Source organism: Aricia agestis, chromosome 1, assembly GCF_905147365.1.
Source record: "Aricia agestis chromosome 1, ilAriAges1.1, whole genome shotgun sequence".
Classification (NCBI taxonomy): Eukaryota; Metazoa; Arthropoda; class Insecta; order Lepidoptera; family Lycaenidae; genus Aricia; species Aricia agestis.
The window spans coordinates 27,825,255-27,897,343 of NC_056406.1; the positions used below are offsets into that span (position 1 = coordinate 27,825,255).

The following is a 72,089-nucleotide window of genomic DNA, read 5'->3' on the forward strand; positions in this document are numbered from 1 at the left end:
TAAATCCCCTACTCAATACTAGATGGCATGAGGTGCGCAAGTACATACTCGAACCTTCTAGAAAAGTCCAACATTTGTTTACGTGTTTACCGGTTTACTTTGTTTACGTGTTTACGTGTTTAGTTGTTTATGTTTATTGTGGTACATGCTCGAACCTCCTAGAAAGTTCCCACGCTTGTTTACTTGTTTACGTGTATCGGGAACTTTCTGGAATTCGTCTCGCCATATAAAAAGCCGCAGGTAAACGGCCCGGCAATTCAGTTCGATCTGAGCGATCTTCGAGGCGATTTCACAGTGACAACAAGTGATCAATAGTGAGTGAACCAGTGAAACCTGCGACTTGGCTACGACCTAGGACAGTGATAGTGCTTAGTGATTGGACCTAGTGATTAGTGTTTGGACTTAGTGATTTGTGTGAGCTAGTGTTAGTGAATAAAGTCTTCAAAAGAGTCAGCAGGTCTTTCTCTTCGAATCCCTCGAACCCTAGCACTTAACAACTGGTGTCAGAAGTGCGATTTGGAGATGCCATTGACTCCGAGAGAGGACTTCAAGGGGAGTGTAAGGACAAGAGCGCAGCGAGCTGCTGCAATTGACTCCGAGAGAGGAGTTGCGGAGGCCACACCCACTGGGGACCAAGCTCCGCCCACTGAGGGACAGGCCCCACTCACTGGCCCCGCCCACCGGGCTCCGCCCACTGACCACGCCCACCAGGCTCCGCCCACTTTAAGGAAAGCCACGCCCACTGGCTCCGAGCACCGGGACACGCCTACTGGCCACGCCCCTAAGGCTCTGTCCACTTTGGGCGTGGCCACGCCCACTGGCTCCGCCCACCAGGCCACGCCCACTCAGGCCACGCCCACTGGCCCCGCCCACCGGAGTCCACCTGTTCATGCCGCGGCCACTGGCTCTACCCACCTTGACTCGCCCGTAGCTTCCCGTCCGCGTGCGTGTTGCGTCCCCTCAAGTGGCTCTTCAATTAGAAAGCCTAATTGAATTAATTCAGGCTTTGCAAGAGTCACAAGACCGCAAGCTCGGCGTTTTGCAAGATTCTCAAAGAGCTGAAATCCAGGCTTTGCAAGATTCTCAACGGGCAATGATGGAATCACAAGACCGCAAGCTCGGCGCCTTGCAGGAGTCACAAGACCGCAAGCTCGGTGCTTTGCAAGAGTCACAAGTGCAACAAAAGGACCTCCAAGAGAAGGCGCTTCTGGCTATAAAGGATGTCAGTGACACGGTGACTAAGCTTCGAAAAGATGTCAACGTAATGGACAAACGAGTTACTGGGTTAGGATTGGATATGGAAAATGTGAAAACTAACATCACCGAACTACAGAAGAAAATAGTGCATCTTGAAACTTCGGGAGCTGCGGTGTCTGGTGGAGCTTCCGTAGTGATACAAGGACCAAGAGTTTTAACTCTTGGTCCTTGTATTTATGGTGGCACTAAAGTGTCGTATGGTGGCACTTTAGTGCCACCATACGACGGTACTACTTCTTGGAACGCTTATCGTCAGCAATTCCAGACGGTTGCTTCTACCAACGGATGGACTGACGTACAATGCCTGATCGCTCTCACTGTCGCGCTCAGAGGGCAAGCCTTGTCAGTCCTAGAAGCACATACAGGAAATGGGTTCAAAGACCTGATGGAGGCCCTTGAATCCAGATACGGGGAGCGACACCTGGAGCACGTGTTCCGTGCTCAACTTCGTGACAGAGTCCAACTCTCAGTAGAGGGACTACAACAATAGGCGTTGGAAATAGAAAAACTGGTCAAGAAGGCACACCCAGGAGCCGATTCCAAGATGATCGACTCAGATCGATCGAATATTGTGCAAGCATTTATCGACGGAATCAGGGACCTATAGGTCAGAGCTGCAGTGAGGCTACGTCACCACACCTCGCTAAAAGAAGCATTGGCGCATGCTTTGGAGGTCGAGGCTTTTCGCCGTGACATACCACCGACCCATAAGATCCACGAGGTCTCTGAGGAAGTTAAGGAGGTCAAGGCTCCCACGAAGAGAAGTTTTGGAGCCATGTGCTACAAGTGCGGTGAGAGGGGCCATCTTCAGCTCAACTGCCCGCAGAAGGAGACCCAGATGGCAAGGATGAAAAGGCTCGAGGAACAAGTAGAGGAGCTGAAGAACTTGCTTCTTCAGCTCCTCTTGCGAGCCTCTTGCGAGCCTCTTGCGAGCCTCTTGCGAGCCTCTTGCGAGCCTCTTGCGAGCTTGCGGTCTTGTGACTCCTGCAAAGCTCGGCGCTTTGCAGGAGTCACAAGACCGCAAGCTCGGCGCTTTGCAAGAGTCACAAGTGCAACAAAAGGACCTCCAAGAGAAGGCGCTTCTGGCTATAAAGGATGTCAGTGACACGGTGAGCTTCGAAATGATATCAACGTAATGGACGAACGAGTTACTGGGTTAGGATTGGATATGGAAAATGTGAAAACTAACATCACCGAATTACAGAAGAAAGTAGTGCATCTTGAAACTTCGGGAGCTGCGGTGTCTGGTGGAGCTTCCGTAGTGATACAAGGACCAAGAGTTAAAGTGCCACCATACGACGGTACTACTTCTTGGAACGCTTATCGTCAGCAATTCCAGACGGTTGCTTCTACCAACGGATGGACTGACGTACAATGCCTGATCGCTCTCACTGTCGCGCTCAGAGGGCAAGCCTTGTCAGTCCTAGAAGCACATACAGGAAATGGGTTCAAAGACCTGATGGAGGCCCTTGAATCCAGATACGGGGAGCGACACCTGGAGCACGTGTTCCGTGCTCAACTTCGTGATAGAGTCCAACTCTCAGTAGAGGGACTACAACAATGGGCGTTGGAAATAGAAAAACTGGTCAAGAAGGCACACCCAGGAGCCGATTCCAAGATGATCGACTCAGATCGATCGAATATTGTGCAAGCATTTATCGACGGAATCAGGGACCTATAGGTCAGAGCTGCAGTGAGGCTACGTCACCACACCTCGCTAAAAGAAGCATTGGCGCATGCTTTGGAGGTCGAGGCTTTTCGCCGTGACATACGACCGACCCATAAGATCCACGAGGTCTCTGAGGAAGTTAAGGAGGTCAAGGCTCCCACGAAGAGAAGTTTTGGAGCCATGTGCTACAAGTGCGGTGAGAGGGGCCATCTTCAGCTCAACTGCCCGCAGAAGGAGACCCAGATGGCAAGGATGAAAAGGCTCGAGGAACAAGTAGAGGAGCTGAAGAAGCAAGGACCTTCATCCCCTGTCCGGGATCAGAGAAACGAATAAAAGCCAGGACTAAGGGGCGAGTACTGGCTGACGCGGAGGAAGCCCCGATAACTGTTATCTCCCAAGCATGCAGCGGGAATAGTCTTGTGATTCAGGGGACTATTAACAGGATGGATTAACGCCTCCGTGGTCCAGTGGTTCAGAGCTCGGCTCTTGACTCGGAGGTCGTGGGTTCGATTCCCGCGTTGAAAACATGTTATTTCCAAGTTTGGTTAGGATAATGCAGGCTGATCACCTGATTGTCTGACAAGTAAGATGATCCATGCGTCGGATGGGCATGTAAAAATTCGGTCCTGCGCCTGATCTCTCGCTAGTCGTGTCGGTCTGCCGTCCCACTGCGTTATGAGAGTAAAGGAATAGAGAGTGCTCTTGCGTACTGCGCACACACTTGGGCACTATAAAATTACTCCTGCGTAGCTGGCCTGGTTTCCATGAAACCGGCCACCGTCACCGAAACCGGTGTGGGAGCTATTATTAACAGGACGGATTGCAAAATGACTCTAGACACAGGAGCCTCTAGAACGATAGTGAACCCAAATCTGGTAAAAGCCGCAAGAAGACACAAGAGGAGAATTAACTGTCGGCTCCTTACTGCCTCCGGTCAGCCAATACCCGTCCTGGGAGAAATGTCAGTTATGATTAATGTAGGGGGATCTTCATACCCTCATGACGTTATCGTGGCTATGGATGATTGCATCTTGGGTTTGGATTTCATGAAGAAGCATAACTGCAGAATTAATGTCGCTGGCGGAGTTTTCAAGTGTGGCGAAGAAGAAATTTTCATCCTTGGAGGCGCCTGCGGGAAAGTCGCATGTGTAAAGGAAGTCATTATACCTGGACGAGCGGAAGCTAAAGTGCTGGTGAAACTACCGCCAGCTGGAAAGAAGAAGTCAAACAGATGCGCGTTGATCGAAGACACACCTACCAAGACATCAGCGCAAAAACTGATGACGGCGAGAACCCTTGTTAGTGGAAGCAGGAACGCTGTGGTCAGAGTTTTGAATCTTGGTGATCGCGAGATCTGCTCGAACAAAGGTGACGTCGTTGGTATGTGCGAGGAAGTTGTCTGAATGAGAAAGTGTAGTTCGATCACAGGCTCAGACTCAGCAAACACCAGCAACTATGGAATACTGACTGAGCTACTCGATGACTGCAAGAGTAATCTGACTTATTCGCAGAGCATGAAAGCTAAGAAGTTTTTACAACGCCACGCGAATATCTTCTCCAATCAGGAAGGCGACCTTGGAAGAACGTCGATGGGTCAGCACAGGATAGATACTGGAAGCGAGAACCCAATTCGCCAACGAGCAAGACGGATACCCATCGCAAAGGAGAAAGAAGTTGCAGACCTTTTGGAGGACATGAGACGGCATAAGATTATTGAACCGTCTGCAAGTCCGTGGTGCTCACCTGTTGTGTTAGTGAAGAAGAAAGATGGCAGCACAAGATTTTGTGTGGACTACAGACGTCTCAATGATGTCACTAAGAAGGACAGCTATCCATTACCTCGACCGGATTACCGGTAATCGACGACACTCTGGATACCTTGAGTGGCATGAAATAGTTCTCAACCGTGGACCTGAAATCTTGATACTGGCAGGTGGAAATTCATCCAAAAGACAAGGAGAAGACAGCGTTCTCCACCGGTAAAGGTTTATGGCAGTTTAATGTCATGCCCTTTGGATTGTGCAATGCACCTGCCACATTTGAGCGACTCATGGAGTATGTACTGGCAGGCTTAGTTGGAGAGGCTTGCTTAAAGTTGAATCCGAAAAAGTGTCATTTATTCAGGAGTAAGGTTAATTATCTCGGCCATGTTATCTCCAGTGATGGAATCCAGACGGACCCGGAGAAACTGGAAGCAGTCCAAAATTGGCCAACCCCTAAGAACAAAACCGAAGTGCGGGCATTTCTCGGCCTATGCTCCTACTACAGGCGTTTTGTTAAGGGATTCTCAGAGATAGCCAAGCCATTACATCGGCTGACAGAGGATAAACGACAGTTTATTTGGGATGAGACTTCTGAAGATTCTTTTCAGAAACTGAAGAAACATCTCTGTGAAACACCAATCCTGGGGTATCCACAATCTGAAGGTCAGTTTATAGTCGACACGGACGCAAGCAACACGGCCATTGGAGGGGTGTTATCTCAAAAACAGTGTGAAAGAGAAGTGGTAATTGCATATTTCAGCAAATCTTTATCTAAGCCAGAGAGAAACTACTGTGTGACAAGAAGGGAACTCTTGGCTGTCGTAAAGACGCTACAACATTTCAGCAAGTATCTCATTGGCAGACAGTTTTTACTGCGAACTGATCACGCAGCGTTGAAGTGGCTACAACAGCTCCAGGAGTATGACTTCAAGACCGAACATCGCTTATACTACTTGCGCCGCAGTGAAGGGACCACAGACAAGGAGCCGTGGGAATCTGCGCTTGTACAACGTTGGCGCACCGTGGGAACGAATTGCAGTTGACGTAGCTGGGCCATTTCCTGTAACGGAATCAGGAAACAGGTATTTTATGGTAGTCATGGATTACTTTACCAAATAGCCCGAAGTGTTCGCCATACCAAACCAGGAAGCTACAACAGTTGCTTCTAAGCTAGTCGAAGAAGTGATATCTCGCTTTCGTGTGCCTCTAGAAATCCATTCCGATCAGGGCAGGAATTTCGAATCGCAGGTCTTCCAGGAAGTGTGCAGAATTTTGGGAATGCATAAAACGAGGACCACTGCGTACCATCCACAGTCTGATGGAATGGTTGAGAGATTTAACCAGACCCTTGAGAGGCATTTGGCGAAATTGGTAGATGACAAACAAAAGGATTGGGACAAGTATATACCGCTCTTCCTTCTGTCGTACCGTACCGCCGAGCATGAGAGCATAAAAGCTACCCCGGCGTATGTCTTTTTTTTTTTTTTTTTTTTTTATTATTAAATTGGGGCCGTCTATAGACTGTTCGTCCATATCCTTTTTTTGTTATTTTATTATTTAGATTTTTCGCACCAAGGATAATTGAAATAATATTATGAATTTTAATTAATTGTGGTCCATCACGCCATGGACACCTTTTTTTTTTTTTTTTTTTTTTTATATATGTGTATATGTATATTTAATAGAATAGAGTATAATATGTTATACATATAATAAATAAATATATACATTTATTGTTTTATAAATTGCATAATAATAATATTAATGTTTTGAACGGTGAGGTCCCAGTCGGTGTGGCGGCCAGTAGATCCGACATTTTCCGATTTCCTTAGATTTTATGCTGCTCCACCCTTTGCCTTTAGATGTTGTGACATTGGCTTGGTGGAGAGGGGTCACTCAAGCTGGGTGGAGTTTCTAGGTTGTTAAAAAGATATCGTTCTGTGTCGAATCTACCCGCCATGTGGCTTAGGACTTTATCGTTCCTGTCTTTTATAGCCATTTTTATATTATAATCTTTTATGTGTTCGGTTGACACCTCCGTGGCTCTTTTTATGAAGCTTGCCACAGCGTCTCCATCAGTGTCAGTGTAATAGACACAGGTGTTAGTGTGCCGGGATATAGCTACAACTGCATGAGGAACGCTGTCATGAATTGCCAGCTTTCGGGACTTGGTCTGTATGATGATCACCGAAGGACTCGTTAATCCCTGAGCTTCATGGATTGTGAGGACGCGAGAGTCCGTTCCCGATCCATAGCCTGTATTAGTGAGGGCTGCTTTCTCCTCTTGTGTGTGGACAAGATACAGGGTATTTAGATCGGTTTTAGGTATTCTCGCTCCTGTATACTTCATTAGCTTTAGGGACCGCACAATTTCCTTCGATGAATAGATGTTATTATAGACCATGTTTAAGGCGTATGCCACATCCATAGGGCTCCTGTGTGTGCAAGACAACTCCTGGGTGATGCTGGTTACCAGGTTTGGACGAGTGTAATTAAGTTTAAAGAGGTTTTCACGCTCTATAAACGGAAGTTGGTTAATATCTCCAATGAGGATGACATTTACGGTAGAGTCCCCCGGCGTATGTCAATTACGGTAGAGAACTGCGAGTACCAGTAGACCTCTTGACAGGAGGGTCACAGGAGGAACCGAAGACCGTACAAGTCTGCGATTTAAGGGAAAAGATGCACTATATACACGCCATGGTTCAGGAAAATGGGTTACAGTCAAGTGAGAACATGAAGACCAGATACGACCGGAAATCGAACACGAGCGGCTTCGAAGAAGGGTCACTGGTGTGGCTGCATAACCCAACTCGCCTGAAAGGCAAATCTCCAAAGTTGCAGACCAAGTGGGACGGCCCATACAAAGTGGTTAACCGATTGAATGATGTGACTTACAGGATTCAAAAGCAACCAAGAGGGACATTCAAAGTGGTACACATAGACCGTCTGGCGCGTTACCATGGCAGTAACAATGATGCTCGGGACGAGCATCTCTAAGAGGGGAGTAGTGTCACGGACATATAGTGCCATCTAGCGTCAAACCAGCGAAACTTATCGAGGGAACACCGACAACATAAATCCCCTACTCAATACTAGATGGCATGAGGTGCGCAAGTACATACTCGAACCTTCTAGAAAAGTCCAACATTTGTTTACGTGATTACCGGTTTATTTTGTTTACGTATTTAGTTATTTATGTTTATTGTGGTACATGCTCGAGCCTCCTAGAAAGTTCCCACGCTTGTTTACTTGTTTACGTGTATCGGGAACTTTCTGGAATTCGTCTCGCCATATAAAAAGCCGCAGGTAAACGGCCCGGCAATTCAGTTCGATCTGAGCGATCTTCGAGGCGATTTCACAGTGACAACAAGTGATCAATAGTGAGTGAACCAGTGAAACCTGCGACTTGGCTACGACCTAGGACAGTGATAGTGCTTAGTGATTGGACCTAGTGATTAGTGTTTGGACTTAGTGATTTGTGTGAGCTAGTGTAAGTGAATAAAGTCTTCAAAAGAGTCAGCAGGTCTTTATCTCCGAATCCCTCGAATCCTAGCACTTATCAATATGTAGTATATGATATTGTCGATCTATTGGCGTGTGTTTAAAATAAAAGTAATTTGTAAATTCTAAGGAGATGCTGAATGTATGCTTGAATTTTGATAAATTGGTTTTACTTTGGAAGCTGATATCATGAGTATAATAAACAAAATTAGAAAATTTAAAACGGGGAAAAGAATGTTGATATACTGAAGATTATTGCTGTATTTTTATTGTAACTTTGTAGCTTACAAATTCTAAGTTTATAAGGCTTTAAATACGGTAAATTACAAAATCTCTGTAGGGATGGCCCTTAAGTATTATGCTAACGCCGTCCGTCGCCGTGCTAATATCGCCCAAGTTTCGGCGCGCGACGTCGCCGCGGCGTCTGTTATTAAAATTAGGCGTTTCTTCGGTGCGGGCCGAGCTGGCTAATGGATTGCGGCCGCTATGAATATTTATGTCGCGGGCAAATATGTGCGCCCCCTCCCCGCAACCTCCGTCCCCACCCTCTCGCCGGCGCTCGGGTGTTTACACACTAATTGACTTTTGATGATCGCTTAAAGACGAGCGAAGTAATCGAATCACTTGCGGCTATTGAAGTTGGAATTCGAGCGGGAATTTAATCTATATTCATTTTATTACGGACAATATTGGTGTTATTATTGAAAACGGAGTGTATTTCTAGGCAGGAGGATCCATATACTCCGGCGGCCGCAAGCTGGAACAACATCGGAGCTCCATGTTGTTTTTGCGGCGGCCGCTCGCCCGCTCTATAGAATAAATTGTTCGAGAGCGTAGATTACCCCTAAAAATTAAACTAGAAAAGAAACGAAGCTTATCGCCGTGAAGTCAGCGCGGACGGCGGAGCGGACCGGAGTGAAGTGAGCTGAGTGCTGACGGATGGCGGAGGATTTATCGCCTCGAAACATCGCGCGAGGGAGTGCTCGTAAAGTGCTTATATTTTTTAAAGTTTAACCGGGTGCGATAAGAGAACCCCGGAGCAGAGATACGAGGCACCGTTTTACGCATAAAATATATCATAGTGAAGTAATGTTTCAGTTTACATTAAACAACAGGGGTGATTCTTATGATAACACAAGTATTATTATAGAGGCAAAAGCAGAAAATGGCAAAAACAGGACTATATTTTGATTGAGTATTGTCAAAAATGTTTATACTTTTGCACATCACCATTTTCCTAAGTTCTTTATCTCTAAGTGTTAAAGGTTGCTTGGAAGATATCGCTTTAAAGTAATAAGGCCGCCTTTGTGTGCAGTTCAATTAATTATATTTGTAATTTTATCAATATGTAAATAATAAAGTAAGTATATTTAGCTACCGAAAGATCGGCGAAACAGAGGCAGTCCCAAGAAAAGGTGGCGCGACGAACTAGACGCTGTTGATAGAGAGTGGCCAAACACAGCAAAGGATAGAGACGTATATTCCCTAAGGAAAGAGCCACGAGAGGAGGCCTTTGCCCAGCAGTGGGACACGAACGGCTAATTAGATTAGAAAGTATAATATTATTTGTGTGTTTGCTTGATAGTAAGGTGTATCATCACTAAAAAGTCCTGTTAACGCGCTGCCATTTTGACACTGCGCGATTTATAAAGTACAGCCGCCTCGCGTGGTCCGATGGGAAGTTCATAGCGAGTTATATTGTCTGTAGGCAAATTCGCACCGCACCTGCGAGTCCTCGGGTATTTACGGCGAGGACAAACGGTGTCATTAGCAGAGCGGTAAACAATGAAGCCAGAACTCGCTCCTCAGCAAACAGAGCGAGGCGCTTCAACAGGAAAACTACTATTTGTGTTTCATCTTCGGAATTCTAGAGAAATAACAGAGGCTTCTTGTTGGAGTTGTTAAATACACTCAAATGATTTTAGAGTAATCTGTAACATATGAAAGGGATCACCCGAGGGATCGTTTTCTGCGCGGGAGCCGTCAGCCGTAAATTATAAAGTCTAACTTACTAATATAATTATTTTAATGTTACGATTTGTAACATTTCATAACCATTTATTTTAAAAGCTAACACGTCTGTTCTATCACGCGAAAACCTTTCGACGTTAATCTGTGTAAGTTCTAACTTCTACTGTTAAGATTAGAATTTAGAACAATTGTTTTTTGTTTTGAATCCCGTTTACTGTGGTATATAGGTGTATGAGTATAGGTGCTGCGACGATATTTTTTCACCAACGTTCCAAACAATGTTTGTAATAAAACTTCAGCGGAATTAATAAGAGTAACGATGATAGATGAATATTGATAGTGGTCGGGTAGTGTTACCCCGGTACCTGCCGCGTAATGAACGCTGAAATATGCCCCCCTCACCCCTCCCTCCACTTCCCTCACTACCCTGCGCCTGTGAGTAATGACGTTAGTGGAACTTTTTATCTCGCAATCACATTGGATATTCAGTGTTTACGTTGTTTTTCTCTTTGAGTGGTGAGTGATTTGTCGATGGGCTTTGATCACGCGCATTAACTGTAGCAAATTATTCCGATATTTTCGATGAACCGAGCGGTAAGTAATAACAACGCAAGTGTCTACAAAACCTATGTAAGTAGTTTTTTTTTATGAAATAAGGGGGCAAACGAGTAAACGGGTCACCTGATGGAAAGCAACTTCCGTCGCCCATGGACACTCGCAGCATCAGAAGAGCTGCAGGTGCGTTGCCGCCTTTTAAGAGGGAATAGGATAATAGGGGAGGGTAGGGATGGGAAGGGAAGGGAAAAGGGGAGGATAGGGAAGGGAATTGGGCCTCCGGTAAACTCACGCAAGCGCTGTTTCACGCCGGTTTTCTGTGAGAACGTGGTATTTCTCCGGTCGAACTGGCCCATTCGTGCCGAAGCATGGCTCTCCCACGTAAGTGTCTATGAAAACTGTGGAGGTGTCTACGAAATCTGTGGAGGTGTCTATGAAAACTATGGAGGTGTCAACGAACTCTGTGTAGGTATCTACGAAAACCGTGTAGGTCTACGAAAACCGTGTAGGTCTACGAAAACCGTGTAGGTCTATGAAAAATGTGGAGGTGTCTACGAAATCTCTGTAGGAGTCTACGAAAACAGTGTAGGTCTACGAAAACCGTGTAGGTCTATGAAAAATGTGGAGGTGTCTACGAAATCTGTGTAGGTGTCTACGAAAACTGTGTAGGTGTCTACGAAAAATGTGTAGGTGTCTACGAAAACTGTGGAGGTACGAAACATTATAAATACGTAAGTTTATCTATCTGTCTGTTGGTTACCGCTTCGCGCTTATACAGTTAAATAGTTATACTTTTAGGGAAGTCCGAAGTAGGGACATAGCATAGTTTTATCACTTATTCACCAATTGCAAACTTTCGCTGCATTATATAATATTATGTCATAAGATATTCTTAAGAGCTGTATGAATGAAATTAATAAAATAAAACAACATCACCAGCAAGAAAGCCCGCTCCATGTCTGTCATTTGATAAAATAGCAAGGCTGCGTATCTTAGCTGAAGGTATTTAGCTTCATAAATTATGCGCGCCTTTTTATACAAACATGTATAAAATTTCAGTGAAAATGCTCAGTATTTTGTTGGATAAAAAGTGAGCGATATTTTTCGAGTTATTTCGCGCCGCCGCTGCGTCCGACGTGCGCCGCCGTTCCGCATGCAGCTTATACCTTCAGCTGCCGAGAGCAACACTTCACACCATACATCACACCTAGTATTTTCACGCTTAGAATTATCAACTTAGTTTTTTGTATGACCTAAGCAAGTAACAGACTTAAAAACTCGTTTATGAGTGAGAGAAAAAAAAAATCGGCCGTCATGTTTATACCCTTTGGGTACGGACTACGAAACTCTAAAAAGTATAACGGTAACGAAGAAAAATAATTGTTTTATTTAGAGAAAATAGGACTATTACCTCGACGGAGGCGGAAAACGTCAACTTTCGTCCCGCTGTGCTTACCGATGTTGCCGTTTTCCGGCTCCGTCGAGGAGAAAAATAGTATTATATGTACCATGGGCAGTAAATAAGAAAGCCTCAGATCACATGTTTGTTGACCTCGTCTTCGCCTCGGCCAACAATTACATGACGACGTGATCTGAGACATTTCTTATTTTCCTGCATTAGGTGCGTAACATACTATTTCCTATAATAATATTATGACACAATTTATTTCATCAACAGAATGACATAATTTTAACGTAATTTTCTTCGTAATTAAAATTTTAGAAAAAGGTTATCCTTTGTTTACACATACAATAAAGGTCTGGACGGAGCCGGAGTACGAGTATTAAATACTTAAGAATGCGGTACATGAATAAGATTTACAATAGTACCCCTGTACCCCGGAACATATTGCGGCGGGTACCCCGGGGATCCCCCGCAACCCCTCCCGCTCCCCCCGGTAGCCCCCCGCAGGTGATATTTACGAGCTCTTCTGGGTCAGGACACCGCATTGTACTACATTTTGTACATTGTAATATTATTCCTTAGTAATAAATTAACTTTATTTAAAGGCTTCATTCCAATTGGGACAGTTTATTGAACTTTCAGTCAGAGTGTCACGTAATACCCGAGGTTTTTGGGTACTTTCCACCGGCTGTACTTATTGGTGGATTTCACGAAATAATAAGTGTGTTTTAGCTGCTAAGTTATTTGTGTTCCGATATACGCCCAGCGCGCTGACAGAATTTTTTTTAACGGGCGTTGGCCTGCCACACATTTCCACCACTGTATCTCCAGTGTCGCCAGGATTGACAGCGGTATCTAAGCACGAATCTCGCTGACAGTATGATAAATATGTCCAGCCAGGGTGCGGCAATGTGAATTGCGGTGGGTTGATTGTGCCCGGAACTATGTCTAAGCAGAGAGTGGAGAACTATGGGGTTTTAGTGGGTAGATCCTACGGAGATTCCTACATACCCCGGCCGATATCCCCAATCCGCCGGAGACGCGCAAAACATTTCCCCATGTAAAAAAAAAGAGTGCGGCAATGTTCAATTTTCATGACTTAAATTTAAGTTAAATTGCACCTAAATTCTAAACTATATTACCTTGATTAATGTAATTATTTGATTAATCATCCTCTAAAATGTGCGTCAGCTAATAATGTTGTAATAACTGATTAGCGCCCGATGAGTGATGACCGTTAACGCTAATGTTAATTACAGGTATCGGGAACAGCCGCGCGACAAATTAGCGGGTCAATATATAATACGGTAATATGGGAATTATTGTTTTTTAATTATATTTTAGATGGTTTCTAAGCTAGAATAGTTAATACCCTAAATAGTAGATTGGTCGTCATGGTGAAATATTATATCGTTATGGTGATATTTTCTAAATATTTTTTTGGGATCTACATAATCAATAAAAATAGTAGGCAATAAAATCAAGCCTTTTAGAATTTAGATTAAATTACATCAATCTCCCTGACATAACCTTTATGTCGCCCGCGCAGAATTCACTCTCGCAGTAATCCGAGGTAAAATAGCTTTGAACGGCCCAACAAGACTCAAGTGCTCGCGATATTGTAAAATATCTGCGGACGAATCGTTATTGTAAGGAACAAGGATTTATCGTCACCGCCTCCCCAGAGACGTGTAGCGCGGGAGCCCGCGCCGGCCGACTCGACATAGTGCAGGAGCTCGCCCAGACACAACTCAATATGTAAATAACTGAGGCGCGGCGCAGTTTGTAGCTTTCCCTCAAAGGACTGCCGGATTGCCTCGAGATGGTTTGTTACGCCATTTTTACGTAGGGCTGTCGCTTACCCTTTTTACACTTTCTTACTTTGTTTTCTATACAACACACATGACATGCCAAGGACTAAATAAGTAGTATTTTCTGGGATGAGATTGTGATATTAATAGCAAATAGAAATATGTTTAACCGTGTCTAATTTTATCGGGGTATGTTATTAGCATTATTAAAATCCTTAAAGGATATCTTATGAGGTTGGAGGACCGCTTTCTTTTATGTTCCTGACCATGAACTTATTTTTATTTCCCATGGCTCATGCAATACAAGTACAACCCTAGGCGCTTGTCTTTGTGAACTGTTTGAGATTTCCGCCATAATTACAGCGCGAGATCCGCGCGGGGTGAGTTGCGGGGTGCGGGAAGGGGGAGGAAAAACGAGGTGGTAGTGAAGAGAGCAACTTGTGACGAGTGCGCTAATTTGCACCGCCTTTTCCGATGACGCGAGCTCGCGTGTCGCGACGTAGCGAGTGTCGGGCATTGTATGAAATGAGTTTATCCCATCTCAAGTTGGAACGCGTAGAGTTGGGAATAAGAGATAATAATCCGTTAATTATTATAAGTACTACTGCAGTTGCTTTTCCAAATAAAATAAATATGAAATGATTGGAGTACCAAACTGTTAATGACTGCGAGAAAGGTCTCCCTAGTAAAATAAATACATTTGCGCTAAGAAAATCTTAGAATAAATAAGCAAAATCGTGTAGCCTTTATTTTAAAGCACAATTACCCGACGCGATATATTGCCGCCTTGTATGCGCACTCCGCCGCCCGCCCCGCCCGCCGCCGCGCCGCCCGCCTAAATCGTCCCAGCTTTTAATTTTTTACTAGCGATAGCGATATTTTATGAGTTTATTACCTCGGGTAGCGCAATAAATTCTTATCTATAACAATTTATCCTTTGTGTCGGGGCCGCTCCGCCGGCTTAATACGTGTATCTGAGGAGACAAATAATGATGTATGCGGCGCTGGAGGTGAGCGATAAGCGACTCTCCTACGACGCGATAGGGTCCATATTGCCTCCGAGAAATTTTCTTAAGTCTCTGATCGAAGGTGTATGAAATATGGCCCGCTATAGACGACCATTTCATAATTCAATAGAGCTGTACCTGGGAGCAAATAAGTTTTTATAAGCGGGTAGTTTACAGCTGTGGACAGTCGCCGACTGCCGGGTGCCCGGGTACAGTCGCCAACTACCGGATACGTGGGTACAGTCGCCGACTACCGGATACCTGGGTACAGTCGCGATCAGCCGGCGGCGCTCAGTGCTCCGCAAACACAGCTCGGCTGATTTATTTGATGTGCAAACAGTTCCGCGATTGTTTTTGTTGAAAATATCGGCAGCGTGCAGCTCCCAACTGTTATGAACTAGTGTAATTAAACTCACTTTTATTATAGTTAGCTGCTGTTACAACAAAATATAACCCTGATAAAACATTTGCGCCGTAATGAGCTATATTTTATGTACTCTGTCAGTACAGGTATTTCTTTCGGAGAATTTTGTTTTATGGTGCTTTAAAACTATAAGATAAACGAGCTAAAGCCAGGAGGTCGTTAGAGGATCATTTAGCCTTTTAAGTGGGTCTCTTTACTAAAAATAGGACGGTTGGACAAATAATTATCTAGTAGATTTGTGTACATTAAAGTTAAATGTGCCGCTTGAACCGATACGACGGCATCCCGCTATCGAAACGTCCGATATCAAAGCGTTAAGTTTGAATAATGCGAGCGTTCGCATCCAAATACAAATATGAAGTTCCACAAAGCCGGTCGGAATTGACTGCGAATACAATGGCGACGCGGGAAGAGGAGAGACGGGAGCGGGGAGGAGGGAGAGCAGGTCGGCGGTCGATCGCGGGCAGTACGGCGGGTAAACAGCGGCGGTGATGTCCGTTTAAAAGCTTGTGAAAACGGCGCTCCGTACGCGAGCTTATGCGGCGCTGAGCGGTTTATAAATATTGAGAGCCAACGAGCTCGCCGGCTAATGTATCCGCTCTATTTCCTCATCGATACCCGTTCCTCGATTTCACTCCCCGCTAATCGCTCCCCGCTATACTTGCTCCCCGCTACTCGCTCCCCACTACTCGCTCCCCACTACTCGCTCCCCATTACTCGCTTCCCATTACTCGCTTCCCACTACTCGCTCCCCTTTACTTACTCTCTGCTACTCGCTTACCATTTACCTCTTCATGCTATCCTCCCTTTACTACCCGTTCCCCGCTACTCACTTTCCGCTTCCTGTTACCTGCTACCCTCTCTCCGCTCGCGGCTACCCGTTTTCCGCTACTTCCTACTAATCGCACCTGTTGTAGCCACTGCATTTCCTGGCAGCGCGTAATTTGGCTTCGACTCCAGTGTTTCGCTCCTAAGTTGAAGGATTAAGCGTCGTTATTAAGAGCAGTGTTTATTACGTCGCGTCGGTTCTCGTGTTGTTTTGTCACTTTTTCCATAATCCTCGATATTGGGAGAACATAAAGTGCTTTGTGCATAATAACACTGCGTTATTAAGTCAAAACTTAAATGGTAAAATAGTGGTAGAAAATTCTTCTACACATCACACGGCGCTGTCTTAATTTTTTTAACAATAGAAAAGATTGATACAACAGCACGAGCAGCGAGTTACGACATACGAGTTACAACGGTACTAATTATATTGCTCCATTATAATAATAATTAAAGTTAGTTATAGCCAGTTAGAACATGTAGCGGTGGCCGGGAGACAATTATAAAGTAAAGATGTGAAGCTAATTCAACAGACAAGTTCTTAACCGTTTCCGTGTGGATGTCACCGATAGGCATCATGGGTAGCTTTTCTGTATGGTGGGTGACGCCCGAGAGGAGATAAAATGTTTTCGTGTAAAGTAGCGTGTAAAACTATGATGAAATTACATTTTTCAGAGGAGGGGAACCTCAATGAAAGTGGCTTTATTTGTCACGTATTTTACGTGTACAGTGTTAGTTTTAGGATATTGCATAAAAACTTACACTTTAGCAATCCTAAACATTTTATAAATACTCACCAGCAAAATCTCACATCAACATAATTTATTCTTATAACTAACTAGTAGCCCGCCCTTGCTTCGCACGGGTATGAAACAAACATTTCTAAAGTTGGTGGTGTAATTAACCCGGCGAGAGTGTGGTAAGATGGTTGTCTTAGTGTCTACCCACAAAAAAATTATGGGTGCTCCGCTTTCACTCCACTGTCGAGTAAAAGAGTTTTCAATGCGAACTACCCTGCCAAAATGAACCTTTATTCAAATGGATGTATTTGGATAATCCACGAATAATAAAAACTAAGGAAACGTAACTCCTATACTTCAACCGTTTTGAATTTGGTTCCTTTTCGCACACTAAAATATGACAATAGCTATAAAACACTAACACTCAAATTTACGAAAAAAAACGGTTTACAATAATTATTGTCACTTGTATAATTACACAAAATTATGCATGTATTCGGGTCTCTTTTTGCATAAAGTATGCATGTATTCTGGTTTCTTTTTGTAGCTCGCGGAACAATTTTTTTGACGCAGTTACTCTTTCTTAGTTTTCATTATTCGTAGAATACATCATTTCCTTTTTTGATTTGATTTGTTGAATTCAGATATTTCATTCAAAAACTACCACTTAAATAAGGTTTATTTGTTTATAAAATGCTATAAAAAGTAGATACATTTTTTGGCGTTATACATGACTAGCATGTAATATCCCGTTCTACAATAAAACGAAAATAAATTGATCAATATAGTTTACAACACCCGATAAAAATAAGTTACTTACCTTCTATTTCTCTTTGTACACGTAAATAATCACTTTTAAATACTTGAAATGAACTATAATTCCGTTCACGTTCGCTTTTGGGTCGCTACTATGAGTAAAAGAAAAACAATTGGAAACAGACGAAACAACGATAAATTACAATCCCTCGCGGGTGGCGCCCGAGAGGAGATATCAAAGTTCCTGGCGGTAGGCGCCTCAGAGGAGATACGAAATATTTGTTCGCAGCCAGGCGCGTGAAATTGCCAAAAATGACACCGCACTGAATCGGAACTGTCTGCGTCAGCTGGTGGACTGTTTTTTATTGTTGCGTATTGAGCTACGCGCTGCGCACTGCGCACGATTAAATAACATTTAAAATAGAGTAAATAAATATAATGTGAAGCACCTAGTAAACAGTGTAAGTATTATTAATCTATCTTGAAAGTTGGTCCAGGATGAAAGTTGAGGATAGTCCGCTGTTGTGCTAAACTTCTCTTTGTGAAAAAGTATCTTTATCATTTAATGTCCGGGAAGTTTTTTAATTTCTGAAAAACTTTAGCTTCGTCGAGTTTGTGTTCGGTGTTTATTTAACGTGGAACACGTCTATTGAGCTCCAGTGGTCGTATTTGACTTGGATACAACTGAGAGAACAGTTGAACACTAATAAAATAATTCCTGAAAGTATAACTTTCTTGAAACTTTGTGATCCGTTCACCTTGAATATTAACAACCATTTTAATATTATTTTAAAATAATACGACAAAAAAACAGGGCAACCCAAATGCTTTTTATAGAGAATCAATCAATAGCAAGAGTTATAGTTAAACATGACGTACAATAATAATAATTAGGATAAAAATATACAGACGAACATGTATAGTATACGTATACACAACATATACATACATATTTAACGTTGTTAGTGGCGGCCGAAAAGAAAGATCTTCCGACCGAGAGAGATGGCATGCTCGGTCAGGCCGAAGCGATGTTGTATAATAAATCTTGCCGTTCTCCGAAACTTCGATAGCGCGATGCAGGAATGTTAGGCGAATTGTGGGTACCGCCACACCACTCCGCCCCGAAGACCTGTGGACTGTGGTATTCTTCGATGCGCTTGTGTTGTCAGTTGTGGGCCGAAGTACGCGTGCAATGACCAGGCAAGGGACCCCGTGCTCTGCTTGCTGACCGGTTGTTGTAGCCTATGGCTGCCCCGTTCAAGCTGACGCAATTGAAATCTGTCAAATCCATACAATCTGAATCAACCCTACGCGGCTTATGGTCGAGGCGACCCGGTTATGCTTGATGTCTGCTGACGTGGTGCGGAGGGGCGGAGAGTGTTGATGATGATTGATGTCCAGAAGGATGCGTGTTCTTGTCGGTGGTCACCAATTTAACGTTGTGATACATTTTAGCTGTCGTATATATGTCGCAGCCGACTGGTTTAAATAGCCGTTCAATCAAACAGCTAGCCCTTTGACTGAACAAGGCCATTCAATCACACGGCTATACGTCGTTTAGCCGACTTGTTGACTACAACGTTCAACACTACAGCTAGACGACGCTTAGCCAACTGGTTTGTTTTTGTTTTGGCGGGGGGCTGGGCCCCCTTCATCCCCCCTTTTATTTGACGGCGGTCGCCGGCTGCTGCCGCAGTACGCTCGCTGCACTCGCTCGGCTCCCTCTGTGTTGTGGTCTAAGTTCTAACCTAACCAACTTTTGGACTTTCTGGATTGTGTTTGTTTTTGTTTTGACGGGGGGCTGTGCCGCCCGAACCCCTCTTTCGGGGGAGGCTGCGTCCAGCCATTTCATATTCTCCCGTAATTTCTCCTCGAATATTTGTTGAAATTTTAATTCACTCGTATGCGCCTCCACAATTTTTGTCTCTATAATAACACTTGTAACTTCTATTAACAACTTTTTTTCCGAAAAACAACCACAAACACCAACAAACACCTGCTAGTTGACGCCATATTGTAATTAAAACGCACCTAGCGCCGCAGCGGTGCGCGCTGAACTACTTCAATTAGAATCAGCTGTAGTGTTGAACGTTTTGAGCGACTAAAATATTCAATATAAAAGCTAGACGTGTGATTGAATGGCGTTGTTCAGTCAAAGAGCTAGCTGTTTGATTGAACGGCTATTTAAACCAGTCGGCTGCGACATATACAGCGACGCGCTTAGAAAACGTTCGATAGCGCGATGCAGGAATGTTAGGCGAATTGTGGGTACCGCTACACATATAACCTCCTACTTTTTGGAAGTCGGTTAAAAAGGATCCTTTTGATAAGAGTGATGACGTTGAAAAATTCCGTTACGTTCATTACATCGTAAATCGTAATGAGGTAATACTAATGGGGTGTAAAGTTATGTCCATTGTTGATTAGGGCGTGGCGGGCGATCGGTTCGGGCGCGTTAGCCGGCGTATATACCGCGCGACGCTGCCGTCGGCCGCCAGTCCGACCACCATGACCGCCCGACTGCTGCCGCTGCTGCTGCTGGCCCTGGCCGCCGCCAAACCGGACACGGAAATATACCACAGTGTGTCGGGAAAGTGGGGAAAGTGTAAGTTTAATAATATAATCCTCTACGCTGTATATCGACTGAGCGAGTTGATCGGTCGTCCATCTAGTTTTATAGACCTCGTTCGTTTGCTGCTAACCAAAAAAGAGAATCGCGTCTATTTACACTGAATTTACCTTAATAAAAACTTTCCTATACTCTTGCAGCAGACTGCACGGACTGTTTAAGGAAAGGGCCGACCTACTACATGCGAGACGGGTGGTGCCTAGGCTACTTACCACCGGTTCGTATACCTCCGAATTATATTTAAAAGCGCTATTTTTCGTATCGTTTAGAAGCATTATCTTGCGATTTTAGATATCTAAGCAGGAATCTAGTAAAATTCTTTCCTTAGATTTTAGATTAGTACTGATTACCATCGATACAGGAGCGGGCGCCAGAAATGAGTAATATTATGGAAATGCTTACATTCATGTATTGGTACTCCAGTGCCAGAAATCACCCCGGCTTTTGCTACTGGATACCAGCGAAAGCCAGAACGAAAAAAGCACTCTGGTTTACTTAACTGGTAAGTAAAGTAAACTAGAGTGCTTAGTCATATTGCATTTGCTAGTTTCGATAGTGAAGTTAGATATTATTATCAAAAATACATCACAAGCACACAGCGATGCGATTAAGTCCCATAATATATCCCATGACATCGATCTTCATAATTATCGTTAGTAACGAATGCATAATGACCTTACAAAGTCGACCATAAAAATATGAAGAAATATGCTCTCATCACTTGAACAGTCGTACTTGTGCGGTTCGGCGGCTCCTGTGGCCGTGGAGGTGACGGTGTCGGACCGCGTGGCCTTCCCCATGATCGAGGTGGACCCCACGATGCGCAACGCCAGCATCGCGCGTCACCCCAACGCGTCCGGCGTGTGCCGTGGCGTCGCGCACGTCACCACGCGCTTGCGCTGCCAGACATACAGACTCGCGAAAGCGAAAGGCGTGCGCCCGCTGCCGGCTACTAACGATGAGGCTTAGGATCTCCTAAGAATGTTTATATTTGTAAACATTCATCTTCCCAAAATTGGATGTTCACGTGCTGATGTATGTTATGATATAACTAAAATATATTATTATAAAGGAATACTCCTAATTACGTCGCCTTTAAAAATCTAACTCTAAACCGTGATTTTATACGTGAGAGAGCCATGCTTCAGCACGAATGGGCCGGCTCGACCGGATAAATACCACGTTCTCACAGAAAACCGGCGTGAAACAGCGCTTGCGCTGTGTTTCGCCGAGTGAGTGAGTTTACCGGAGGCCCAATCCCCTACCCTATTCCCTTTCCTACCCTCCCCTATTCCCTTCCCTTCTCTACCCTCCCCTATTACCCTATTCCCTCTTAAAAGGCCGGCAACGCACATGCAGCTCTTCTGATGCTGCGAGTGTCCATGGGCGACGGAAGTTGCTTTTCATCAGGTGACCCGTTTGCTCGTTTGCCTTATTTCATAAAAAAAAAAAAAAAAACCTTATCAACCGTACGCTTTCTGATATACGAGTAAACATGCATATTGTGGGTGCAAATTGAGCCTGGAAGTGTATGGTTTAAAGTCTAGTTGTAATCGAAAAGGTCTATAAATTAATGTTGCGTTAGTATATTTTTTTTGTATTAAAGCTAAAACAAGAAAATAAAGTGGATCTCTGCATAGTGTTATTATTTATAAAACCTGTCGTGTACGTAAGATAACTTCGGTAAGGCCGTCTCTTTCGGAGTTTTGGCTAGAAGTTCGAAAACTTTCTAACTTCGCAGCCCAAGTCTAGCGGCTATGGAAACGTGCCTTTCGATAGGTGCTCAAACACACGGCACACCTGCAAGTTTTACACGAATTTCCTTTACATGAAATTATAAAATTCTTTGGTGTGTGTACTGTGTTTGTAACAAAACAGTTTTTTTTTGCTTAGCTGAGATTAACATTTACATACAGTATAAGGCTTGGTAATTATGATGATAGAACAACTTCTGCTAGTTCTACCAGCGTTATAAGTTGTTACTGAAATACTCAGAAATCACGCCGATTGTCGACGCGTGTGTCACGAACTACGAAGTTCAGAGAAGCTGGGATTTAGGGCTCAGCATTGTCGCGCGACGCGGCGCACGGCCGGCGGACTGCGGACGTGATCACATACTTACACGTGGCGGGGATCTCGGCTCTCGCCAAAACTTACGACTCCCACAATTACAGTATTAAATACTTCTTTAATGTTATTTTATTGCTGAAATACCTTTATCATTTCGGGTCGGCATTTAGATAAGCCGTTTCATCCGCCGTTACGTGTCACGACTCGCGAGTTAATCTGTTCAATGACAAATGTGGTATCAGCTTAGTGTGAAATATCGTTCATAATATTCCACTTCAGTTCAATCAGCCACGCGTAGAGTGTTATTATGTTATAATTAATAGGCGCAACTAATGCTCAATCACAATTCACAGCACACTCGAGTTTCAAGCATGCAGATTGGAAAGCGGAAACTATAATATACATTGTGTATTGCACGTATTACAAACTAATAGACTCACTGAATTAAAAGCTTCAGGATCAGTACTGAAGTCGAAGTAAAGAAGTAGCCGTGAAGTTTCGTTTTGGATGCTGGTAGGCAAAGCGAATTTTATTGCACTCGGAGCTGCTGCATATCTTCACGAGCTAACGAGCGGAGATTACCGAGCGGAGCCTCGTGAGAGCCCGGCCTTTGTTCCCGCCGCGTGTATGTATGTATGCGCCGAGCGGAGATCACTAAAATGCATTGTTCGAGGCCTCCGCCGAATATTTCGCAAGGCGGCGTACTCCGCATTTCACCGATATAGGAGCTGTATTTGGATCGCAGTCTTTGTTGCTTAGTTTTGTTCGGCAGTAGAGAATATTAAAAAATACGATACTTATTTTTTAACTCGAGTAAACTCGAGTGTATCGCTCGCCGGATGCCGTAAAAGCTAATTGCTCTAATGCTCGAGTCCGTGTAATGGAAAGCATTCATTAGAATCTTTTGTATGCATCTGGGTCGAAAACTTAGGAAACTGCAAAAGTAAGTCGTTCTTTGAGCGCGGGCGGAGCCGACGGGAGCGGCGCAAACGAGAGTCCCGGCGGCGCAAACGAGAGTCCCGGCGGCGCAAACGAGAGTCCCGGCGGCGCAAACGAGAGTCCCGGAAATTCGCAAGAATTGCGGGATCGAGAGACGAACTGCCTTTGGATAACGCGGTTTCACAAACATTGATTAATGACTTTTGCTTTCTCATATCTGTAATTATATCAGTAATGAATTCAAGTTGAAATATGAAGCTTCAAACGGAATTATAAGAGGATCGGAGTCAATTAGTGCGCGCTCTGAATGCAGATGATGGATGCCCGCGAGTCGAGCTCGGCGAGGGGGGAGACAGGGGGGGGCTACAGCGGCTGTATCGGCGCTCGTTATGCACTTCCGCTGCCCTCCGCTGTTTGCTGGCGGTCTCTTCGCGCCGTAATGAAGGGTGGGGCGGTGCGGGGAGGGGGGTTTTAACGACGCGCTTCCCCTCCGGCGCGGGCACTGTACGCCGCGCTTAAATCACTTCCACCGGCAAACCCTTTGTCACCTCGCACTCGCAGCTATTACGCGTAGCTTAAGAATTTCGAGACTCATTAATGCTTAAATGATGCCATTCACGGTGAATAATTTTCTCGCAGTTTGAAAATTAATAAATGATCGTGAATCTTGGATATACTTCAACATTTCGCAACACCCAGTCGCTTCACGTGTCAGCGCCCGCCGGATAATTATCGCCTGCAGGTTATAAATCACACCCACGAAAATATTATGTTATTTATTCTGACGCCATTTCGTATATTCTCGACAAGGTTTTTATGAAATTTAAACGTATTGAAATATCAGCGTACGCACTTGTAGCTCGTAGACGTGCTACGCGATGTGCGGTCTCGTAGCAGGTGGCTACGAGGAACACAGCTGACGAATAAGAGAATACTAGATCATGAAGTTGCTAACTACCAAAGGTTTCCCTTCAGATCGTTTCGCCGGGGCACCTCTACGAACAGTAACTTACAGAATACGTTATAAAGATAATTGTACTATCAGAGAAGTTGATTCCTAGGTAAAGCCATGGTTCGGCACGAATGAGCCGGCTCGACCGGAGAAATACCACGTTCTCATAGAAAACCGGCGTGAAACAGCGCTTTCGCTGTGTTTTGCCGAGTGAGTGAGTTTACCGAAGGCCCAATTCCCTACCCTATTCCCTTTCCTACCATCTCCTATTCCCTTCCCCCAAGGGAAGAACATCGTCGATGGCTGCTACGACATACCGTAGAATAGCTCCCACCAAAAACATTTTTTTTATGAAATAAGGGGGCAAACGAGCAGACGGGTCACCTGATGGAAAGCAACTTCCGTCGCCCATGGACACTCGCAGCATCAGAAGAGCTGCAAGTGCGTTGCCGACCCTTTAAGAGGGAATAGGGTAATAGGGGAGGGTAGGGTAGGGAAGGGAAGGGAAGGGAAGGGAATAGTTGAGGATAGGGAAGGGAATAGGGTAGGGGTTAGGGGATTGGGCCTCCGGTAAAATCACTCACTCGGCGAAACACAGCGCAAGCGCTGTTTCACGCCGGTTTTCTGTGAGAACGTGGTATTTATCCGGTCGAGCCGGCCCATTCGTGCCGAAGCATGGCTCTCCCACGTATAAAAACTACATGCGCTTGGCCGGTTTTTACATAAATGTAAAAACCGGCCAAGCGCGTGTAGTTTTTGATTTTTGTATGGTCGATGATACATTTATAACGTGTTTTATACTACTAACAACACCATCTCAGTTCCGCTCAAAAGAATTTGAACGAAAACTACTACTTCGCCGAATACATTTTTTGGTTGATCGACTATTACTCAATAACTTTTGAAGTCTTCTTAGCCGTGATAATTTTCTTAAATTCAGCTTATTTCCTACTCTCGTGAATTTTTTCCCATTTCCAGAAACAACCGTTTAGCTGGTAGAAGGGGATACTGGACTCTAATGGTTTTTTCCACTTTAAAACTTCATAATTTACAAATGGATCCCTAAACCGGAAAATGATCTATGAATACTCATAATATTTTTAAAAAACCTATCCAACGGGCAACGACACCCCACACGGTCAGATGGTCGCGAAAAAAATCATCCCCGCTTGATGTGTTGGGGAGGTACCATAAAAATATTTTTTTAAGATCTTATATACCATTTTGTCAGCATCATTAATATCTGCATTCATACCGAATTACATATTTGTAGGTCCTATACTCTCTGAGCAAAACCGCGGACAGACAGACGGACTGACAGCTGATGGACTGTTGACTACGAAACCCTAAAAAGGAGAGCCAAGTTCAATACAAAAATGTGCTTGGCTGTGGGCTTCGCCGTAAAAAGAATGGAGATCTAAATGAGTGCCAAGTTCTATGCAAAATTGAAATATTATGTCAAAAAGAAACAAAATAACACTATGAACAAGACATAATTGTATAAAACACCGTTTATCGGCTTTATCCAATAAGAATGAATAAGAAAAAAACAGAATATCGTCAATGTTGTAACTACTTTTTTTCTAATTCACCTGGTTACTGCAATTGCTTTAGAACTGCTGTAGCATTTCTAAGGGATACTAATAGGAAAAAGGCATTAAATATTCGTATAAATAGAATACTTTATGATACCGCAGTATGAGATCGTAATGAGCTTAGCGCCGATGTAGAGACTGAAGTACACGACATTAGCTCCAGCCGACGGCCGCAGCGCGCGGCTAATTGTCGGGAATCCCGGGATTTGCCGGGATGTCCCGGGATATTATAGGATGTGCCTAAACATCCCGGGATATTTACGGCGCAAAGCACTCCACGAACACGCTTTATTGCGGACCCGTTGCCAACTGCGGGTGCTCAATATGCTCGGATGGTATTCGCTTAGACTTTTTTATTTATTACTAGACGACGTAATTCCATACCAAATTTCAGCAAAATTGTTTGAGCGATTTGGGCGTGAAGAGGTAACAGACGGACAGGCAGTCACGCTTTCGCATATATAATATTATTATTAATAGTATGATTACACTAACAAAATATACGCATACATTATAATATAGAGCGAGAATAATGTAAAATGAAAAACCTTGGGGGAGGCCTTTGTCCAACAGTGGGACAGCGTGGGCTCCTAAAAAAATCACTATGCAATAATAATAATTATTGGTGCTTGGCTGATGCTAGTGGCCCGGCGTGGCGTTGTGGCAGATGGGCGGGGGGGCTGTCGGTAAAGGAGGACTGTCGAAAATGAGGTTTTTCAAAAATGAAAATCACAATTAAATATACAGCACGCAATATTCATTGCTGTGTTAATGGTATTTGATGTTTTTAAGTAAGATACGCACTAAAACTAACACAAAAAACATACTTTTCGAAATCAACATGCAGATTATTAAACATTTTTAAATCTAAATCTAAACAAAATATAACTAAATGAATAAAATTATTGTCGGTTCAATATTTCAGAATAATACTAGTTAATTCCTTTGAAATAATAATATGTACGTAAGTCGTATCATATTACTTTGATAAAAAAATGCAAAATATATTCATTTTCCAATTTTTTATTTATTTATTTCATAACATGTAAAATTACAATTCTGACAAAATATTGTTTTTAACCCGTAGCCGAGTTGTGTAGACAATATAGAGGTTCTCTTGTTTTAAAGATAACAGAGCCACAAAAGGAAGACAAACATTATACTACGTACTAACATAATATTTAACGATATTCAGTATAAACTAAATAGTACAAATGACATAACAATACGAGTATAACAATTAGAAACAACATAGGTAATATTCACTTACCTATGTTGTTTCTAATTGTTATTATTTTGAATAAACGGTTGAAAAGTTGCTGAAAATAACATATTGTTTGTTTAGATTATTCAAATATTACTTAATTTTGTGGGATAAAACCTGAACATGATAGCTTTCGAAAAGTTTGTGCCCTATAATTAGTAATACCACTTGCACTACGATGATCTTACAAATATTTGTTAATTGACCGCAGCGTTAAATTTTAAGGACCATAATATGAGGGATGTATGAACAAAGGCCTATAGGAATTTGGGCTTTATATTGCGTACGGCGCGTGGTTTTAAAAATGTTTATGCCATAATTGTGCTATATTATAATGCTCTAGTGAGAAGTCATCTGGAAACTTGTTCTGTGGTATGGTCGCCTCACGAGATTAAATATTGTAAGATGGTGGAAAAAATACAGTACAAGTTTGCTAGATTCCTGTATCTACGAGTGTACGGTGTATACCCTTTCTACCCCCTGTCTTACCCGACGTTGTTCGTGCTCGGTATGGTAGGGTATACACAGCAGCGGGTCAGGAGGGAACTGGCACTGGTCTTGTTTGTGGTTCGGATTATGAGAGGTCTTCTATACAACCCGGATATACAAGCACGGGTCAACCTTAACGTGCCAGACAAGTACGTGTGGCGGCGAAGACGACCTTATCTGCTCGCAGAGCCCCGCGCCCGCACCAGCCTCCAGCAGCAGGCGCCGCTGACGCGGGCACTGCGCTACATTAATGTAGTTGCGTCAGAAACTGACGTTTTCTGCTGTGCTCAGAGTGAACTCACAAGGATTGCTATGTATAAAATAAGTTATTGCCCAGTTTAAAATTTTGGGGTAAACCTGTTATGGTAGAAATAAGTATGAAAATAAATAAATAAATAAATAAATAAATAAATAAATACACCGTAAAATTTATACACAATGAATTTAAAAGAATATATTTTTAAATGGTTTCTGTGTAATAATTATTATTGTATCTTAATTTTTCGATACAGATTTTCCGCGGAATAAGTCTGCGGAAATATTCTGAAATCCACACTTAATAATGATTTAGATCATAATGTTTAGCACAATAAAAAAGTATTCAACCATACTTTTTTATTGTGCTAAAATAAATCATATTATTATGTGCACTTCTACGAGAAAAACGTTGTGGCGGCCGCGCATTTCCCACAACGTCCTCGAGTTTCCGCCGCCAACCGACCGACGGCGTTGCTTAGCAACGATAACCAAGAGGCGTATTATCTTAAGTATATCTTGTTTTATTATATCCTAAGATCCGACCGTAAAATCCTGCATGAATCGCTTTTTTCGATCAAATATATTTTAAAATAATCTTTAGAACGTATAGAATGGATTAATGTTGGGTTGCCTTGTTAAAAGTAGCCGCGAGTACCTCTAATTTTACAAACTTGCGTGTATTCAGTAGAAAAGTAAGAACTAAGAAGGAATGACATTGAGGAATGATAGGACACTTCACACTACGCATAAAAATAAAAACGCCTGTTAAATAAAAATAGCAATCTTGCGGGTTCTCGACGTCCTCAAATCCGGTCAGGCATAATAATTGTAGGCTTGAACATTTGTCTTAAACAAAAGTGATGGCAACCCCCGTTTGCGACTATCGTGCAACTGGCAACCATGGATATTCAAGCACAAAATGCATAAAACTTTGATTTTGTATCAAAATTATTAAAAAAATCGATGCTTCAATTTTGATGAAGAACTATGTCTGTTTACGGGCTGGCAACCCTAGGTTGTGGCCGACTTAGAGCTGGCAACCATTTATACCTTATTTTATCTCGTCATTTTCTTTCAAATGATGTAAAATTTATTGAAAAAAATATACATACAAATTATGCATTCATCTCATGAACATTAAACTTAATTAGAGGTACTTGCGGCCACTTTTGACAAGGCAACCCAACATATCCATTCTATACGTTCTACAGATTATTTTAAAACATACTTATTTAATCGAAAAAAACGATTCATGCAAGATTTAACGGTCGGATTCAATACTATTATTAGTATTGTATTAAGGTGTTGAGTTGAATATTATATTAAAAAGAAATGTAGCCTTCATGGACGGGAGGTTTGAGGGGTGCGGTGCTAGATGGAGAGGGGGTATCGGAGAGCCTGCGGTTGTGTTGACGTCGCCTTTTGATTAAACAACAATATTTATCCTCTGTTCTTGCCGAGCTGACCTCACAAACATAATATTGTTTTTCAATTTGAAACGTCTTAGAATTTTATACAAATATCAGTAGAGATTTCTACATAAAAACTAAAAAGTCTGTCGTAGCAAGCTACGCGGCAAGTGAAAAATAGTATTCGGCTTTTTATAATATGAACAACAGGAAATATTAATTAAAATAAATTAGAAAACTAAGGACTTTGGCAACAAGCATCGTAAATCTTAATACTTACTTATTATAATTTCACGTATTTATAATTATATCGACAGGTTATTTTAAATTTCCTATTTTAAAGGTAACGTAAAATGTTTACCACAATGTTAACAGTAATTGGCAGAACTGCATGATTTCGTAAGCTGACGATTAAGACAATGCCAGGCAAGCGACTACGACACGTACGGCGTAAAACTACAAGTTGGAAGCCGACGACGTGTCGTCGCGACACACTACTTTCTATGTATTTCTATGAATAAGTATCACTAGCTGCGCAGGCTATTTCAAAGAAATACATACAAACCAGTGTCGCTGCGACGCGTCGTCTGCGGTTGCTTCATGTCGCCCGCTGCCAACCTCAGCGGCATCTTAAGTCTGCTCTCACCTTAACCAACACTACACAAGTGCGCTACATACAACTCCTCTACAGGCGCTCGGCGTAACTTATCGAGATACTTCCGACCCACTGATCGCTCCAGACCTAATCACATCAGCCTGTATCTATCAAAAATTCCTCGCGTAACTACGCTGCGTAGTATCGTACGTCGTGACAAGTGTAGGTACTCTAACAAAATGATTTCTGTCGAAATCATTAATGATAACGCAAATATCGGCTTCACAGAAGTTTTATGTCAGTTCTCACCCGCCTCGTATTTATTTAGGCACAAGGAGGTATAACTGGCGCGTGTAAGATCTTAGGTCACTTAGGAGACGGCTGTTATGACTTATGTAGGCGCTCCTATCAGTATAATCGTAGCCAAATTACTAATTAAGTAACACTGGTACCTTTCATCACAATAGACATAACTACTATCATTTTTATGAAATGGCAATGTTAACAACGCGCCAAAACAACCATAAACGCCCATAAATAAAAATATATTTAAAACAAGACAGACACACTTGACTTTAACAAACGATCGAATGAAAATGCAATACTGAAACTGTACGGATTCGCGTTGAATGAAACCCCCCAACACGCCATTGCAACTGTTGAAACTAGTTCATATTATCTATACATCTATACATCTATCTATACATACATAAATACATACATACATACATACATACGTATAAATATAATTGGAGTGTCTGTTTGTAATATTGAAAGAACCGTTTTTTACTAAATGCATAATATGAATGTATATAGGGTACAGACACCAAAACAACATTTTTTTTAATTTTTGTCTGTATGTCTGTAGGTCTGTCTGTCTGTCTGTCTGTTTGTTCCGGCTAATCTCTGAAATGGCTGGAGCGATTTTGACGGGACTTTTTTAGGCACATAGCTGATGTAGTAAGGCATAACTAAGGCTACTTTTTAACCGACTTCCGAAAAGGAGGAGGATATATTTTACTTTTTTTATAAAGGAACCTTGAAAAGGGGATTTTTTCTCTCTTTTATATTATCTTTGTTATCACATTTTGCTGACGTGGACGAAGTCGCGGGCAACAGCTAGTTTTATTATAAAATTATTATGTAGTTTTATCAAGTATCAGTACAGAGTGCTTAGTGCGAGTTTGTATAGTGAAGTTAGGTAAAGGTCAAAAATGCGTGAGAGTTGACATAACGCATCGCAAGCGCCATGATATTTAGCAGCTCGTTATGTCGAATCCCATGAAATTTTGACATCTAACTTTGCTTACGAAACTGGTGAATTAATTTTGACTAACTTGCGCCAAAATTCGTTTAGCGCGCGGGAATCATACATTTTTCCGAGATAAATAATGCCCTATGTCGTTTCCCGGGACTCAAGAAAACTCAAGAGCAAATTTCATCAAAATCGGTTCAGCGGTTTGAGCGTAAACAAGTAAGAGTTAGACAGGTACAGTGCCGCACACTTTCACATTAATAATATTAGTGTGGATCTAGTTTGTTAGAGAGTGCCGGATTCCGATATTCGCGCTCCGGTGTCCGGGATCCGGGACCCGCCCCGGGCTTTGTGATGCTAACGGTCGGCGATCTCGGCGCTTTTGTTTCGGCTGCTAAACGCCGGCTTTGTGCGCCCGCCGCAGACGATTGTGCCTGTCGCCTGTCCTGACACCACCCGCACTATGCCATCATTAGCCATCGTTTCTACTCTTATTTTTACATCAATCTGTAGAGGTTCACTTAAGAGGGCCAATAACCCAATAAATCAAACATCGTCCTTCTCTCTTCACACTCACGCCCGTCTTTCATATGCCAGATGAAAAAGAACGACGCGGATTCATCGCCAAATTAGTTTTTTCTCAATAACTCGATAAATATACAACATTTTAAAAATCCGCTAGGTCGGTTTCTCAATGATGATAGAATTTTATACAATGTGTTAAAATATTAACTTAGTTCAAGGCACGGTTATGGCAATAAATGAAAAAAATCGTGAAAATTGATGCATCTTTGTGATTTTTTCTATTGAGAAAATTTTAAGATATCGTATTTTTGCTCAGATAGAATTCTTGGAAATATAATGTAGTATCTAATTTTAATAACTGAAACAATTTTCAAGCATAAAAATGAATTATATAAACCAATATTTGGGTTAGGCGCCCCCTCTTTTTTTACTTTTACGATCGCTATGAGTGACTAGGTATAATGGTTCGAAATTAACCGTCTGAAACCGCGCAGTAAATAATAATAATAATAATAATTTACTGTGCGGTTGACAATTAATTTCGTAATCAACCTAGGTAAATGCGCCATTATAATAATTATTGTAATGGCAGTTGCCATATTTTGGTTGAATTTAAATTTTTGTTTATATTAAGTTCAATATTATAAAGCTAAAACTGAGGTATACACAGCGAATATAAATAACCGTTTTTATTCAAAGTTGGTATCATAGAAACACTTTTTGAACGTCGAGTCTACAATATTGCATTCACGAGCTCAATAGCTACAGCGAACCACGGCCAGGCGGCCAGGCCACGAGTAAGTTAACTTTCCGGCCACAGAACTTCACGAAAGAGTTGGCGCGAATACATCAATATTACACACGGCGTCCGGCGAGCCGGCCACTCCGGGCCCGAGGCACTCCGGCCACTCCCGGGGCACCACCGCCGGGGCATTGCCGGGGCACTGCGGGGCCCGCCGTTGGCCCCCTGCCCGGTACTTTGCGACAGGGCCATTCCGCAATCAATTTTCATGCGCTGCCAACTTTTTCTATCGTCGTCGGTCGATTTGACATATTCTTGTATTGTTTGTAATGACCCAAAATATGTTGATGGCTTAGGCCTTTTCCTGTTACTGTTACATAAGATTACACATTTACACAATGTACCGTCAGAAAAATTGTGTAATGTAGGCACACGGTGGACCTACGTTATTTAGTCGCATATTGAGAAGTCAATGTTAGTCGCTATCTGGGGCTGCACTTGAAATAACTCTACCAAATCACGACATTACCCAGATGCGTTACTCCTAAGGGTCAATTCAGACCGCAACGCGACGAGGCGGGGAGAGGCTCGGCGCAGCATACATTTGTATGGATTTGACAGATTTCAATCGCGTGAGACGTCTTGCGAATCAGCTATCAAATCCATATAAATTTAGAAATGCATCTACGCGTCGGGTTCGGTCTGAATCAACCCTAAGCAGATGCTTAGGAATCAATAATTTATCTGATAGTACATATTCGCCGGTATTAAACTTAATATTTCGTAAATCCTTGTCTAATATTAATATAATACAATATAATTATGGATTTTAATTAAGCTGCTTATAAATTAATCACAGTATAATAGACCGGAATACAGAGGCGGCGCTGTATTAGGGGCGGATTAGCTCAAGTGGTAAGCCAGATAAGCCTGTCGCGTGCTCCTCGGCCTGTGACTAGCTGACTGCTGACTGCTGACTGTGACTAGCGACTATTATACACTACTATCTAGGCCAAGAGATTCAATGGACTGATTACATCCACTGAGAATAACAGAGAATTGTGCTTGTCATTTCTTTGGCTTATAATATATTTAATACGATTCTTGACAAACCCTTGGAATGTTAAATTTTAATTTAGTTGTTAATTTTTAATTATGTTACGACTGAGCTTACCTCGCCTACGTCTTGAAACAAATAGTAAATTAAGTCTACTAAAAAGTTTTTAAAATAAACTTGGTTTCATGATCATTAATATTAAGTATCAGCATATTATCTTTTTGTATATTATCTACAAATTGCAAAAATAAATAAATTGAATTGAATTGCAATGTTTATGAACATGACCTCTGAGGCTCGGATCGGGTCGGATCGGATCACTCGGATGACACGGTGAGCAGTAGAGCTGTATAGTGAAAAAGCTCCAGCTTATTATGGCGCGTTCAGACGGGCGTATTTTCTATGCGTTTTCCACTGTAGCGTTAGCGTCTGAACGCGCCCTTGTTCTGATCATGTTGTGTACTTTCCTGGACCTGTGATTGACGAGTACATCGCAGGTTTTAAAAACCTATTTTGTTATGTTCTAATAGTATAAAGATTGTCTTCTAAGACCTAAATGAGATGATGAGTTTTACTCAAAGCAAGTTCAGTTGATTAAACCTAATCTTGACCTTTAAGGGCACCCACCCTTGTAATTACATTGTACTCGACGTGTGCACGGGTGTGACACGCGACGCGGTGCGTGGGTGAGCGACCGGCGGCGGCGGAGCTGTCCAACTATCTGACGCTCTGACCATCAATCACGCCGAATAGTTCTAAAGGTTCGCAAACTTGTGTTCTTCTTCAGTAGCGTCACGACCCCCTGAGACTTTGACGTTACTTGGGATACATACTCGATAAGATTTAATAATATTTTATTTTTTTAAATAAAATAGGAATGTAAGTTAAATAAAATAGGGAGAACAATATTGCAGCGCACCTACCGTTTAAAGGTCACAGCACACATATCAACTCGGAAAGGGATCGGCACCGTATCGCGAGCCGTTCAATATTGTTTGCATGAAACTCCCTACTGCAACGCACACTAAGCGGAATCGTACCGTAATCGCCTCGCCTCGGAACAGGCTCCGAACCGGGATACGACGCGTGGTCAGCTAGCAGTCCCCGCGCTTACGGCTCGTCGTCCCCGTGCTTACGTCCCTCCGTACTCAAGCTTACATTTCTTCGTCCACCCTTGCCCCTTTCCTATTTTCTTTTTCCTCTTCATCAAGTGCTATGGCTATAATAGCCATCTCACGTATTGTAAACCGTAACATAACCGTGCGCTACACTTAACGTTTGGATTCAAACTGATCTGGAGACAGCGGTCGGCGAGCCGTAAGCGAGGCGTCGCCTAGCCGTAGCCGAGTTGACGTACAGGCGCTACTGATACGCTTTGGTTACGTGCATACGTTAGGTTGACGGCGAGGCAAAAGGCGATACGGTGACGATCCCTTTCCGAGTTGATATGTGTTCTGTGAACCTAATGCTTATATAACATGCATAGACATAATAAGGGCCAATTCAGACTGCAACGTGACGCGTAGATGCATTTCTAAATTTGTATGGATTTGACAGATTTGCAAGACGTCTCACGCTCATGAAATCCGTCAATTCAGTATAAATTTAGAAATGCATCTACGCGTCGCGTCGCGGTCTAAATTTACCCTAAGTAATCATCCTTAGCGTTTATTCCCTAGCATCTATTTCTATTATGCTATTGAACCTCACATTATATTGGTAGAGAACAGATTATTACAAAGTTACTAAACTGTATAAATGAACTATTGAACATAGTTAACACATTATGGAGTGGTGCGGTCGCAACTGGCGACAGCTGCTGCTGCTGCAATACAGGGGCACTGAATGTGTACCCGACTACACCAATGCCCGAATACCCGATAAATCTCTGCCAGTGGGGCAAACTTCTCCGGCGGGGGGCGAGGGGGGCAGGCGGGGGGCGAGGGGGGCAGGAGGGGGGGGGGAGCACCGACTTGTATCGCCGGGCTAATTGGAAACTAATTTCAATTGTTAACTCCGTCTGCAGACAGTTATGGCGGTTTATGATTATTGCCTCACCGATAGTTTTGTTCCCGAACTACAGTTACTGCAGTTTGAACGAGCGCCGGGATTGTGCAGTTAAGGAGTTATATATTTTTAGTTTAAGAATATAAGAGTGCTTACAGACAAACGGCACGTGTCGACAGCACGCGTCGACGGCAGTTGACGGCTGCCGCCGTTACAAAAAAACAATTTATGTCGACTAAGCGCTTAGTAACTTTTTATTTAGGTTTTCGGTGCACCGTCGAGCCGCATCTACAAATTGTTTAATTTACTAAAATAGGTTAGCCATTTGAACACTACACGAATAATGTGTTGTGTTCATTCGATCAAAGTAAATACACTTTGCCAATGCGACATAAAGTAATCGACTCGTGCTATCGACGTCAACAGCCGCGGTCCACGCGGCGACAAACAATTCGCAGCTGGGGCAAAGTACACAGCAATATGCTAATGCAGGCCGCGGCTCGCTCATTTCTCAGCGTTATTTTTCTCGCTCGGTGTTTTGGAGTTTCCTAAGACTCTGCATACATAATACAAAGCTTTCCGGACCGCCTGAAATTTGAAACTAGGTGAGCTCGGCCGCCGGCGAGTAATGAGGTAGCGCAGATTGTTGTCACTTCCGCGGTCCACTACGAAGACGAGTTATTGTCGCTCCGAGACTGTCGTTTCGGCGGCAAAGGAGCAGCGAGTAAATTTAATAACGCAAAATAGCCACAAAACTAATAACGAGTAGCATAATTTTCTGAAGACTAAATTAATGCGCCGTTCTCTTTTCCACTTTCATATTTTTTACGAGCACCCGTGAAAGGCATTTTTATCCATTGGACGTAAATGTGCTAGAAATAATTTATTAAATACTGCTCTTTTCAGCGCCGCCGGAGCTCGAAAAGGTTCAGGATTATAAATAGATAATATTTCTGTAAAACGTTTTCAATTGTGATTCATTTCCGCAGCGCGCGCCCCGGTCGGTGGGCGGTGCGGCGCCGTGCAACTCGGTGCGGCTCAGCCGGCCCGGAGATGCATTTTGATGCGAAATTAACGGGCCATGAAAAGGCTTAGAGATGAAATTAAAATCTTACCGCCGCGCGCCGGCACGGCTTAATGCGATCCCACTCTGAGCGCAGTGCCGCTATTTTCGCAATTATTGCCAGTTTCCTAATATTAATATCGAGTTGGTAGTTTTCGAATACTTTTTGTAGGTAGCGGGCTTTTTATGAGGCGGTTTTAGTGAGCTTCGGTTCGAATAAGAAAGTACAGTGCGGTGTTGGAATGAAGGCTTTATTTGAAGGTAATTTTTTCACTATAAAAAAGGGGCAAGTACGTTTCCTTTTACGTTTTACAACGTACTTATTTAACGTTAACGGTTAAGCTGGGCGGAATGCCCGTAGCAGTCGGAGCTTCGTATAGGTAAAAGGCCTTTGATGTCGGGAACGTGCTGATGTTAGTCCAGACCGGGAAAACCGGGGAACCCCCGCCCCCGGGTATTCTATAACATGGAGATGTACCGAGAGCTCCGGTCAATCGACACAGCTTTGTTTGCACCGCTTGTAACAACTTGAAAATACTTCTAGAACTCTCAAAATTCAAGAGACAAAGTGTCGTAACATGGGGTGGAGCGCAACGAAATTAGAGATCGGAACAAAACGTCGAAGTTCAGAGGGTATCCTCGACGAGAGACTTGTGCGCTCGCAATCCGCGCGCTCGAATATACAATTCTTTTAAATAAATAAAAATAGTAGCGCGGCACGTAGCACCCCCCTACCCCGCCACCCCCGGGGGCAGGGGGCAGAAGGGGGGTTGTACAGTCAGCTGCACCGGATTGAAATGGAACTGTACATTGAGCTCGAGTGGAGTGACTCCGGCGCGTGCCTGGAATCCGGCCAGCCCCCGGGCGGCCGGTGCCCGCTGACGGCCGGACTCACTCGGCTACTGATATAGCTTCGTGCCCGTTGACGGGATTTATTTTGCGCTAGTTGTTGAAGTAATGTGGAATGATTTTAAAGAGAAGAATACACGAGCGCTGCCTTATTGAAATGCTTATAAATCTAATCATCGGTCGGGGCTTGTACATGTTGTATACTATAGATTGAACCAATCATAGATTCCAACAAACTTGAACCCATCCAATAAATAATTCATTCGTAGTTTTTGCACAATAGTAGTCTACTTGTATTATGTGGCTTATATTCAACTCTGGAACATATACTACGAGTAAGAATAATTCCTTATAATAACGTGGTCAGGATCTGAGTTCGTGGAAAAGAGTAATTTTGTTGCACGTATAGTAGCGTCGTAGAAAACTATTTCTACGAATGCCGTTTCATTCTGCAGCCTGAGGAGCTTTAACCCGGCGCGCGGCGTCATGGGGGCAGAAAAGTGTTACACGGATGTTGGAGTGCGTCTCACATACCCGTGTGCTATTTATATCAAAATTAGTAATTTTTTTTATAATAATCAATTTATTTTATATGATTATATTTAGTTCATTATGTATTTATGTGAATTGATGAAACACAAATATATTATATAATTTTTAACCATATATAATAGAGCTTTAAAAAAGGAACGACAAAAGTCAACAAAATATTTCTCCTCTACTTAAATGTTACTCTATTACTAATTAACAATCATATCTTAATGTTTTAATAGCACTTATTTAAAAAATACTAAAATATTTTTATAAAAAATTGACAAATAATCACTTCTAATCATTATCTTTGCTACAATCAGCACATAAAGGTACAACATGTTCTAAGCAAATGTGTTTGTTACAACTTTCGCAAGTGTTCTCTCGTTTTGCGGTCTTTTTTGGCTGGACAGTCTGGGCATCTTTTGCGAGTATTGGGCTTCTTTGCCAGAGGTTCCCCTGAAGATTCACCAACAAATTTTTCATTTTTTTTACGCAATTCGTGTGGTAGCACTGATACATTTCGACGCAGTTTGAGGTGTTCCACAACAAGACTGAGGCCTAGATTTTTTAAAAAGTTCTCTCTTTTTATTTTTGAATTGTAATTAATTTTGTATATTTTTTTTTTTGCTTTTGAACTGGCCGATTCAGATGTACAATGCTCTTCCGACAATCGATTTCTATCCGCAGGCGAAGACAGTGGAATGTCATCATCGTCAGAGATATCGACTTGCTCTGTGTCACTAGGATTACTTATACGTTCACTCAAGTGATCTTCTTCTTCGCGTATTTCCTGGTCTGACGAGGATAATTTCTGCGTAAAATGTCTCGAAATTGTTACATTGATTGCGGGGATGGGTCTCACATACCTTATGCAACTTTGAGCCCCTGATACTCCCGCTGCGGCCGCCGCACGACTAACGCGTTACCTGTGATGTGACTCTCCTCCAGCTATTGAGAAGTTTGGCAACACTGCACGCATGGTATCTGAATTACAAGTGAAATAAAAAGTGACGGGTCTCACAGACCCAAAACCAATGACGCCGGGTTAACCCTAGATGGGTGTATGAGTAAAGTTAAAAAATGTTATTATACAGACCGCGGTCGAAGTTCAAAACGAAATTACTAAGTAAACGTCTTGCAGTTGGCGCCACAATTTTTTGGTTCAGAAGATGTTTTGCCACTAAACCTAAGATAACACTTAGTCAACACGATTTTTGTGCCTGAGTTCGGTGTACCCAAAGTGGATTTCTTACATTTAATTAATTAGAGAAACAATTATTTTAATTAAAATCATAGTAATATAAGTTTGCTTTGATAGAAACTTTAAAATTTTGAAAAAATCCTGAATTTTCTTCTTTCAGTTATGTATCAAAATAATTAAAATATAATATTACTATTTTTATATTTATATCGTTGCTCATGTTTCCAAAATAAAATTGAAATGGAAAATGTATTATTTAGACTTAAAATTTATATTTTTTGTATCTAGTTGAGCAGACCCCAAATATTAAAGCTTGTTGCGTGCTTTGGTATGTATGTGGCGCTCCTATTTTTTTCTGGTATTAAATAGGAAGTTTAAAATTATTTCATAAGCTTGACAAGTCTTTTATTTGTTGATGCAAGTAACTTTTTAACGCTTATTTTAATAAATTCTCCGCAAGTAAAGCAAAAACTTTTCTCCTGTATTTTGTAGAATATTATGCATATTATGCTGGTTGTTTATTTCTTTTAGTTAGGTGTTAAAAGAATAAGATATTATATTTATTTATTTCATCAATTACATTATTACTAACATTCACTAAAAACATAATTAGAAGGAAAAAATAAATAAATTTTAAAATTTTAGTTTAAAATTTGATATTTTTTGTTTTAGGTGATAGCTTGTAGCATGTCTCTTAATTCGTGTATACTGTTCAGTGTATACGTAGAACGTGGTAATAGGAGGTACGTGAGATATGTGGCACCCATATTACCTATGTTTTTTGTTTATAATATTAAGTGTATGTGTAATAATATGTATATTATAAGTATAGTATAATATTATACAATATAATATATTATATTTTATAAGTATAATTTATATTTATTTATATTTGTTTTTGTGGCAAGTTACTTTTCCTCTTTCAACTCGACTGGCACCTATACAACCTTGTTCTTGTATCGCCCAAAGGTTGACTGGTAGATAATGCCATAACTCATAAGGCATTAAGTCTACCTCTGTACCTATATTATGTGCATAAAGTTTTTTAAATTAATAAATAAATTATTACAACTCGAGACTGACGGCGACTATTGTTTGTGTGACTGGATAGTGATTGACGTTGACATGGTGACACTTCAATCAAATAATATGGGCGAGAATCGAAATACCTTATACGGCAAAATAACGTTTGCCGGGACAGCTAGTATTATTATAATGATTAATACTTGTGCATTTTGGAATTTTCAACAAGCGAGTGAAAGGATCCGTCAGTCGACATCGAGTATCCGCGTTAAGGTGTGATTACATCTCCGATATCAGTAGTGCGATATTATTGGATCCCGCGATGCCGGGACACGGGATACGGGATACGGGAGTGGCGGGGTAACGCGATCCGACAGCCGAATGAAAAGGGATAATCGAATAATGGGCCGTAATATCGATGCGTCGGCCGGTCGCGTCGTCGTAAAAACGAATGTCGTTAATGGCCAGCGTTGTTGTCATCGTAAAAATGTCATTACTGCGGTCGACCGCCGCTCGACAACGGCTCGTGAACGACGAACGGTTATGGGCAGCCGCGGTGCGCCGTCTGGTACATCACTATATTCAGTTAATAACATCTACTTAACACTGGTGATTAAAAATATTAACAAATGAACCTCGGATAGTTTACGGATAGCTGTGGAAAATTTAATTTGACGCAGATCATGGTAGCTATAAAGTGTAAACTATGAAGATTGTGATGATCCTGTAACACTTGTAGTAGATGTTAAATAAAAGTATTAGTTAGTAAGTTAAAAGTATAATACAATATAGTCAAAATTAAAATTAGAATTTAGAAAGCATGGATCGTGGTTCGGTCGTTCACAACAAATGTACCTTGTTGTACCAATGGTACTTTACTTTCCTGGAGGCAGGAGTGCAGGTGGAGGGGTTCCGGAGGGTAGGTTGTAGACGCAGGCAGGTAGGATTTGGGTAAGATGTAGGAAGGACGCAGGCAGGTAGGATTCGGGTAGGATGTAGGAAGGACGCAGGCAGGTAGGTAGCTCTCGCAACGACCGCAGAGCCCGGAGAGATGAGCAAGTAGACATTCACCCGTAGTGGTGATGCCCGTCGCGGTGATGCCCGTCGCAGTGATGCCCGTCGCGGTGATCCCCAAGTGGGGATAGTAATAATATTATTATTTATAAATTGCAAAAGAGGAGAAATTATTTTAGTTTTCCCAAATTCACCTAGTCGTAGCATAATAAAATCAGAAGCCAAATGTCAAAGTGAAAATAAACAATCAGTGTTGGCGTCTCCAGCCTTTTTTTGTTACGGTTTGAGTTCTCTCTAAAACTTAGACAAAATCAAATATAAAACCTCATTGGTATGCTTTAAAGGCAACATACAAAATCGTTACAATCCCTCCAGCCTAACAAATAGTTTTAATAATAGTCAACATTAGTGCCCTTTAATATGTAACCAAATAGTAAATAGTAATAATTATTATATTTAAATGTATATTAAGCTGCAGAGCAAAATTATTTGGGCACAAAATGTTTATAAAATTGAAAGTATTATTTTCGTTGAATGTTTAAAGAAATCTTAATTCGTTGTTCTGTGTAAAAACTTGAGTAAAAAGTGTTACGAAACTTTACAACTCCCCTCCTGTTTATTGAAATGTTTTGAAGGTTTCGGCATCAGATAAATTGTTGAATTAATTTTTAATGAATTTGCGCTTTTATTTACCCCAGTCCCCAGCACCGGCAAATTCAGCTCGCTTATTCGGCAAATTTCATATTGTGTTAATTGATTCATAGTCAGATGACGGACCGTCGTCATTAGATCGAGTTATTTTAATCTTATATCTTTAAACGAGCAATTCTCTAAAATCGATCTCGCTAGGAATTATTTTTAGAAAATGTTTTTTTATTCGTGTTGTAAATGTTATTTTATTTCAACACAACAGCAGCTAAAGCTATTCCAGCAGATGGCGTTGTTAAGTAACACGAAATCAATGCGTGATTGCTATACCGAGCAAAGCTCGGTCATCCAGGTACTTCAATATTATACGTGATCTGTCGGCTGGGTTTGACATAACGCGACGTATATTACGGCAAGTACGCGATCTGCCTATGGAGCAACTTCTCGGATAGTACACCAAAATTTAGAATGGAAACGTTAATAGCAAAATTAGGTAAAATCGAGGCGAATACTCGGGAAAGGAGCGATTCGTCGGCGCCACGAGGTAGATAACAGTCGGCATTATGGTAATGAATATGTATCGGGAGCGGGCGTGCTCCGCTATACGCGCGATATGTTCCTCGCGAGAGCCCTCGGCGGCCGCCGGCGAGAGCCTTAGAGGCCGCATAATCTGCGGGAATACCACGTCCAGTGTTCTCGTAATGTGTGTGGGGGCGGGGGAGAGCGGTGCGAGTGCAGCGCGTTAATATTCATGCGGATTATGCGCGATGAATATGCGAGGTGATGGCCGCCGCGCCGACACTCAGCGGCGCGACGAAGTGCTCAATCTTCAGACTTCAGTGCGACGGCCGACGAGTGCGGGCGCATCGGCGTCGCGTGATTATTGCCATAACAAAACTATGTTACCAAAATAATCTACCGCCAGATTCGTGATTTTATGAGCCGGAGGGACGTTTATAAAGTACGCGGAGAAAACTCCGCTCCGAATACCGATAGCGGTGTATAGAGGCAACCCAGTTTTTGATGTCTTCCGAAACTCCTGGGGGAAACTACACGCGATGGAACTCGGAAATCACGAAACTTAGAATATAGCACAAACGCAAAAGTAGGCCCCGCGCTTCTCGTTTTTTGTTGTCGAGTTTCCCGCACAATTTTTGCGAAAATAAAGTGCAGGTTTTCAGCATAGGTTCGATCGTACTATTATAAATATGTTACGCGCTCGTGTGTGGCGGCCGCTGTCAATATTTCATTAGGGCGCCGGGGTGCTGGGTGCGGGGTGCGGGGCGCCGGGGAGGGGAGGGGGGAGGGGGCACAATAATGTATTCAGGTGAGCTTAGCGTCTGTGTCGTTCATTTGTTTAGCTCGAGTGGGGAATCTCATTCGGCGCGAAATCCGCGGAAATCCTCGGAATTAAACGTTCGCATTATCGGGCGCCCGCGGGGGCCGCTCCCGCTTGTTCGCCGATATTAATGATATTCAGCTATTTTTTAATGGGTTTTATTACGAGAGCTCCGCGGCTCTATTTGTTCGCGGTATGCAATAATTATTAATTTCGCCGGCACGGCGGGAGATAAAAATTTGGGCACAAACGTTTATCTCCCGAAACATTACTACTACGAGTATAATATTGACCTAAGTTTTTAGAAGGACGCGAATCGCGATGCAAAATTATCGAATAATGCGACTGTCGTCGATGCGATGGAAGAGCCATTCGTCAACGGCGCGTCGATCGCCGGCACATCATTTGTCTCCGCCGCCGCGCCGCCGCGAGCTCTGCACTTACATTACTCTCCGAGGATTTCCCCGCTCTTTGTACGCCGCGTGCGGTCGACTGCCCCCTCTATAATTCGATAGCCGCTCCGTCGGACCTGAAGTTTAAATATCGTTCGGAGCGAGAGCGGAGGCGATAATTGATAGCGAGGTAAATAGCGCAGCGCATCGACGACGGCGCGGGGCCAGAGTTCGCGCGGAGTTTTAATTAAAACGTCAAAAGAAATCTGTTGTTACAGGCGCGAGGCGGGTTCATTCAAGTTAAATGAGGAAAACTAATCGGCGTTTACGGCCGCGGGAGGCGGGGGCTTCACTCGGACAGGAAAATTTCCGATTCATTCGCGACGCGAGCGTCCGCGCCCAAGTCCGCGAAAAGTCGATTAATTATTGAGCTCGAGTTTACTCCTGTTAACGCGACTACCTGATGCTATTGTTACTACTTAGCTCCTAATTGCCTTTAGTAGAGAAGTCTCTAGCGGCTACTAAAAACCCTGTTTCGCACATTATAAAGTTTGAAGTCTAACCTACTTTTGCAATGTTGCAACACGCAGCACGCTTAATTATTATTTAGTCTAACAGCTCGCCCCCCCGAACCGCCTCAGGTACGGAGCGATCTGTCTCATTAATTCCCCCGTATTGTCGCTCGACGTCGTAATGCCGTCTCGTTGGAGGTTGAACAATATGATTATTAAAATGTAATGAATTTTTAACGCGGCCCCCTCTCCCCGCGCGGCGCCGGGCGCGGCGGCTGCTCCTCCGAGATAAACTTCGTCGTTTATTTTAACAAGTTCTTCTCAATTATACAAACTTATTATTTTGTCGATCTCGCAATTATCTCGAGTACCAACTTCTCCGGCTAAATATTATTCTTAGTGCTCAGTTATAGGCAAAGACTTCTATTTAATTTGGTTACAGGACGATAGGAGAAATTTTGTGTAGTTGTCAGATTACCAGCGTCTAAATTATTGGTCGCCTCTTTTAAAAAATATGCTGGTTATAAAATAATGTTATATCGATACAACCCCCCCCCCTCCCCCCACTCTCCTCTCCCCTGCGACTCCCCCGGGAGACAAAGTTGGGGCCTCGGGCCGCGGCGCGATTCCCGGAATTTATCACTTCTGGAACTGTTTCGCCGTGTTCTTTTAATATTTAAGCTCGTAAAACATCTCGAGTCCCAGCGTGATGTACAACAGTATTGCCCTCTCCCGATCAGCTGACACTGACAGCTCCGAATTTCCCAGATGTTTGCCGTGTTTTAATGTTCCCGTTTATATTTTTGTCGCTGTCAACAGCCCGCTTGTTTATTTTATGTATAATATTAAAGTACAGCTGTAACATATGTATTCACAGTTGCAAACTATGTAGCTACATATTTTTTGTAACAATTATACAAGTTGTTTGAGTGACGTGTCCCGAAAAATAGAGCAAATAGTAATAATAGTACCCCCACACCGGTGCTTCGGATATGGCGCAGTGGCCGGTTTCATTAAAACCAGGCCAGTTACGCAAGAGTAGTTTTATAGTGCCCAAGAGTGTGCGCTGTACTCAAGAGCACTCTCTATCCCTTTACTGTCATAACACAGTGGGACGGAAAACCGACGCGCCAGGCGCAGGACCGACTTTTTACATGTCCATTCGACGCATGGATCATATTTTTACTTGTCAAACTATTAGGTCATCAGCCTGCATTGTCCTAACCAAACTTAGAAATTACCTGTTTCCCACGCGGAAATCAAACTCACGACCTCCGAGTCAATTGCCACGCTCTAAACCACTGAACCATGGAGGCGTTCTGCTATCGTGCAAAGTTGTACATACATGTCGTCGGATTGTAACCAGAATTACATTCCCACTTTGAAGGCATCCACAGTCCACACCTTGATTACGAGTGTCCAATCTGGTGCGGCGAGATGGCGACGGCCCCGCTTATAAATCGCAGTCGGCGCTCCCCGGGCGGTGCGCATTCCTGCTAGATTGCGCCGGGAAATGTCACCCGGTGAGGCCGGGTCTTACGGGGCACGGGGACCCAATGCATCTTTCCAGTTCAACAATCGCTAGTTAAGATATAAGACTAGTGCTGAATCTCATACAGGGTTTCACAAAACTAAGAGATAATTTTTTACTTTAGGGTGTGTAATTGTGTATGAGTCTCTATACAGAGTTTTCTGTGAAAGTAGCAGCGCTGAAAGACCTATTTTTTCACTTTTGTATAGGAAAAGTCATTACGCTGGGGCTCTTACCGACAAATCGCAAAAAAAGGGTCTGTCAGCGCTGCTATTTTCGCAGTGAACTCCATAATATTAAAACGGACACACATACCCTAAAGTATTATCAATTTGTTTTGTCACTTCTTGTATAGCTAGTTAGGTGTAAGTAACTTGTTAGTCCTTACTACATGGGGTTTCAAATCCCTATAGATCCCACGCCATCTATATAATTATATACTTATTACTAGATGTCCCGCGCGGCTTCGCCCGCGTAAATTAGAAATTTTACAGAATCCGTAGCTACATTTTCCCATAAAAAATATTTCCCCCGTTTTTCCCACATTTTCCTGAGTTTCTTCTGTCGTATTAGTCTTAGAGTAATAATATAATATAACCTTCTCGATAAATGATGAGTCTTACTCGATAAATGATCTATCTAACACTGAGATAAGTTTTTTAATCGGACCTGTAGTTTCTGAGATTGACGCGTTCAAGCAAACATACTCTTCAGGTTTATAATATTAGGTAGATATAGATTTTTTTTAATTATCGCTTGACAAACTCGAGTCCCGATCTAAAAGACTATGAAATGGTATAATATGGTAGTGATGATGATGATGATGAAGAATGTAATTTGCATAGTAGCATATGCTTTCTGTTCTCAAAACAACGCCGAAACTCCCAAACTTGTATCTATAAAGAATCAGGAATTCTCTCAGCACCTTCCGAACCACGGTATACCAGGTATATCTCGGTGCAAAATCTTACTTGTTGGTAGCATATGCTTAGAATACTTCTCACGAAACCGAAGTCACCATATGTTTCCCTATAAGTTTTGAGGAGTTCCCTCGATTACTTATGGATCCTTCATCAGATCACCACTTTTCTGAATATAATACCAAATTGGGATGATTGCCTATATACCAAAAGAAAAATTTTGAAAATCGGTTAACAAACGGCGGAGTAATCGTTGAATATAAGAAAACGAACATAACACCTCCCCCATTTTGAAAGTCGGTTAAAATTGTAGCCTATGTGTTATTTATTTAATATTTTAATCAGCACATGAATTGAATAACAAATTTTTTTTCAAATTAATCGTAGCACCATCTGTCAGGAGAAACTAAAATTGAAATAGAATAATATTGAATGCGATGATAGCGCCGTCCGCCGGATCTAATGTAAAACATTCCAAAATCAACAACTCCTTATAAATAAGAAATTAATTGAAAAAACATTTTCCAGTAGACCAAACTGTAAATCTAAACCATTCTCGAATCTCCACGAACACACACAAAAAATTTCATCAAAATTGGTCCAGTCGTTTAGGAGGAGTTCAGTCACATACACACGCACACAAGAAATATATATATTAAGATTGATACGCGAGGATAAATATTATATTATGTAATTTAATTTCTATACTGCCGTATATATTCTTGGTAAGTACCAGAAAAACAAGCCATGAATATATTCGTCTGCAAAAGAAATGTTTAATATCAATTACCAAAATGATGTGACACTAATTGGATGTCTATTTGTTTTCATGTTCTGTTTATTTGACGAGGCGTGCGTATATCGAGGAACCTCGTGTTTTGTTGATGGAGTAATCATTCTTCTGTTGCTCGCTAGGAGCCCGGGTACTTCACTGAGCGATGTCTAGAAGTCGGAAAATCCGGTGCTGAACCGAGTTGTCTGTTTTTTGAAAAGAAAATACAATATAGGACTAGTGAAGAACCTGGAGAATCAAATCATACAAACCTCGGATTTCCGTTACTGTGGATGAAAAAAAAAATTGTTACGTTTAGCTAGTAACATGAATAAAAATGTTTACCAATTGAATATAAATGTGCTTTTGATTATTAAATAAAAAATGAATAAGTAAATTCAGTTATTTTCTAAATAAAACGACCTTTGGTAGCGTGAGCACGGAAGTGAACTTTTATTTCAGTAAGGAATAGACAATAGACAACATGTCATCACAGATAACATTACTTACATATTCACAGATAATATAACATTTTAGATATCATGGGCTATTACTTTTCTATATATTTGAATGGCCGGTAAAGTATTAAGGCAAATATTTTCGTTGCACTGTAAACAATATGATACACTACAGTGATATAAACCACTTTTGCGACATCCACAAGCACACATTGATAATTTTATGCTGATAGCTGAACGCTCCAAGACATCAATTTCAATTTTAAAGTGTCAACAAATTAAAAGTATATTCGCTTAAAAGATAAATATCCCATTGCATTAGTAGAATAAGCAAAACAATCATTTAATCTAAACCTAGTGGCTTTAATAGCTATCGCTTAAACGTCTGATCGCGATGTTTTTCTCCTCGCTACGGTAAATACGGCACTTAAGAGTAAAGTTGTGTCTGCAACATGCTCGTAAGTGCCGTACTCGAGTACAACATTATACTTATTGTTGCCTCATGCACTTAAACACCACATAAAAGCAGCGAAATTTGGCGTCTCGCACTCGGCAAGTACTCGCATATCGAACTCGATCTTTGTCATAAAATTTTATTCATTTTACCATATCTGGGGCGATACACGTTTTTATTTCATTGTCATACTTTTTTATTTAGAAATCATTACCTTAAATACTGTAATAAGTATCTGTCAGTACGACATGATTGAGAACGCATCTCGTGGATATCGTGTCGTGAGTCTAAATAATATGTAAAGTAATTAGTCGGCGGAGGTCGCGGGCTCATCCCGGGGCTCGGGGCCCGGCGGCCGGGGCCGCGGGAATCCCCGGCTTATCCCTGCTCCCCGGCCGCGGATGATATCGCGTACATATTAACTACACCCAACTATCTCAATCTTGGTGCGTCACGCCGCCGCGGATTATAAAGGGCCGGGATTAAATAGCGGGAATCACGGGGCCGGCTTAGAGCACTACCCTGGAAACTTCAGGTGAAATAAGCTCCCAGTCATATTGTTGAATACGGAGTGAATATTGAGTTTAGCGAGATACGCTTTGAGTTGCACGATTACTGACAACGTTTCAAAATGCTACATTTCAATACGTGCGACCTTTAGGACGTGATCTTTGGAGATTGTTACGTAAAGGGAAAAGTATTTACAGACGTGCGTTGGTGTAAAATCAATAAGAAAACATTGTTTTCTTATTAGGCGCTCGTCTCTCGTAACGAAAATATTTTAAGGGCGATAAAAATATAAAGCTACTGAGTATACTGTTCGTCGGACGCAGCAGAGTTGACACAAAGATGGACGACGCGCCAACCGCGTGACCACCGGCAACCGGAAGTATGTCACCAGCTCAACATTACAGGAGGTGGTATAATATAGACTATAGTACTTACTGAGACTATTTTCTAGCAGAGTCTAATATGACGGGCGCTGAGCGCTTTAGGGGCTATTTCACCAAAGAAATGGAACGCGTTCATAGCACCCTGAACCGGTTCTGAACGTATAAACGCGTTTATAACACCGAATTGCATTTCACCAACATAAACTGAACGCGTTCACAACAAATCCGAGTTTTATCTTCTGAACGCCCAATGTTCGCGGTTCACTTCATAAAACCCGTTCAAGTCCTGACAGTGTAATGTCATGGCGGAATGAAAAACATAGACAAAAGAAATGTCAAGATGACAGTTTTGCAAGATGAGTTTCGTAAGTATATACATATTATATTGTATGAAATGAAAATGAAATGTATGTAAAATTATCGCGTGACGTTACGTAAACTAAGATTTATTAATCGCGATCAAAATAAGTTTATGAAATCTATGTAAAACAAAACGAGATTTACGTCGCCGCATAAACGTGTTCAGTGAGAATTAAGTTTTATAAAACGAAGTTTTAAGTATGATTGGTGAAATGAAATCCCACCTTAGTGTTAAGCCTGAGTATTGCAATGGTTATGACTTATGAAGTGTACCAATTTGAAAAATGGTACTGTACTCTTAAATTGTGTAACTCTTTTAATTTATTTTAAAGCTGGTTACCTAAATAGGCTCATAATTTCAGCTAAAAGTAGAAATAGTTTTCCTGGCCGAGACATTACTTAGCCGTATCTCGTTCGGCCGGAGGAGCTAGTAACAATAAAGTTAAATATCTCCCGATGTTCTTTATTTATCACCGGGCTCCGGTTACCTCCTCCGCCGCGGATAGGCCTCAAGATGCTGAGAAATTGGGCCATAACTCTCCGCCCGCCCCGCACCACGCCGCCCCGCCTGAGAGCTCTACGGCTGGCTCAAATCGAATTTAAAAAAAAAAAAACAGAATCGGTAGAAACTGTTACATAATTATGAGAAACCTCTCTTTTATCTAAAATGAGGTATAAATTGATAACATTCGCTTTTTAGGATTTGTTTTTTTTAACGGATAGCGCTTTTGACTCGCTTGTAGGTACGATTATACCGTCTTTCCGAATAATACTAACATCGTTCATTCATAATAAATCTTAAATGTATACAAATAACTATGTATAAAACATAAATTAATTTAAACAACTAAATCAATGACTTTTGTTTATTTTGTTCAAGTTCAATCTCTATGTTTACGTTTGAATGTAATATAAATTATTATTATATTTGTTGTATTAAATTTAATCTTCAGTTTATTAATATATTACTCTCAGTCAGAATAAGCCAGTCAATAATAAACAAAAGTTCGACTTCGTTACGATGTTGAGTTAGGCGGCGCTATCGAAATGAAGTTTAATTAAGGTGACGCCGTGTAAAAACCGTGTTGAATATGTTTTAGATTGCTTAATTTCTATGAGAGGCCGGCCCGGTCTCTCATAGAAAACAAGTAATGGAACTGCAAGAAATGGAAAGGGCGTAAGCGACAAAATGGTTTTTGTCGCGTAATTTAAAAACCATAAATATATTTCATATAAGCTATGGGCAAATCAAAGTGTATGCTTGAAACACTTTATGCACAAATTTTGGAAGCTTAAATCACTCTCCTCAGTTGGCAACATTAGAATCCTTTTTTTACAGAGGTCTTTTTGATTGATTATTCTGTGTTTTAAAAGTTGACCAATCGTGTTATGCTATGGGTAATTACTGACTGACTAAATACTGACAATGCACTTTAATTTCTTATCTTCAGTCATTTATATTTCACAGAAAAATCGATATCGCTACAGCCAAATTATCAAGGCGTCGCCTTAAGGGATGAGCGACGTCGGTGACCGCAGCGCCATCTGCGCCGGAGGTATTGACGACAGGCGTAAAGTGGAATTCGGTAACGCTACATTTTCAAAAGCGTAGAGCTTACAGTTTAAAACGAGGTTGTAACTGGTTAGGCAGAAGCCCACTGTCGTTATTTCTAAAGTTGTCTTGTCGATCTTAAAAGCTTCGAACCATTTTATTTTTAGTATCAACTATCATAAGGATCTGAGAGTGGCGAGCACTATTATCTCTCCACGGGATAAGAAGCTTGTATGTTATGGATCACGACGCGATTCATCGTCACCAATAAACTATCGACTACTACTCGGAGATGAATGTGTTGTGGTCAAGAGCGGTGGGTGGCGGTCCGACGGCGGACGGCGGACGGCGGACGACGGACGACGAGCGGCGGACGACGAGCGGCGGACAGTAAATAATATGAATCGGTTCGAGTGAGGTCGAGAAGCGAGACGTGACGACTGGCGAGTGCCGGGAGTCCCATAATAGATCAAAGCCATACCTGGTGTATGGTTAGGCTGTTTTTATTTAATTTACTGGTGTAGGACGTAGTCATAATATTAGTGATTTGTTTAAGTACAAACGTATCTTTGATTTAAGGCCTCACGACTAAAAATTTTAGGATACATACGTCTAATTATATTTAGTATAATATTATGGTATTCCACAAGTGCATAATATAAACTCCAAAGTTTGTAAACTACTCCTCATACCCAAATTCTTTTCAATTAGCGTCTGCGGTGCGGAACAACCGAAGAACTAGTTGATGGGATTGATGGGAAACAAACACTGATGTCGAAGTTGGTGGAAGTTGTCGACCGCATTTTGTATGCTTAAATCTTTAAAACTAGGCAATGGATTTTGATGCGGTTTTTTAATAGATAGAGTGATTCAAGAGGAAGGTTTATAGTATATATAATAACATCCAAAAAAATAGTGGAGAAATACTTATTAATATTTTTGGTTTCTAATATTGTGATGTCGCAAATTTTTTCCGCTTACATTGCAAACGCAGGCTGGACCCTAAGATATTTATCAAAATAATGTACTAAGTATTGTACACATTGAAAAGGTCTACAGAAAACTACGCGATGCTATACGTCTATCTCTTACGAATACTCGTATCCCACAATATCATATTTTTGTCATTTACTTTTAACGAAAAATAATGGCTAATTTTCGAAGTGATTTTAACCAATACGACATTAATAATACATTGTTGATTTAACATAGATCTATAATATGGCCCTTTACAGCATATTATGATTTAAATAAATATTTTCGAAGATACTACAGATTTAAAAATTGCGGGGTGTAGCGTTTGCGGCGGTACTAACTACTGGATCAATTTTAATAATTTTTTCATTAAGTGACATAGGCGTAGACATTATATTTTAATCCACGCGAAGCCGGGACGGGTAGCTAGTTTACTATATTTATACATGCATATTTTTGCAAAGTATCAACACAATATACAAATTATAATAACAAAAACAGAATAAACTGTTACATAGAATCGAAATGAAAACTTCATTGAATGTTAATCTAAAGTGCCTAACAAAGCTCCGCCATCAATACAATTTGCAACTTCCTGCAAACTAATACTCGTTACACAATGTAATACATAAACAAAGATCGTTAGTCTGTAGGGTCCCAGTGGGAGGGCGGGCAAGATGAACTCCGGGCCGCTCCGTGCCCGCGGGACGCGTGGCCCACACTGGCTGGAGCCGGGATTTATATCTTATGTTTTATTAACAAAATCACGTCCGCCCTTACCTTCTTCTAGTGTGTTTTACTTACGGCCGAATATTTTCCTTTCATTTGTGGCTCAGAAAAGGGTTACGAAAGCAATAAAGCCGAATAAATCTATGTCATTTATAAGGACTTCGACTAAATAAAACCGGCCAAGTGCGTGTGGGGCTACGCGCAATATAGGGTTCCGTAATACCGCTAGTTTTTAAATTTTTTGTATGGTCAATGAATGTACATTTATAACGTGTTTTACACTACTAACAACAACATCTCAGTTACTTTCAAAGGAATTTGCACGAAAAGTTCCTTTATACTTCGCCGAATACCTTTTTTTTAGTTGATCGACTATTACTCAATAACTTATAAAGTCTTCTTAGACGTGATAGTTTCCCTTTTAAATTTAGCAATACTCCCGTGAATTTTATCATATTTCCAGAAGCAACCGTTTAGCTGGTAGAAGGGGGGACACTGGACGATTTTTACCACTTTAAAACTTAATATTTCACAAATGGACCCCTTAATCGGAAAATGATCTATGAACACTCACCCCATACGATGGGGTGGACGCGAAAAAAATATTTCATCCCCACTTGATGTGTAGGGAAGGTACCATAAAATATATTTTTTTAAAGATTTCATGTACCATTTGGTCGGCATTATTAATATGTATATTCATGCTAAATTACAGCTTTGTAGGTCTATATTCTATAGTCTCTGAGCAAAACCACGGACAGACAGACAGACGGACAGACAGACGGACAGACCGACTCGTATGTATTATAATAACACTTCTATATTGTACAAATATTATAAAAAGAAAGGTTTATGTTTCGCGTTGAATAGGCTCCTGATTCAGGAGCGAACCCAACCCTAACAAAATAATTCAGGCTGAACTATTGGGTGGATTTCAAAGAAAATTAATATGGACTGAAAAAGTTATAAGATAACTTTTATCACGGTAAAATCAAAAATGTACGGTTACTGTTGGATATTTAGATTCGAGTGAAGCGTAATCCTAGTAGAGGATAAAAATGATGTTGGTATTCTCCACAGTGCTACATGCGCTACATCGTGTCGCAGGGGGGTTCCCGGGCGGCGCTTGTCACTTCGCTAGCTGCAGCACTTGTAACTTCGAGCATAGGCACGGGACACCGTGTGACGTGTCACCGAGCAAGCAGACAATTTCGAAGCACTCTGTAGTATCCTGTTGAAATTAGCAAAATATAATTCATACAGTTTTTTCACGAGGTTATTTTTGTTACATCAATGTTTTGTTCGTTTTTGTTGACAGTAATAATAAATAACATTTTCACAAAAGGAGCGGTACAAAATACTTAATAGCGGGATCGCGGAAGTGGCCCGCCCCCGGCATGAATAATGACGGAACCCTCTCCGGTGTACGGTGTATGTTTACCGGGAGAGTGCCAGCCCCGCTGGGCCAGCCCCGCTGGGCCAGCGACTGGCCCAACGAGCCCTAAATATCCGCAAGAATTTATTCAATTTAACCCATAAATCCCCAAGCGGCAGCCGGCTGTCGCATAACAATTGAAAATCTATTGTGTCTGTGATTCCCACGATCGAGGTATTACTAATATTATTATATCAAATCTTCCTGATTGGCTGTTCTCGTGTCTTTGAGTGGAGATGAAACGCTAGGACATTATCGCCAATATAATAGTCCAAGCTATCTTATATTATTTCCTAAGATAGAAGCTGGACATGGTATTAGGATCGTCGTGAGATAAAAAGTTTCGGACCAAAGTTATAAACGAGCTATAACTCTGCTATAACTATAACAGAAAAAATACACTTTACTGCGCATGGTCATAATAATATTGTAATATGTTCGTTTAACAAAACGAATATAATATTACAATATTATTATGACCATGCGCAGTAAAGTGTATTTTTTCTGTTATAGTTCTTATTATAAAAAGTTAAAAGATAGTTTAATTTCCCCTATTCAAATGTGCTCCATAACATTTGATTCAGCGGTTACCAACATATGAACTAAGTCGTTCAAGTCCAAGTTTAACAGCTGTGATGATTATTTTTGTTAGACCTTTTTCCGGAAGGCAACCGGTGAGATCCGGCTAAGCTGGTATTGATTTAAGACGCAGCTCGAGTAAAACCGCAACAGCTGGCCATTAGCCTGAAGTTTGGTCTGGTCCGGTTTGGCCGGCCGGTCGGCCGGTAATGGCTCCGGTAATTTATCTATTCCACCGGACGCTGCGCTTCTTACCATCTCAGACTTGTAGTGTTCCCCAAAGAAGATTAAAGCTAAGTTAACATTTTGAAGAGCTGCAGTTTATGACCAACATTATTGCTGTTATAAGGTCAAAAAGTGGTACACTAAATCAGGTTTTGACTCTACAGTGCACTAGACTTTAATAAGTACCATGCAGTTCTGAAGGAAGACGTAATTCAAACTATTGATGTAGACAATTTAGGCTTATGTATTTATGTTTAGCTTTTATTATTTTAATCATGTATAAACAATTAAGACGTTGTTTACGACTTGACCAGCAACTTGTTATGGCGTTGCCATGACATCTTTTGGATATGCGCAATAAAAGGTTTGTCCAAAAATACGCCGACGAACACGGCCAGTATTGTCTACCCTCAATCATTGAGTACGGGCTTATAAGGTTAAGATAGCCTCAAACTTGTCAAGCAGTTGAAGGCTTCCTGTGTCTCGATGTCGGACATTTGTCATGTAATTATCACCGGCGAGCGGCAGCGGGCGGTGACGCGCCGGTGAGCGTGACCCTCGTCAGCGGCGCGGGGATTACACTCCCCCCTCCCAGCTCTCCCCCCTCCCCCCGGTACAACCCAGACAAGTGTACCGCGCGTTATCTGTTTATTTATTGCGACACCACCTTACGCATACGTCATGTCGCGCTGTGACGAATCACCCCACTTCGTAAAATTATGACAAATATGCAAATTCTTCATTCCGGCCCTAAAACGCCGGGACGAGATTTGTTGCGAATATTTTTAAACTTTTTGGGAGTTTTGTACTTAGCGCGGGAGCGTGCGGCGCCGAGGAATTACTTGTTATAATTATAATAACACGCGAGTTATGCTCCGGGCGATACGCGCAAGAAATCATTCGTCATAATTACAAACTCCGCGAAATCTGTCTGGAAATTAATTTGCTCTCGCGAGTGTAATGTTTAAATAACTGAGGGGCGGAGGTGATGCCGAGGAGCAGGTAATGATCGGCAAGGCGATTTATATATAATTCATCTGGTCCCCCCTCGTTCTCGATGCTCGCTCGTCTTCTTATTTTTTATGCAAATCCTTGCCAAAGGGGGGAGGGGGCATCGACTCGTAACATAATAGCTGCGACGTGCTCACACGACGTCGGATTAGGTTAACTGCTCAGCCCAGGGACGGGCGGGACGGGCGGGGCTCAGGCTCCGTAAATAAAATGCGCTCCCGCCGACTAAGTGATGATAATAGTGTTTGTCTATTAAAAGTTTAATCTACGCCGTGGCGCACCTGCTCTTAGAGACGGAATTGTCCTTTCTGCTTAACATAAATGCTACCCACTAAACGTATGCTACGTATCGCGTAGCACGTAATATCTACGAGCTACGGTACATTTCTCGTCGTTTATTTGACCTACGCACTACGTGCTACGTAGTATGTTTGAGATAATACGAGAATGTGCTACGCGCTACGTGCTACGCGCTATGTACTACGCGTTACGTGCTACGTGCTACGCGCTACGTGCTACGCGCTATGTACTACGCGTTACGTGCTACGCGCTACGTGCTACGCGCTACGTGCTACGCGCTACGTGCTACGCGTTACGTGCTACGCGTTACGTGCTACGCGCTACGTGCTACGCGCTACGCTCTACGAAGTAGCTACGTAGCTCTAGATCGTGGATTGTTAAAACTCGCAGCAGAACTCGCGACTCTCAATTACGGGATCCACGAAATCACGAGCTCTGTTGATTGAGAAATGAAAATTGGAAACCGATCGGCTAAGTACCGCACGATACAAAGTAACCGAAGGAGCGGCGAATAGTTACAAGCAAAAGTCATTAAAAGCATTCATTAAGCTATCGGTCCACCGGTGAATGGAGCCGGGTGAGCGGGTGTCGGCGGGGATGCGGGGTATAGAGGAGGGAGGGGAGGGGGAGGTAATCAGGGAATTAATTGATTCCACCGCCCCCGACCGTCTCCGCCGACCGCACTTTAAACAAACCGATATTACCTTCCAAAGGACGATCCCACTTAAAAAGATCTCCGGGATTTTGGCATAGAGCTTTTCTTTGATTCAGACCGCATTTATATTGATTTGAGAGATTCGCAAGACGTCTCACGCAATTGAAATCTGTCAAATCCATACAAAATGATGCCCCTCGCATCGTCGCGTTGCGGTCTGAATTGACCCTAAAGCGACCCAATGTAGGGCTTTAATAAAAACATGAATAAATCAGGAAAATGGCATTAAAATATCCCAATAAAGTCGATGAGATTTGACGACGACGCGCGTCCTCGGGCGGACATCAAAGAGCGAGCGCGGCCCCGGTGTGAGTGGTGTGACGTCACGCGGCCGGAACTGCCTATTATGTGGCAACAGCAAGAGGAGATTTTTCTCCTAATATTGCAGAAATCTGATTTCCAATTACCGCCCCCTACCCGCCCCCGGCCGCACCCGCACTCGTACCCCCGCCTGCACCCACACCATTATAAAACCAATTTGGCGGATGTCAATTAGCCGCCCCGCTAATAAAATTCCAAAAATAAAATTAATTAAATAATTTAATTACACACGAAACGGGAAACCGTACACATTTTTATGTAATCTCTTTTAATCTGCCGCAGCCCCGTCCCGAAATTAATTACGGAGTGAGTAGCGTAAAGAGTTATAATAAAAGTAAATAATATATAAAACGTGAAGGCCTCTGTGAGTCGCGGCACACGACGCGTGGCGGTGGGGTTAGCCGCCCGACAGAATTTTTCCGTACTTTTTTTTTTTTATGAAATAAGGGGGCAAACGAGCAAACGGGTCATCTGATGGAAAGCAACTTCCGTCGCCCATGGACACTCGCAGCATCAGAAGAGCTGCAAGTGCGTTGCCGGCCTTTTAAGAGGGAATAGGGTAATAGGGGAGGGTAGGGAAGGGAAGGGAATAGTTGAGGGTAGGGAAGGGAATACGGTAGGGGTAAGGGGATTGGGCCTCCGGTAAACTCACTCACTCGGCGAAACACAGCGCAAGCGCTGTTTCACGCCGGTTTTCTGTGAGAACGTGGTATTTATCCGGTCGAGCCGGCCCATTCGTGCCGAAGCATGGCTCTCCCAGTAATTAATAATTAAATTTATACAGGACAATTATTACATATTTATTTTCTTATTACATGGTCCAGAATTAATATACTTTTACAGCTTAGGAATTACGTCTTTATATTATAATAATACTAGCGACCACCCCTCCGGCTTCGCACGGGTATAAAATAATTATATTATAGCCTATGTCACTCACTGAAGAAATGATTAAAATCGATTCAGTAGTTTTTAATTATATTAATTACTACCCGTGGGCCGTAGCCCGCATTGGTCAACCTCCGCAAAAGCTACGTCCCGCAATTTTTAAATCTGCAATATCTTCGAAAATATTCATTTTAATATGTTTTATCGTTATGTATTGTATAGATCTATATTAAATAAAATAATTTATTTAAAGTAGTTAATTGAATAAGGATTATTGCCGTATTGGTTAAAATCGCTTCGAAAGTTAGCTATTATTTGAAGTTAAAAGTTAATGACAAAAAAATTGTGGAATATCTATGAGAGATAGACAATATTATATACCATCGCGGAGTCTTCTGTAAACCTTTTTTTTCATTGTGTACAATACTAAGTACATTATTTTGATAAATCTCGTAGGGTTCAGCCTGCGTTTGCAATGTAAGCGGAAAAAATGTAATTATTTAAGACATCACATTAGAAACCCCAACAATAACAGTATTTTTCCACTATTTAATGAATGTTATTATAATTAAACACCTTCCTCTTAAATCACTCTATCTATTAAAGAAGAAAACCAACCGCATCAAAATCCGTTGTGTAGTTTGCAAGATTAATGGGAAGAAAGGGAAAAAAAGCGATTTTGTTTTATAATGTATATATATAATATAGATGTAGTGATGATTATATACGTTACCATTTGGATTGTGAATACACATAATACATTCATTTCTTACAGTCTAATATCTTGAAATTTTGGTTCGGGATAATATAATCAACAAATACGTTGGTCACATCTAGATCCTAGATACTTTTGTTACAGTCTTATTCAGTTAAGGCATCACATTACACTACTATCAGGCAGGAGTGTCCGATTCATGCGTTTTTTTGTGTGTAATTATAGTCACTATAATAATTATTGTAGCAATGGTGGGTATCGCTATATCGCGATTAGGTACTCAATTTACAATAATATATTAAGTGCTTGTTGGGTTGTTGCCAATATCTAATAAAGAATATGAATAATTTTTACACACATACAGTCGATTCATACATAATAATACAATACTAGACGTTCCGCGCCTCTCGCCCGCGTAAATTGGATATTTCACAGACAAATTAGCCACAAAAATAGCCTATTATCTTTTACGTGGTCTACTTCTTATCTGTGCGAAATAACAAAAAATTGCTCCAGTAGTTCGTGAGATAAGCCCTTTCAAATAATTTCCCCCCTTTTCTTCACATTTTTCTCTATTTCTTCGCTCCTATTACTCTTAGCGTGATAAAATATTAACCTAGAGCCTTCCTCGATGAATAGGCTATCTAACACTGAAATAATTTTTCAGATCGGACCAGTAGTTACTAAGATTAGCGCGTTCAAACAAACAAACAAACTTTTCCGCCTTATAATATTAGTAATATTATAGAACATAATGAGATTAAAACAATATTACTGTACATTTAAATAATTACCTTGCATAATTTACAGAAAATATAAATTTGTATACAACATCATTATAACATTAAACTAGGTTCATTAAAAATTTTTACGACAAGCAATATTAGAATAGAATGAATACAATAATTTTAATGTAATGCATGTTTAACATTTTGTCACGTTTGCTCTACGAGTACCATACACATAAGTACAAAGTTTGTTATGTATGCTTTTTTTTTTTTTGTTTTTAAATACAAATACAACTAATATAATATTATTATATTTTGATACATTACATTATACAACACATAACAAATAAAAACAAATAAAAACTTAACAAATTTACACTTCATATTTTTTTTTACATTAATTAACATCAATTTAATAAAGTTTTATATGTTTATTAAATTGATACCCGACAGAATGTAACTCGGGGCTAGTGAATATTAATTGCTAATTAAGTCACATAATTCACGATTTATAAAGTATAATTAAAACGTTATGTGCGTCGTATGTGCACATGTCGTATGCGATTATGAGGCGTGTCGCAGTAACGAGAAGGTCGGGAAAATCCAGCCGATAAAAGGACGCAATATTCAGGCGAGCGAGTTTTTTACCGGGACGTTTAGGAGACATTGGAAGAAATGTCCGGGTGGTCGAGGCCGTTACCGCGCCGGGCCGATAAAAACCTATGTTTATATACCTACATCGGGCCCGCAATAATATTAAATATTTACTACTCGGGGACGGAAACCACAAACGAAAAAAGGGTACAAAGGGTACAAAGACCTAATCAAAAATGTAAAGAATATTCGCGGACAAGCACAATCCAGCCGCGGGCCGGGACGGGGGACAGAGCGAGGGCCGGGGCGGGGGCCGCGGCGGGGGCTGGACTATTGCGACCGCCCGAGACTCACAAATTACATTCGACGTCACTTCAAACGAATCAAGTATCCCTGGAAATACTTTGATCAACAAAGAATCCTCGTGTCCGGGTAGTTTCTATCAGAGAAAACTCTACAACTTTTTATAACATTTTTTTTCAAAGAATACTACAGCGGGCATTTAATATGGGACCGGCATCGGCAGTCGTCAGGCGGCGCATTCCGCAGGCTTCGCACACGTTTAACTGCTGAAAGGCGATATATTTACGATTCGATTCAATCAATAATATAATTTTGTGTAAATAAATCAAATTAAACTTGATCTCACATGTTTGATGTTTATTTTCGTGGGCATAGAACGCCGGTGTAATGGCGGCTGTACACACTCGACGAAAGCCTCTCGCCGAGATCCTCGGCCGTACATGCTTGCTCTGGTTTTCCTCGTGAGAGATCGATTTTTAGTTTTTAATTTTTTCTGACTAAACTAAGGCGATGTTGCAAGCGCATGATGCTTTAAGAGAAAGCTAATCATCACCACTAACACTGGTAAAAATACCAAATCCCTAACGCGTGGAACTTTTGAGTTCTGTAACTTTGAAAATTCCGGGATTGGCGGGATACGTGGACGTCGATTTTTATTACACTTTTCGATCGTGTTGCTAACAAGGAACAAATTCTGCGAAGAAACTATGGTTGTCAAACTTTAAAAAATACAGAATTTTTTAAAATGTTCTGTTTTCATACATTTTGACGAAATATTAAAGGAAAATGTCTAAAAAATAAAAAATACGTGTGGCATTCGGGGACTGTCGCGAGAAAGCTATAGAACAGCAATAATATCTAGTACTAGTGACCTGACGCGGCTTCGCATGGGTATAAAATATATTATAGCCTATGTCACTGAAAAAAGTATTAAAATCGATTCAGTAGTTTTGATTTTAAATACTTAATTTATATTCATTACTACCCATGGGCCATGGCCCACATTGGTCGGTACTGCCGCAAACCTACGTCCCGCAATATAAAATATTCATTAAAAAAATCATAATAATATGCTGTAAAGGACGATAATCAATAATGTATTTAAAGTATTTAATTGAATAAGGATTATTGCCGTATAGGTTAAAATCGCTTCGAAAATTAGCCATTATTTGAAGTTAAAAGTAAATGAAAAAAAAGTTATTGTGGAATATCCATAAGAGATATGTATACATATACCATCGCGGAGTTTTCTGTAGACCTTTTCAATGTGTACAATACTTGGTACATTATTTTGATAAATCTTGAGATTGGCGGCGACCGTTGTTTGCGCGACGGGATAGCGATGGACGTTGCCATGGTGCTATACTTATTTAGTCACTTCAATAAAGTAATAATATGGGCGAAATACTTTAATATGGCAAAACAACGTTTGCTGGGACAGCTAGTAATAAATAATAATTTATAAAATAATATTAAATAATATTATGTAGTCCCACGAGTGCACTCCCGCATTGGTAGCGCCCACTTCGAAATGGGCGTAAATCGCAATATTTTAATTTCGCCATAACTTCTAAACCAAACGTCCAATTTTAATCATTCAAAGGCGAAATATAATCTACATAAACTTTACTTAGTGACAAAATAATTTATTTTGATAAGGATTATTAGCATGAGTAAAATAAATGCGTTTAAATGTAGTCCACAAAAATCAAGATTTTTAAATAAAAAAATGGTTGTTGTGTCTCACTTGATAATAATAATAATATAATAATAATATCTATGGACGCTTTACACCACGTCAGTCTGGCCCCGTGCTAAGTACCTAAAGGACTTGTGTTACAGGTACCAGACAACGGAAATATATTTAATACTTTTATACTATACATATATTTAAGATTTTTATTATATCATACACATATTTAATACACATCCAGACCCGGGAACATTGAAAACTTTTTTGTTCCGTCGGCGGGATTCGAACCCGCGACCCCCGGCTTGAGCTACCAACACGCCCACCACTGAGCCACAGAGGTCGTCACTGATATAGATAGGTATATAGTGTATCGCAGACATTACAGTGGATATTTATAAGATCTACATTTACTTAGAACATTGTATAGTTCTATCTTTTATAGTTTAGGCAGCGTACGCAAAATAAGTAAATTTTCTGGTTGTTTCTAAAAAACTGAAATATCTTACGAAACCCTTTATTTTCCAAAATAATGTAGCTTTCGAATGGCGAAAGAATTTTTAAAATCGGTCCAGTAGTTTTTGAGCCTATTCATTACAATTAAACAAACAAACAAACAAAGTTTACCTCTTTATAAGAATAGTATTAAACAATTTCTACAAGGTAACAATATACGGTAAAATCCAGGAAAGGTTAGATAATAAGGTTTTATTATTTTGCCATACATTTCTTAAAAATATTAAACAATATAAGTACTAAATACAACACTTTCCTCAAGTATGCCATATACGATTACTTTCCAGAAATGATTCCTTACCAGCAACACTATAAATTGATGCAATAATACAGGGTGTTTTTTGTGATTTTTTTTACCTTCTACCCTCGTTAGCTTTTTTCTCCCACGGTTTAGAGATTTTACGTCATACAATAAAATGTTCAGCTTTTCAAGCCTTTTCATTTGATATATTATACTTGGATGTGCTACAGCTTGGGTACGGCTTCCATACAAAAATGCCCCTTGTTCTTTCACTTTTTTGCTAAAAATTGAGAGTTTTTACGCCTGTTATGTCTTCAAACCGGTGGTAGGTCAACATAGACATTCTGAAAAAATATCCCAACTACGAAATAAAACAATTTTTATTTTTATTTAACTTCTATTTAGTCTGATACAAAAAGAGATCCGATGCGTAACTGTGATGACATGTCAGTGACACTGCTTACAAATTCCATTCAATATTTCTTTTTCTTAGGCTTTTTCTTTAAAATATATTTCATCAAATTGTATAAAAAAGTACATTTTAAATTTTTTGGTACTCTTTAAAGTTTGACAACTATAGTTACTTCGCAGAATTTGTTCCTTGTTAGCAATACGATCGAAAAGTGTAATAAAAAATCGACGTCTATGAATCCCGCCAATCCCGGATTTTTCAAAGTTATAGAACTCAAAAGTTCCACGCGTTAGGGATTTGGTATTTTTACCAGTATTAGTGGTGATGATTAGCTTTCTCCTAAAGCATCATGCGCTTGCAACATCGCCTTAGTTTAGTCAGAAAAAATTAAAAACTTAAAATCGATTTTCTTTGTTTTCATGGCCCCCATAAGTCATATCCAACTGAAAAAGGGTTCATAATATAGATTTTTGTATGTCCTACAAATATTATATAGCATGTTTTTGTCTTATCTTTACGGATTTTGAACTATAATAACTTTTCACTTTTTTATGGACGTGGGATTGGGATTTTCTTTTTGAGATAATTCAAAAACTATTCAAGCGAGACACCTGGGTGTTTTACTCGGGGATTCGTAATTAAATACTCATTCGAATTAACCAACAAAAACACGATGTCCGTTTTTTGGGTCGAAAAAAACACTGTGAGCCGCCATAAGGTTGCGAGCGCCCCCTCCGCCCCGCACCGCCTCGCACCGCCCCCGGCGCTAACGACCTCTGCTGTGAAGTTTCACTCTCTATTATTTTTAACGAGTGTAAACTGTTTTCCGTAAGTTTAAGAGTTCCGGTAACGGGCGGGCTGCGAACACGCTCCGCTTCATAAAGTATTAGGTATCTATGCTTTATCCCTTTTATGCTTTGAGGATATATTTTTGAAATTTAAATTTCTTATATTTTACGACTTGAAGAAGAATTATCACCATAACAAAAGTACATCCAAAACTTGATGTACTATCAGAGAAGTTGATTCCTAGGCAGATGGCGGACCTAAATCATTTGGTCGCGTTACGTCAAACCCATCCGACCGATCACAGTTAACATTGAATTGACATAAGCCGACCACATGACGTAGGTCCGTCAACTGCCTAGGAATCAATTTCCTCGATGGTACTTAAATTAATGTATTAAACATATTTTAATAAGGTACGAAATTCTAAGTTGTAGTATTTCCGCTGTTTGTTCATCAGCGGAATTCCGCTAACAGCTCGTTCGAACGATAAGAGGAGTAGAACTTCCGCAAGATTACAAGAATTCGGGAAGATAGTAGTCGGAAGTTCCGCGTACAAACTTCCCGTCCGCAGGTCACGGCCGACCTCGTTACTCGCGTAATGACGTGGAAAACTAAACCTCATTCACGGCTTTATTCGCCGGAGTGACGACTGAGGAGCACGTATATTTCACGTACTATGATAATTAAACATTCACTTAAAATACACTGAGCGTGCATCTGTGAGACCCGCGTTCGTTTTATGAAAATGAGCGAACATTGTGGTGATGTGTGACCGGGGCTACAATGTAAGTAAAGTGGTGCAAGGCAAATTATTAGTAAGTAAGTAAGTAAGTAAGTAAGTCTTTATTTCCATGAAATTGGTTACAATGTTCTTATTATTATTATTTTTATAGTTCACAATTTCTGCCTCTAGGGCGTGGAAATATTTTTAAATATAAAAAATCATGCTTTATTACTATAATTAATAACAAACAGATATTTAAATAGAATCTAAAATAAATTATAATACAATCCTCAAAAAGTTATGAAAAAAATAAATGTAAATACGAATACTCAGTCAAAACATCCTGAAATCATAAAAAAAAATATATAAAACAGTCAAATAATTGTCGAAGATATAGTTTGTCAAGAAAGTCATGACAACTATATATTTAACTATACAATTAAATAAATTAAATGTCAATTAATTCATATTTAAATTATTTAAATTCATTTTAATTTCTTAAAAATAATTACAATCAATTAAATAATAATTAATAATTAGTAAAATTCATTTCAATTCCTTAAAAGAAAATACAATCAATTAAATAATAATTATTATGATATAATCATGACAATAAAAATATGGTGCAAAAAATCATAGAAACTGGTTAAGATACAATAAAGGTGGTTAAAATACAATAAAAATTTTAAATGTCAAATCATTCATATCATAAAATATAGTTTAATTAATTTGACTTCTTAAAAAAAAAATATACTACTCAATTTAATAATTAAAATCTATTAAAATTAAATTTCTTTGCGACTATAATATCATTTAAGAAATCTTGGGTCGTATAGTAGCATTTGTCTAAGAGCCATTTGAACAATTCTTTTTTAAATTTATTTAATGTAATATCGTCATTTTTGAATTTATCTGGTATATTGTTGTATATTTTAATACTCATGCAGTACGCATTTTTACTATGGATTGCTAAACGTTGCGTTGGTACTGTAATTTTCTTAAAACTTCTTTTATGTCTATTATTTTCTGTGTTTTTTTCTTGTTCAAAATGTGTATAATATTTTTTTATAAATAAACAAGATTCGAGAATGTATAAACTCGCCAGAGGAAGTATTTTCCAGTTCTTGAATAGCGGTCTGCAATGAGCACGTCTATCAGCTCCGGCCATAGCTCTAATGCATTTTTTTTGTATTATGAATGCTCTGTTTAGTTCGACTGAATTACCCCACAATACCAGCCCATACCTTAATGTCGATGAGACATAGCCGTGATATGCTGTTAGAGCTGCATCTTTGGAGACGATATTTTTAATCCTTCTAAGAGCAAATACAAACCTATTTAGTTTATTGCATACATGATCTATGTGCTCTTTCCAATTTAAATTTTTGTCTACGACAAAACCTAAGAATTTAGTTGAAGATACGCATTTGATCGGATTGAGTTCGATTTCTAGTTTTTGGTCACTATTATCACTTGATTTATGAAATTTGATTATTTTGGTTTTTTCTAGATTCACCTCTAAATTATTATTCTTTAAAAATTTCGTTACTTTTTTAACTTCCTCTAGGATTTCTTCATTTAAAAGTTGTTTTAAACATTTAATTATTATAGTTATATCGTCTGCAAACATAACCCCCTCGTGTTTTAAAATATTAGGTAACTCATTTATATACATTTTAAACAAGTCAGGTCCTAGCATACTACCTTGTGGTATACCACAAGTGTTGACACTATATTCAGATCTATATGTAATTTCTCTATTTTTCACAATACGAGTTATTTCAGTGCATTGCTTTCTGTCTTTAAGGTAAGATTTAATCCATTTATATGCATTTCCTCTAATACCATATCTAGCTAATTTATTTAGTAAACGTTTGTGATCAACAAAATCGAAAGCTTTACTCATATCGAGAAAAACTGCCGCCACAGATAATTTCTTATCAATTGCTTCGGTTATTTGTTTTGTTAATGAAAAACATGCAAGTGTTGTAGAACTACCTTTTATAAAGCCAAATTGCTGTTTGCTAACTAGATTTTTTGCATTGAAGTAGTGCACTATTTTTGATTGCATAGCTTTTTCAAAGATTTTAGAAATTACTGGTATTAGTGTAACTGGCCTATAATTAGCTAATTTATTTGTATCTCCTTTTTTATAAAGAGGTCTAACAACAGATATTTTTAATGATGATGGAAAATGTCCTTGCTCAAATGATAAATTTATTATATGACAAATTGGGTAGCAAATATATTTTGCAGATAGTTTAATAATTTTAGTATTAACGTGGTCGTAACCAGTAGCTTGAGTATTATTAAGAGAATTGATAATTTTATAAATGTCATTCGGAATAAGAGGAGAAAGGTATATTGAATTTGTTTCATTGTCAATTATATTGTCATATGTAATAATGTCATCGTCTACGTCAATTGAATTATTATTATTTTTTGCTATGTCAATAAAGTAATCATTAAATAATTTAGCAATGTCGGATATTTCTGTGTATAGTTTATCACCTACTTCTATTGTGTCAATATTGTTACGTGGGCTTTTTTCGTCACTATTATTTTTTATTAATGTCCATGTGGCTTTGCATTTGTTTTTGGACATTTTCAAAAACTTGCTATTATTTCTAGTTTTAGATGTATTAATGCAATGTTTTAAAATCTGTGTATATTTTTTATATTTCTGTAATAAATAGTTTTTATTTGTTGCCTCATATCTATATTTTAAATACAGCATCCGTTTAACTACACACGACCTTTTAATTCCTTTCGTTAGCCAACCCATTTTTATAGGCTGATTTTTTATTTTAATATTTATCCAGGGGAAGCAAAGATTATAAAACAAAACGAAATTATCATAAAAAGTTTTAAAACTTTCTTCACAATCTGTCTGATTATGTACGTCATTAAATGTTAGTGTTGCCATTACATTCAAAAATTTATTAATATTGTCTGAATGAAAATCCCTTCGTTTTGTGAAATAGTAGTCATTCTTTATTATTTTTTTATTTTTTTCATTTACAGGAAAAGTAATTGTCTGACCAGTTTCATGGTCTGAAAGGGCTAAGTGGTGAACATCTGATTTATATGTTTTTAAATTGCTAGCAATAAGGTCAATGCTGGATCGGCCTCTTGTAGGTATATTTATATTAGTCTGTAAGTTATGGTTAAGTAGTAAGGACCTCAATTCTTTATGTTCATTTGAATCTTTCATTAAGTCGATATTCCAGTCTCCACATAAAATTATATTCTTATTATTTAAATGACTAAAATCTGTTATCAGAGAGTCAAGACTATTTAAGAATATGTTAATGTCTTCTTTAGGAACCCTGTATATGCAAATTATTATTATATTGAAGCTAATTAATTCTATTCCGCAGCATTCAAAAACACGTTCTTTACCATAATCTTCACATAAATGTAGATTTTTAAACTTTAGACCATTTTTAACCAGAATACAAGTACCGCCCCTTTTTTTGTTTTTCCTCGAAAAATAAGCGGCAATTTTGTAGTTAGGAATTTGTAAATTTTTTTCTGAATTTTTTATCAAAAATGTTTCGCTTAAACATATTATATCCACAGACCCTACTTTTGAGTGCAAGACTGTTGTTAAGGCTATTTGTAACATGTCCAATTTATTTAAAATTCCAGCGATATTTTGATGGAATAAAGTTAGTTTGTTTTTGTTCGATATAAAAAAGAATTTTCATTGTTTTTTACATTCCTAGGTATAATTTTAAAGTATTGTGTTATTTTATTCTGTATGATATTTGTTGTTAAATTTTTATTATTGTTGAAGTTAAAATTATTTTTATGTTCATTAATTTTCTGTTTAAAACCTGATATATATGTAGTCTCATAATCGTTACTGTCAATTATTATATTTATTTTATGACATATTTCTTTTAAGAAAGAATTTTGGTATATAAAGTTTCTAATATTAACAATATTTACATTAGGAAAATCTGTGAAAGTCGATGTTAATTTAGTTTGTATATTATTTGAAATGTAATACTCACTACTCCTGAAATATGGAACAATAATAACATTAGTTTGAGCTAATTTATTAAGTGTGTATGTAATAATAGATATAAATGAATTTAAGTTCCTTTCATTCACCTGCGCAGCTAACACAACATAGTCAATCTTTGTGAACAAACTTGCCGATTCATTGCTAATGTTAAACAACTGCGAGTAGGTAGCATTTCGTTTTACAATCCCTAATACCGAATATTTATTGTTCCCCGTATTTTGTCTATATTTGTGTATCATATGGCTAAGACCCTTTATATGATGATCTCCTAGGACATGTATTTGTGGTTTTTTGTTCCTATTTTTGTCTAATTTGTGTGCAGACCGTATAGAGTGTAATCCAATTTTTTTATTATTTTGGTAATTTTTCTTAAATGTCATTTTTAATAATAAAGATTTAATTTTTAACCATAAATTGTGTAAATTCTCATTATAATTGTTATAATAATATGTAGGCACTGAATGTATAGTTTCGTCTGAATGAATATAAAAACAATTATCATAATTCTTAACTATTGAACAGATTACATTATTAAGAAGCTTAGTATTTAGGTACCGGTTGTATTTTACTCCCATTATGAACACTATTGTCTTTGAAAGTTTGCTCAAGGTATTGCAAAGGTTAGTAAATAGCTTGTATGGGTTCTTATCATTACTACCAACACCAATTACAATAATACTATTTTTAGTTAACACATTGGATTTACATAACTGATCACAATATTGTAATATTATGTCGCTAGTAGCATATGGCTTGACAAATCCTTGTACACTATAATAATGATTATGAAAGTTTTTTAATTTACATAACTTATTATGAATGCCTACTGTTAAGTTAGTCAGCTGTTGATCGCCTAATACGTGTATTACTTCACTTTGCTTCAAATGCCCTTCAGTAGTGTTTCGTCCTTGGGACGCGATGTCGTTATTTGCAGTGTTCGTCGATTCCATAGTTTTATGTTGTGATAAGCAATAATTATTCCTTGTTATATAGTGTGGTGTTAAAGATTTCGTCAGTTTTGTAATTGTTTTTGATATTTTGGCTGATTTCGGTGTGCATAGTGATTTCCTTGGTGTAATATCATGACTTTCTGAGATGGATTTTAACATACAATACTTCTTATTGCATACTTCCAGTTGTTTTTTCAAGTCAGTAATCTCCAGATTCAAATTTCCGATTTCATCGTGGGCTGAGGTAAGTTCCGTTTGTAACTTTTCTATTGTAGATTTTAGGGATATTATTTCTAACGTGTCATGTGTAATATTTGGTTGACTTTCCGTTGATAAATCCAATAAAGTTGTGGAAAAAGAATCATCATCCGTGATATTCAATATTAGATTTTGTTCTGAATTAGCCTTTCTTAAGGTACGTTTCCGAAAGGTAATATTATCCAGATAAGATGAATCCATGTTCAGTTAATTAGATTATTTTTTACAAAATGAACTCCTATATTTTGTCGCTTTGGTCAGGCTTAACGGTCACTTCTATTTTGTCTAGTTTTTGTCACTAAGCGTAATCGAATAGCACTGATTTTATTGTCACTGTTAAAACACACCATTAAGTTTATATTGAACTGTAATTTTGATTTATTTATTTACATTTATTTAAGTTAAAATAATTTAAATACGGAGCAATTTGAACTATAAACAGTGGCGCCCTCTCGTTTTTTCAATTTTACACAATTTAAAAAAATTACTTTTTTTTAAATTGTGTACTCCCACCGAAAACATCTGATTTTACGTATTTCTGCAATATATTTCTTAAACTTTTTAAACCTAAAAGTACAAAGAAGTACTTAAAAGACGCAGAGGAAATAAGAGGCACTCGTGGTTTTCCTCAAGCGCCGTACAAATCTGAAAACATCGTCACTGTGTAAGCAAACATGAATAACAAAGCGACGCAGCCATTACAGTACAGCCGATGAAGCGGGGCCTGGCGCGGGGGTGCGGGGGTGGCGGGGCACATGTTGCTCGCGAGCGGCTGTGCTCTCATCGACGTAAGCAGATGCAGGCACGAATTACCGGGCGGCGGTTAAGTGCCTCCCTCGCGAGACCCGGCTATTTTATACTTTCTTCTCCTTATTGCGAGACGAAAGAGATCCTATCGAGACGGCATACGATTCAATGTAGCACCGGGGGCGGTTACGTCGTTTCGGGGCCGCGGCGCCCTCCGCCCGGCGCGGGCTCCGCGGCGGCTGAAATCTTCAGCTCCGGATGCATTTCCAGCAATTTCACACTTTTTCTCGGTATTAGAGATCTTTTAAATTATTAGCGGTTCGGGAGCCGGCGGCGCGGTGAGACGTGGCGAATGTATTTCGCATGAAACTCGAATTGTGCTAATTTATTCGCCCAGAAAAATATTTGTGATGCCCGGGCTGGCAGCGCGGCGACGGGTGATATATCACTCGGAAACTCTTTACTCGTGCTTTGCACCGACTCCCCGTAATTAACGAGTTTAATATTACTTTGACTGAGTACCTTTAATACATGAGCGAACTTGCGCTCGAACTTCTATTGAACTCGCCGCGATATCGGCTAACCGCGTCGCGCGCCGCGCTCGCACCGCCGACTCGAAGGTGTGCTCCACCTATTAGTAACTCACTACAACTACGACCACTCTCGGAAACTATTACGTCACGAAGATAGATTACATGTACAAACTGATAAGACACAATATTAAGCAAGATTATCATTTTTTTTTTGAAAAATGAAAGTGTGTTAACGGTCGCTGATGACATAATCTCATTATTCCGTAGTTGTAGGGCGTCGGGCGTCGGGCGCCGGCCGCCCCGCCGACACACGTCACGTAATCCGGACAGTTAGAAGTCCTTTCAGCGGACCCGAGACGCAGGGCGACGTTTTAATGCCGGCGGGATTAAGGCGCCCTGGGCCCTGGGCGGGTGGCGAACGTTTTAAAGCCGCCCCTAGGAGGGGCCACTTTTGGGAGCAGTAAACACTCGTTAGTGGTAGTTTTACGGATTACTTTCTAAGCACCTCCGTCGAAGCAAAATTGTGTAGTGAAAAGGTTTCGCTCTTTTATGTGCGACTCTCGCGTTATATAATAGCTATAGAAAGCGTCTCCGTCCATTTCAACGTTATTACTATGTAATCTCATACGAACTATTCCAGTGTAGATTTTAGCAGGCAAAGTATTTAAGCCGGACGTGTCCTAAAAC

The 72,089-nt window shown here is 40.4% G+C and overlaps 1 protein-coding gene and 1 long non-coding RNA gene across 3 annotated transcripts; both read left to right on the plus strand.

The window, feature by feature from the left end:
• Positions 1 to 20,136: 20,136 nt before the first annotated feature.
• On the plus strand, positions 20,137 to 21,288 carry LOC121729319. 2 transcript variants are annotated; one of them, XM_042117795.1, is made up of 3 exons: positions 20,137 to 20,295; positions 20,460 to 20,536; positions 21,049 to 21,288. In XM_042117795.1, exons 1-3 carry the CDS (start codon positions 20,199 to 20,201, stop codon positions 21,286 to 21,288), a joined length of 414 nt encoding a protein of 137 aa, XP_041973729.1. In that variant the 5' UTR covers positions 20,137 to 20,198. The 2 variants fall into 2 exon arrangements, with proteins under 2 accessions (XP_041973729.1, XP_041973737.1); XM_042117803.1 differs by having other exon boundaries at positions 20,138 to 20,286.
• Positions 21,289 to 35,621: 14,333 nt separating this feature from the next.
• On the plus strand, positions 35,622 to 55,408 carry LOC121729331. The gene is made up of 3 exons (XR_006035954.1): positions 35,622 to 35,686; positions 41,040 to 41,041; positions 55,397 to 55,408. It is a non-coding gene; the product is annotated as an uncharacterized LOC121729331 (long non-coding RNA).
• Positions 55,409 to 72,089: the final 16,681 nt, after the last annotated feature.

Excerpts from the sequence above, each read along its gene's own strand:
- LOC121729319 (XM_042117795.1), top strand. The coding sequence starts at position 20,199 with ATGACCGCCCGACTGCTGCCGCTGCTGCTGCTGGCCCTGGCCGCCGCC. Across the intron at positions 20,296-20,459 it reads GTCGGGAAAGTGGGGAAAGT|CAGACTGCACGGACTGTTTA; the intron begins GTAAGTTTAATA and ends ATACTCTTGCAG. Across the intron at positions 20,537-21,048 it reads GCCTAGGCTACTTACCACCG|TCGTACTTGTGCGGTTCGGC; the intron begins GTTCGTATACCT and ends TCACTTGAACAG.